Source organism: Colossoma macropomum, unplaced genomic scaffold, assembly GCF_904425465.1.
Source record: "Colossoma macropomum unplaced genomic scaffold, Colossoma_macropomum, whole genome shotgun sequence".
Taxonomy (NCBI): Eukaryota; Metazoa; Chordata; class Actinopteri; order Characiformes; family Serrasalmidae; genus Colossoma; species Colossoma macropomum.
Window position 1 is genome coordinate 27,230,577 of NW_023494799.1, and position 72,089 is coordinate 27,302,665.

Here is a 72,089-nt window from a genome sequence, read left to right on the forward strand (position 1 = left end):
TTATTTCTGTCTGGCTGTATTCAATGTTTTATTCTCCCCCCACTAGTGCAGTCTTACAGTTCTTATTGTGGTTTATATTGTGTGTTGAGATACTGTATTTCCCAGTGGTGGAGAGAATCAGAATTACAGGTTAAACTGTAAAATGCAGATCATTAATGCTATATGACTGTAAGTGCAGACATTATGAGTGCAAAATACAAGTAAGCAAACCTGAATGATTTTTGCCTGCAGTGTAACTTTTGGACAGTTAATATGAGTATAAAGTTATCACAAATTTCTGAGACATCTTTTGAAATTCCTAGATAGAACGCCCAGTTCGTCAAACATGCTCACATTCACAAATGCTGCAGTTACACTGATCAAATGCAGGCTCATACATCTGTTCCTGTGAGATGTAGCTTGTGTTATAAACAGTGGTAGCCATAATGGAAAAAAACACTGCTTGTTTAATCTAACACATAGCATTACTTAGAAGCTGAGATGATTTCTTGAGATAATAATCTCAGAACATACAATCACTAAATGAAAGTCACGCAATAATAATATTTTGATATAGTGTTATGGCAGGAATTTGAATATTTTTTATGCTAGAAACAAGACTCATGTTTTTCATTTACTTTGACAAAGCATGCGGAAAGTGTCGAAAAGTTTGTCTGGCTTCTGACTATAAACTCAAGAAACTGTTGTTGTGAGTTCTCATATGAATAGGCCTTGCTCTGCTACTTCCTCAAACAGGCGGCAAACCAGAAAGAGAGGAGAAAAAAAGAACGGGCAAGGAAGTGGTAACTTGCAGCACACCCTACGTTCAAAGGCCTAGAAAAGTGAGATGTGTTCAAGAGACTTTTGTAAAGTACTTAAAAATGTTTCAAGCTTTCTATCTAGTATGCCTAGAATGCAAACTTGGTTTCACATACTTCATGAATTGTTTGCATGGGAGAAATGCTCCTGCAATTTTAGCAAATTTCCAATTCAGAATTTTTTTGTGGGTGTTAAGTTCAGTTGTTCAGCAGAACGTTACTCTGTACATTCTCAGAACTAGGCTTGATATTAATGAAGTTCAGTGATTAGAACATCAAGCCTGTGAACTGAATCGACTGTGACTCAGATACTCTGAGAGATAAAAATGAGTACATGACTTGTAATGTTCAACAGTGTTTAGATATTAGTCAGAGAAGTAGATTAAGGGCATCATGTAATGCCCTGCTAAACTCTTGATTACTCAGTTTGTGCAGTTATTGTTAAAAAGTGACTATGTTCAAACCATCTCACTTAAAAAAAATCATAATTATTCAAAGGAAATTGAATAGCTGACATTTGCATTTAACTTATTTATACATAAAGTACTTTCAGATTGTGACGTGTGCATACAATGATGTAAAATGTACACTCAAGTCACTGCAACTAAAAGCAATTAGTTTTAGCCCGTCTACAGAGGCAAAAAGATAAATACAAGGAGAGGGGCAGTCGGTGTAGCTGAGGCCATTTCTTATAGAAAAGATCTTGAACTCCATGCTGCATTGTTTCTCAGTTTGAAAGGATGGTACAGAAGTGCAAGGCGAGAGATTGTGGCGTAGCTGAAAATATAACTTCCTGTTAAGAGGCCCTTGGCGCATTGCTGAAGGTGTGAGCGTTCTTGTCATTTCTCCGTCTTTCGAACCTAAAGCGAGCTTGAGGACACTGGGGAGTAAAACAGACAGGAAACCGAGCCGACCGATTAGACAGACGTGAAAACGTAAGTTGGACAAAGTAAAATTAATACACAGAATTGACAGAAAAAATAGAAAATCTAAAAAACTGTAATAATCTTAACACTGTTCAACTCTATGTTTCTAACAGGACTTATGGTGTCTTAGAAGAGGCACTTGTACCCCTGGTTATGGCGACGCTTCTTGGACTAAGATTCTTAATCTTAGTCCTGACTGGATTGGCAGTATGTAAGTACAAAATTTCTTTACCGGCATCTTTGAATGGAGGGATGTGTTGGACCTGTGCTCAGGATAAACTGTGACAAGATGCTCTTTACTTTTATTTTATGAAAATTCTTTTTTGTTGGACTGCTTTAAATTATACCACTGCTTTAAATTATACCACTGACATGACCATATTGAATCAAACCAAAAGTAAAATGTTCTTCATTTAAACAAGAAAATGTTCCTTATAGTGTAACTCTGGTCGAAAGGGAAGGGGTTGATGTAAGTGGCAAAAGTAGGATGGTTTATTGGATTAGTATGATTTTTTTTTCTAAAATGTGATTATTTTACAGAATTTAATTGTTAATTTGGGGGAAGCTTATTGAGAATGTACTTTTTTCAGGAGCATATTGAGAGCTTTAAAATGTAAAGGGGTAAATGCTGAACAATTTGGAAGGAACCTGTAGCTCATTTATAGTTTACAGCTTGCTTTCATGACAATATATTTTCTAAAATGTTTGGATTATATCCTTTGGATTCGAGATGATAGAATTAAAAAGATGGTGGTGCCCTCGAAAATCTTGCCTGTCATGGAAGCTTTGCCATGTGAAGTGTTTGTAGTGCAGTAAAGACCATCAGAACGATCTAAAATAGACATTTTAATTTGGGTTAACCTACATTTCCAGGGGTCTTGTGTGAGTTGCGATTGCTTGTTAGTGGTACCTGTGGACAGTGCTGTCATGGATAAGACGGTGTCTGGGTGTGTCCCCTGTGGCTCTGCTCTAGTTCAGGAGAGTTTGACTGATGCTTAGTAGCAGCTTGAAGGGTTTAGCTATTGGTCACTCAGAGTTGCTTTAAGCATTTTAACGTTGGGACGTTAAAGCTTTGATGAATAACTGTAAAGAGCGCGTTTTGTAACTTAAAACTTCTGAATCATGTGGGCCCAAAGATGATCAATGTTTGATGTCAAGTTTATGCTAATAATACCCATTGTGTGCCTGAATGAAGTGACGCTGAAGCAGCAGGGCTATTTTTTGTGTAGTTTTATGGCTTCTTTACAGCTTTCTTGTGTCTTTTTCGCAATGCAGCTGAGTTCTGAAATGTGGCCTCTCCACACAGGCCATTGACCACTTCCTTGTTCCAATTTGAGCTGGTGTCTCTTCCTCACAAGTGTGAGCTCACTGGTTAATGTAGTGCTAAACTGCTTTAAAAGTGTATGGTGAAATGAAGAAGTGCATGTCACACTGTTTAATCCTTAAGCCTTGTATCTGTACACAGTGTAGGTAATAGAAGGCACAGCAATTCATATAACTGTGCTAGAAAGGCAGAACAGAAAGACAGTGATGGGCCTACATTAGGAAGTGTGAGTTTAACAATCATGTGCTCACATTCCAGGGCTGATTAACCAGGTTTATACACATTATACTAAAATAGTGTAGCGTCTGTCCACTTCAGAAGTAATTATTGTTTCTCCACAGCACTGTTGCCTTTACACTTTTTTTCCATGTATGATGAGAGTGGTTGATCTCTGACTTGTCCTTTCTGTGGTCAGCTACATCTGATTCCGTAATGGGTATTTTATTGTTGCATTACAAAAATAGTATGCGGTAACATCAGTGAGATCATTTTTCTAAATCAAATTAGCCAACCTGTCAATAACATTATAAGCTCAGTTACATGTAACTATCTACCTCTTTCTAGTCATTCAGGAAAAACATTAGTTTACTATTTGTAAATTAATTTTCAGGTCTTTTTCATTTTTTAGATTGTTATTTATTATCAGTTGGTTGTATTCACAATATAACAAATGCATAATAATAATGATAATGTAATTGCCATGATTAGCAATCAGCTTTTGTTGCCTTTCTGTTAAAAAGCTAACTTGGAACAACCCATTTAAACTACCCTTTTTCAGATCTTTATTATAGAGCTGGGTAATGTGACTGTATATTATTGCTATTGAGATAAATGACATCAGGGTAAAAATTACATAAATTGCATCAGATGCTTTTCAGAGCATATCACTGATGTTGTCTTTACATAAAGAGCACTAACCAACTGCATGTTTTACTACAAAGAGAGCATAATTATTGCTTGTTTTTTGGATTTAGTGCAGCGTAGTATGTTAAACATTGAATAAAAATAATTGATACTGATAGCATTTTTAAAATGTCACACTACTACAGCATTTTATCTCTGCTAACTTATCAAACCTCACAATAACTATCTAAGTATCTACTAAGTATCATGATACATATTGTGAAAATGTCTTTAAGTGTCATGATAGTATATTTTTACCATATCACACACTCCTACTTAGATTTTTTTATTTAAGATAACTTATACACTCAAATAAGCAGCTGTAAGCTTTTAAATTCTGAAAAATAGAGCAGAAAAAGTAAATAGAGTAAATAAGTCATATTTAGCCTAATTATAAGTGGTTCAGCCAAGTTTATTGGAAAGGGATATCTACAGTGTTACGACTGAATGAAAGATTCAAATAAAAGATATTTTAGTCAGAAGCCTTTTTCATAACGTCTCAAATAGATTATTATTTAGGTAGGTTACATTTAAATACTGTTTCAACTGACTGCCAACCAAATCGTTCCTGATCACTGCATCCCTAACCACAGATGTCTGCATGTACGAGGTTGTAGAGTGCGTAACTTTGATGTCCATGCATGCTTATTAAAACATGTTAAATTGATCAAATCTAAAACTTTAGGTTTGAGTACAGGAAGGTCTGTGATAAGCAGGGATGCCCTCACCTTTTTGTGGCTGGATTTTAACCTCATTTTTAGCTCTATTCTGTATTCAGTGCCAGTAAAGAAGGAATTCAGGCAATCTGGGTGTTAGATAGATTTAAGCATTGTGCATATGTTTAGGTTTGACTGATATTTTAATCTGATTTTGATCTGATTTTTATCTGTGATGATGTATTTTTCGTACTCTGGAAAAGCAGAATGTTTAGGTGATGCTGGGCTAGTGCACTAAAATGTCTGTGTTTTATTCATTTATAGCATTTCTAATGTTATAGAAATAAATGTTATATTTCTCTTTAATATTAATCCATGTAAATGCAGTCCTAATGACGCCATTATATAAATGTCTTTGGTTCGGTATTGGCAGATGTAAACATGTAAAATAATAGATATCGACATCTGCCCATCATCAGTGAATCCCTAGTGTTTAATCTTTGGCCTTCACTTTAATCTGATAATGATTATATCACTGTTGTGTATTTTGCTAAATTCTCTACATAATCACAGTCTTAATCACAGCTAAGCCTATATAATGCATTTTCATTATATGGATGTAATGATTGTGCTCTATAAAGTAGTCAATCTCTTTGAAAGCTGTTGGCCTTTGCAGTACACATTTTAAACGTGGCTGAAACTCCTCCCAACCCAGATCTAATCAACTGTATGACAGACAATGTGGTTGGAGTTTTTTTTTTATTGTTCTTTCATTTGTAAGCTGTTTTGACTAAATTTTACATGCATGTACAAAACATTTTGGAATTCTTGTCTTTGTGAAAATTTGCTGAATGTATTATAGATAGACAACTTCAATATTTATTAATCATTTATATGAATCATATTGTAGTATGCTTTTGTATCATACGAATAGGTTCATTCCATGGCTAAAATATGTCTAATTCTTTTAATAAGCTGATTATGAGTGATTACTCACAAGTTGTCAAGTTCCATTAGGTGGGTGGACCTTCTAAAAGTGTGTTGGCAGAATGTGTGCAGTTCAAGCTGAGAACTGAGTTGAGCAAAACCACATCCGTAAAAGAGAGACAGAAAGAGTTCTTACACTGAAAGTCTAGTTTTCCCTTCTAAGTCTTGTAGGGCAGAGTGATACACTGAAACAACTCTCTCTCTATACATAGATGTTCTTAATGCATTTCTAAAAAACTTCTATTGTGGACTTCATTCCTAACTTGTACCCGTGGTTGACTTGCCATTTTTTTTACTGGTGATTTAAATGTGTGTTTGTTTGTATAAGTTGTTGTGTTCTTTGGCTGTTTCTGAATGTTTGTCAAGAAAGAAAAATCTCACCCCCAGTACAGGAATGTAAAATCTGTGAATGTACTGAGAATCCACTGTATGCATGTTAGTTTGCATTCACAAGTTTCTGGGAACACATAAATGAACTTTGCATTAAGCAGAACAAAAGAAAAGAAACCAAAGTGCATTTGACTGGGGATGGGGGTAGGTTTTAGTCAGCACGCAGGAAGTTGTGGTTAAAAAACTGAAATAGTTTTCGTGTGCTCTGTGTTGCTATGACACTCAGACTCTACCACACAAGACGCTGTTAATAACGCCCTTCCATTTTCTGCTAAATGACTAGTGAATTCAGAATTCGACATTTGTATACGGTCATGTCAGAGGTTTTCAAGGACATTTGTTTTTTTTCATAAGCCATTACAGCACATATATAATGTGGTTCACAAATAATCATTGTGAAACACTTTGATTGAAAGTCAGATATTCAAACCCCTTCTCTTTCCATAGGTATAGGATCATCAGCAGGTGAGTTATTGCTCGTATGTTCCTTTGACACCTGCTTTATTGTCTGTTTTGCCATTGCTTTGTGGGTTGGATGGCACTGAATTCTGATATGTTTGCTGTGCTAAAAGCTTAAGATTTTGACACATCAATTCTTCCACACATGTAGGCTCCCCTGCATCCACCACTGCACCTGTCAGTGTCAGTGAAGGTAATTCTGGCTCTACTCACCATACCACACCTTCTGTATCCATTCTGCATTCATCATCTCTCTAATCTCACACCTTCAGCCAAAATCCCACCACATTGATAAAACATTCTGTTAAATCATTCTGTGTGCAGTTAGCAACTGTATATTACTCAGGAATCTGTCATTCTAATGTGGGCATCACAAAATATAGTCACATTCAAAATGTGTATATCATAATACTGTATTTTCCAACAAGTAGAACATTGGCAAATTGGCCTTGGTTCTTATTATAGCATCTCTAAGCAAGAATAATATCACTCTGCTTGTTTCTGTAACCATTAATAAGGTTATTGAAAACCTTAGAACAGATTGTTTGTCTAGGACTTTTTGGGATCTTTTTTTAAGTTTGGACCTATTGTATAGTTTGTTCTCTTCAGCAATTATTTTGCATGAGCTATTTTAGTGCTGATTTTGAGGAACATTTGTGGAAAAAGTACAGACAATGTAATTGTAATTTATCATGCTGCCTCTAATCACAGAGCAAACACCACTCCCTAGTTTCCACTCACAAACTTTGCCTCAGTCATTAATTAAAGAGAAACTCATTCTCTCTCCGTAGGTGGAAATTCATCAGTTGGTAAGTTACTGCTCATGTTTCTTTGACAAGCAATTTTATTGTCTGCTTTGCCATTGCTTTCTGGGGTAATAGTAGCAAAAAAGTGAAGCTCTCTGGATCATATAGGTGACGTTTAATTCTGTCATAAATGTTTGCCATGCTAAACGATTATGATATTTTTCACATAGGCCAAAACTCAACCATTCCTCCCACGCAGCAAACCACCATTGCAAATACCCTTGCAAATTCCAGTAAAGGTAACTCACTCATCATAGCACACAGTCTTGCACTCACAATCTCCCCAAACTTCCACCTCCAGCCAAAATCCCACCACAGTGCTAAACCATTCAGAAATTGAATTTAGCAATGGTATATTTTTCAGGAACCTGTAATTCTGATATGGGCTATTACCAAATCAAGAGTTCATTTGCAAAAAATGATAATCGGCATCCTACACAACACTGCCATTAACTGTTTTAGAAAGAATATGCAGTACACAAAATTTCATAACTCACATAGTGCTCTATATCGGGAGCCGTGAGCCGTTTGAGATTCAGCCTTAGGATTTTCCCAAGTATGATCTTATAGATGTTTAATATTGCCCATTAATGGGCTGTTTGTGTTGCAATTTCAGCACTTGTTTTATGTTAAAGAATGATAAATATTGCATTTAAAAGAAACTTGTATCCATTATTGCTTTGTTTAATTCTGAAACATGCAATGACTATTGGAGTTATCTGCAAACTAAATTTAAATAAAAAAAAATCAATTTTGATTTTGTAAATTACTTGTATTTTATTAAGTAATCAAAACAGCCCAACTGCAGTTTGATTGATATTACCTGGAATGCACAAAAAATATGATTTATGAAACATGATTTATGAATTTTTTTATTAAAAAGATGTCTGTTTTTGCAAATGAACTCTTCAAATATAGTCATATCCGAAAGTTTTGGTAGTAAAATAATAACACTGCCTGTTCTGTAATGTTTAAACAAAAAATGTTTTGTAGCCCCTTTATCACCCATGTGAAAATGTAATTGCACCTTTAAATTTAATAACTGGTTGAGCCAGGGGTAGTGCCATACCTCCAAAAGTTCTCAGGCAAAATGTATTGCTCCCTCTTCCCCCCAAATCATACCTGATATCTCCTTTTTTATGATTTGTTTGTCAATTTGAATGTAAGCAGCCAGGTCGCTGATGTGTGGCCAAAAATACGTTGCATGATCCATGTGCCAAAATCAAACCCCTATCTTTGCTATTGTTGGTCTTATATTATTAACGGTAGCTCAAGCTGCAGGAAAGTATATGGCACAGATTTACCTATTACATACAGCATAAGAGTTTGTTCTTGTTGCAGTAGATAGTTATTGATTTATGAGGGCAATCTGACCAAAAAATTTCCTAGTGATGTTCACTTAATTACAAAAAAAGAGTGATCAGACCTCTTGAACTGAATCCAAGTACCCCAGATTCTTATGAGATACTTTACAAGCCTGACAAGTTTTATTTCCAACTGGAATTGCATATTTTATTTATTATGCTAAATAGAGAAGTAGATAGATAAGAACTATATTACTACTGAAGAAAGTTGAAGAGCTAAGTTCTTCTCACAGAAATACTCCAATCAAGACTCATCTAAGTAGCTCCTCTCAACACTCAAATAAACAACCGACTGAAATAAATGTTACAATTGGTAAAGTTTTCCACATATGAAATATGTTTATTGCAACTCTTTCAGTATGAGAAATAAGTACATTGTGCATAGCAATAAACATCTGAATGCATGTGTTGATGAAAGAAAGGGAGAAAGACATTAAGGAAAAAAACACCTTTTTTAGGGTTGGTTACAAAATTAAAATGACCTCTTAAACTGAAACTGAGTAGACCTACCCTAAGACCCAAATCAGCTACTTGCAGAGAAAAAGATCTTTTGTACAGTTTCCTGTGTACATTAGCTAACATCAGCACTAACCCAAAAAATGATACATTTTTATTGCACTTCATCCTCACGCACTGCACCCAAGCCCAGCACAACAGGGAACAACATTAGGAAATATGACAGAATTACCTATTGATTTATGAGGACAATCTGAGCAAAAACACCTTTTTCTAGGGATGATCACTGAATCGAATGGAATTGTGTCTCAACCCACTCTAAGTGCATACATATCTCCATTTGTTTCGCGTAAATAAATCAATGAGGTTTAGAACACGTTATGATTTACTTTAGTCTAGAAAAACAAAAATTAGTTTCTCCATATAATAGATGAATGGTGGGGCAGCTATTGTGAGTAAATGGAACCACTGAAGCCGACCAAATGCGGGGCTGTGTGAATCCTTAAAATAGAAATTATATTAATCCCAAAGGAAGCTGAAGCTGAAAATAGTGCAAACATGACTCTTCTAAGCAATTCCTCTTATCTACACTCAAAAACACAAGCCACCAACACAAATGTTACAATTTTTCCACATGTAAAATATGTTTATTTTAACACTTTTACATTTTTAAAAACGTTCTGTAATGTTTAACCCTTTAAAATCCCAAGCTTATTACATACTAAGACTCATTATTCAGTAACTTCAGGGCCTTCAGTGCAAACTGGCTGAGCTATTATTAGGATATAGAAATTTGTAATACAACTGTGGGCCTACATTTAGGGGTTAATACAGTTGCACATCATAAGGCATGATTCGTCTGGAGCCTCTGTTCTATATATAACCATTGGCTTTACAAAAGAACCCCTGAAGAACCAGTTTTAAGGGTATATCAGTTGTTCTCTATTCACTTAAGATTACAGTTGAATACAGGTTTCTGGAAGAGCTTTGGAGAAACATTAATTTTGCATTCAGTGAGCTATTTCAGTGTTGAGATATGATTGTGGTAACTGAATGGCTTTTGTAGTCATATATTCATTTATTATGCTTCTTCTAGTCACAGACAATAGCACAAACACCATTCTTCCACTCACCTCCCCGCTTCAACACTCAAGTTCAGCCCTGCCTACTGCAAAAACTACACCCTCTTTTACACTCAATTCCTTGCATCAAAAGCAACCGACAACTAAAATAACTGTTAAAACAGGTAATGATCCTCATTCATTCATTCATATGTTTATTTTTACACTCTTGGGGTGTTTTCAGACTTGGCAGGTTTGGTTATATTGCTTTGTTAGTGCAGTCTGTGTAAATTTTTGCACATGTAAAATATGTTTATTTTAACACTTTTATAGTACATTATGCATAGCTATACACTTCTGAGAGCATGTTTTGACTAAAAAAGAAACACAGAAGACCTCAAGAAAAAATGGCTTTATTTAGTCCAGCACAACAGGTAACAACATTAGCAAATATGACACAGAGTTGCTTAATACATACAGCGTAAGAGTTTTGCTCTTGTTGCAATAGATAGTTATTGACTTATGAGAGCAATCTGACCAAAAAAACATCTTTTTTCTAGGTATGATCACTAAATTACAACAGAGTGATCAGACCTCTTGAACTGAAAATGAATACCCCAGATTCTAAGAGATAGACAGAACTGCATTAATCCCTAAGGAAGATGAAGAATTAAGTTCTTACAGAAAAGAGTGAAAACATGACTCTTCTACACAACTCCCAGCTTAAACACTGAAATATGCGACCAACCAAAATAAAACAATTACAATTGGCAAAGTTTTCCACATGTAAAATATGTTTATGTTAAGCATTTTAGTATGACTTTTCTAAGGATGGTGTTAGAGTTATGTGCAATTTCCTGCATACATTAACTAATATCAGTTAACTTAAAAAACTATACATGTCTATAGAAAATGTCATAGCTGGTAAATCTGCATTGCACTTCATGTCCTTTTGGAATTTTTGACAGACCCAAACACCTCTGACCCTGCAAGCACTGAGTCCATCAAGACAGCAGCCTCACCCTCACGCACTGCACCTGAGTCTGACACAACAGGTAACAATACCAGCAAATATGACACAGAGCTCTTTTAATAGATTATTGATTTATGAGGGCAATCTGACCAAAAACACCTTTTCCTAGGGATGATCACTGAATTACAAAGGAGTGATCAGACCTCCTGAACTGAATCCAAGTACCCCAGATTCTAATGAGATACTGGACAAGGCGGAAGAGTTTTATGTCAAGTTATAATAATATATTCATTTATTATGCAAGATAGAGAAATAGATAGGTAAAAACTTTATTAATCCCAAAAAACTTAGAGAATTAAGTTATTCTCACAGAAAACAGTGCAAACATCTAAGTTCTTCTAAGCAACTCTGCACATCAACTCTCAAATACACAACCAACCAAAATAAAGAACATTTGGTAAAGTTTCCACATGTAAAATATCATTGCTGGCCAAAAAACAAGGATCTCCATTTTTCTGCATCATTTGAGCACTACAGCTGTCTTGTACATTGTGTGAAAGTTTTATGATGATTGGACCAATAGAAATGCTCCCGAGTTGCTTGCACTAACATCTCTTTACCTTATCTTACACTGAAAGTAAATAGCGCTTTTGCCTTCTCTTATGAAGTTGCCATTTTGGAGGTATTAGTTTTCTTTAGACAGTGACAAAGTGTTTTTATCTGAGCCCTTTAAGTATGAGAAATAAGTGCATTGTGCTTAGCTATAAACATCTGAGGGTATGTCCTGACAAAAAAACTGAAACTGAGTAGACCTACCCTGGGGCCTAAATCAGATACTTGTAAAGAAAAAAAAAAAATACAATTTCCTGCGTACATTAACTAACATCAGCACTAACCCAAAACATTATTTATGTATATAGAAAAAGTCACAGCTGGTAAATTTGGTAAACTGCATTTACTATTGAAATTGCTGACAGTCACAAACACCTCTGGCTCTGCAAGCACTGTGTCCATCGAGGCAACAGCCTCACCCTCACGCACTGCACCAAAGTCCAGCACAACAGGTAACAACATTAGCACATATGACACAGAGTTGCTTAATACATACAGCATAAGAGTTTTGTTGCAATAGATAGTAATTGATTTATGAGGGCAGTCTAACCAAAAAACACCTTTTTCTAGGGATGATCACTGAATTTCAAAAGAGTGGTCAGACCTCTTTAACTGAATATGAGTACCCCAGATTCTAATCAGATACTGGACAAGCCTGAAGAGGTTTTTATGTCCAATTGTACTTGTATATTCATTTATTATGCCAGACAGAGAAATACATATATAGAAATTATATTAATCCCAAAGGAAGCTGAAGTTCTTCTCACAGAAAATAGTGCAAACATGACTCTTTTAAGCAATTCCTCTTATCTACATTCAAAAACACAAGCCACCAACACAAATGTTACAATTTTTCCACATGTAAAATATGTTTAACACTTTAAAATTTTTTTAAAATGTTCTGTAATGTTCAACCCTTTAAAATCCCAAGCTTATTACATACCAAGACTCATTATTCAGTAACTTCAGGGCCTTCAGTGCAAACTGGTTGATCTATTCTTAGGCTATAGAAGTGTGTAATACAACTGTGGGCCTACTGGTTGGCCCTGGCCATTTAGGGGTTAATACAGTTGTGCATCATAAGGCATGATTCGTCTGGAGCCTCTGTTCTATATATAACCAATGGCTTTACAAAAGAACCCCTGAAGAACCAGTTTTAAGGGTATATCAGTTGTTCTCTATTCACTTAAGATTACAGTTGAATACAGGTTTCTGGAAGAGCTTTGGAGAAACATTAATTTTGCATTCAGTGAGCTATTTCAGTGTTGAGATATGATTGTGGTAACTGAATGGCCTTTGTAGTCATATATTCATTTATTATGCTTCTTCTAGTCACAGACAATAGCACAAACACCATTCTTCCACTCACCTCCCCGCTTCAACACTCAAGTTCAGCCCTGCCTACTGCAAAAACTACACCCTCTTTTACACTCAATTCCTTGCATCAAAAGCAACCGACAACTAAAATAACTGTTAAAACAGGTAATGATCCTCATTCATTCATTCATATGTTTATTTTTACACTCTTGGGGTGTTTTCAGACTTGGCAGGTTTGGTTATATTGCTTTGTTAGTGCAGTCTGTGTAAATTTTTGCACATGTAAAATATGTTTATTTTAACACTTTTATAGTACATTATGCATAGCTATACACTTCTGAGAGCATGTTTTGACTAAAAAAAGAAACACAGAAGACCTCAAGAAAAAATGGCTTTATTTAGTCCAGCACAACAGGTAACAACATTAGCAAATATGACACAGAGGTGCTTAATGAGTTTTGCTCTTGTTGCAATAGATAGTTATTGATTTATGAGGGCAATCTGACCAAAACACCTTTTTCTAGGGATGATCACTGAATTTCAAAAGAGTGGTCAGACCTCTTTAACTGAATATGAGTACCCCAGATTCTAATCAGATACTGGACAAGCCTGAAGAGGTTTTTATGTCCAAATGTACTTGTATATTCATTTATTATGCCAGACAGAGAAATACATATATAGAAATTATATTAATCCCAAAGGAAGCTGAAGTTCTTCTCACAGAAAATACTGCAAACATGACTCTTCTAAGCAATTCCTCTTATCTACATTCAAAAACACAAGCCACCAACACAAATGTTACAATTGGTCAATTTTTCCACATGTAAAATATGTTTATTTTAACACTTTAAAATTTTTTAAAAATGTTCTGTAATGTTTAACCCTTTAAAATCCCAAGCTTATTACATACCAAGACTCATTATTCAGTAACTTCAGGGCCTTCAATGCAAACTGGTTGATCTATTCTTAGGCTATAGAAGTGTGTAATACAACTGTGGGCCTACAGGGGGCCCTGGCCATTTAGGGGTTAATACGGTTGCGCATCATAAGGCATGATTCGTCTGGAGCCTCTGTTCTATATATAACCATTGGCTTTACAAAAGAACCCCTGAAGAACCAGTTTTAAGGGTATATCAGTTGTTCTCTATTCACTTAAGATTACAGTTGAATACAGGTTTCTGGAAGAGCTTTGGAGAAACATTAATTTTGCATTCAGTGAGCTATTTCAGTGTTGAGATATGATTGTGGTAACTGAATGGCCTTTGTAGTCATATATTCATTTATTATGCTTCTTCTAGTCACAGACAATAGCACAAACACCATTCTTCCACTCACCTCCCCGCTTCAACACTCAAGTTCAGCCCTGCCTACTGCAAAAACTACACCCTCTTTTACACTCAATTCCTTGCATCAAAAGCAACCGACAACTAAAATAACTGTTAAAACAGGTAATGATCCTCATTCATTCATTCATATGTTTATTTTTACACTCTTGGGGTGTTTTCAGACTTGGCAGGTTTGGTTATATTGCTTTGTTAGTGCAGTCTGTGTAAATTTTTGCACATGTAAAATATGTTTATTTTAACACTTTTATAGTACATTATGCATAGCTATACACTTCTGAGAGCATGTTTTGACTAAAAAAAGAAACACAGAAGACCTCAAGAAAAAATGGCTTTATTTAGTCCAGCACAACAGGTAACAACATTAGCAAATATGACACAGAGGTGCTTAATGAGTTTTGCTCTTGTTGCAATAGATAGTTATTGACTTATGAGAGCAATCTGACCAAAAAAACATCTTTTTTCTAGGTATGATCACTAAATTACAACAGAGTGATCAGACCTCTTGAACTGAAAATGAATACCCCAGATTCTAAGAGATAGACAGAACTGCATTAATCCCTAAGGAAGATGAAGAATTAAGTTCTTACAGAAAAGAGTGAAAACATGACTCTTCTACACAACTCCCAGCTTAAACACTGAAATATGCGACCAACCAAAATAAAACAATTACAATTGGCAAAGTTTTCCACATGTAAAATATGTTTATGTTAAGCATTTTAGTATGACTTTTCTAAGGATGGTGTTAGAGTTATGTGCAATTTCCTGCATACATTAACTAATATCAGTTAACTTAAAAAACTATACATGTCTATAGAAAATGTCATAGCTGGTAAATCTGCATTGCACTTCATGTCCTTTTGGAATTTTTGACAGACCCAAACACCTCTGACCCTGCAAGCACTGAGTCCATCAAGACAGCAGCCTCACCCTCACGCACTGCACCTGAGTCTGACACAACAGGTAACAATACCAGCAAATATGACACAGAGCTCTTTTAATAGATTATCGATTTATGAGGGCAATCTGACCAAAAACACCTTTTCCTAGGGATGATCACTGAATTACAAAGGAGGGATCAGACCTCCTGAACTGAATCCAAGTACCCCAGATTCTAATGAGATACTGGACAAGGCGGAAGAGTTTTATGTCCAGTTATAATAATATATTCATTTATTATGCAAGATAGAGAAATAGATAGGTAAAAACTTTATTAATCCCAAAAAAACTTAGAGAATTAAGTTATTCTCACAGAAAACAGTGCAAACATCTAAGTTCTTCTAAGCAACTTTGCACATCAACTCTCAAATACACAACCAACCAAAATAAAGAACATTTGGTAAAGTTTCCACATGTAAAATATCATTGCTGGCCAAAAAACAAGGATCTCCATTTTTCTGCATCATTTGAGCACTACAGCTGTCTTGTACATTGTGTGAAAGTTTTATGATGATTGGACCAATAGAAATGCTCCAGAGTTGCTTGCACTAACATCTCTTTACCTTATCTTACACTGAAAGTAAATAGCGCTTTTGCCTTCTCTTATGAAGTTGCCATTTTGGAGGTATTAGTTTTCTTTAGACAGTGACAAAGTGTTTTTATCTGAGCCCTTTAAGTATGAGAAATAAATGCATTGTGCTTAGCTATAAACATCTGAGGGTATGTCCTGACAAAAAAAGACAAAAACTTCAAGAAAAAAACTTTTCTAGGGATGCTAACAGAATTAAAATGACCTCTTGAACTGAAACTGAGTAGACCTACCCTGGGGCCTAAATCAGATACTAATCAGATACTGGACAAGCCTGAAGAGGTTTTTATGTCCAATTGTACTTGTATATTCATTTATTATGCCAGACAGAGAAATAGATATATAGAAATTATATTAATCCCAAAGGAAGCTGTAGTTCTTCTCACAGAAAATAGTGCAAACATGACTCTTTTAAGCAATTCCTCTTATCTACATTCAAAAACACAAGCCACCAACACAAATGTTACAATTTTTCCACATGTAAAATATGTTTAACACTTTAAAATTTTTTTAAAATGTTCTGTAATGTTCAACCCTTTAAAATCCCAAGCTTATTACATACCAAGACTCATTATTCAGTAACTTCAGGGCCTTCAGTGCAAACTGGTTGATCTATTCTTAGGCTATAGAAGTGTGTAATACAACTGTGGGCCTACTGGTTGGCCCTGGCCATTTAGGGGTTAATACAGTTGTGCATCATAAGGCATGATTCGTCTGGAGCCTCTGTTCTATATATAACCAATGGCTTTACAAAAGAACCCCTGAAGAACCAGTTTTAAGGGTATATCAGTTGTTCTCTATTCACTTAAGATTACAGTTGAATACAGGTTTCTGGAAGAGCTTTGGAGAAACATTAATTTTGCATTCAGTGAGCTATTTCAGTGTTGAGATATGATTGTGGTAACTGAATGGCCTTTGTAGTCATATATTCATTTATTATGCTTCTTCTAGTCACAGACAATAGCACAAACACCATTCTTCCACTCACCTCCCCGCTTCAACACTCAAGTTCAGCCCTGCCTACTGCAAAAACTACACCCTCTTTTACACTCAATTCCTTGCATCAAAAGCAACCGACAACTAAAATAACTGTTAAAACAGGTAATGATCCTCATTCATTCATTCATATGTTTATTTTTACACTCTTGGGGTGTTTTCAGACTTGGCAGGTTTGGTTATATTGCTTTGTTAGTGCAGTCTGTGTAAATTTTTGCACATGTAAAATATGTTTATTTTAACACTTTTATAGTACATTATGCATAGCTATACACTTCTGAGAGCATGTTTTGACTAAAAAAAGAAACACAGAAGACCTCAAGAAAAAATGGCTTTATTTAGTCCAGCACAACAGGTAACAACATTAGCAAATATGACACAGAGGTGCTTAATGAGTTTTGCTCTTGTTGCAATAGATAGTTATTGATTTATGAGGGCAATCTGACCAAAACACCTTTTTCTAGGGATGATCACTGAATTTCAAAAGAGTGGTCAGACCTCTTTAACTGAATATGAGTACCCCAGATTCTAATCAGATACTGGACAAGCCTGAAGAGGTTTTTATGTCCAAATGTACTTGTATATTCATTTATTATGCCAGACAGAGAAATAGATATATAGAAATTATATTAATCCCAAAGGAAGCTGAAGTTCTTCTCACGGAAAATACTGCAAACATGACTCTTCTAAGCAATTCCTCTTATCTACATTCAAAAACACAAGCCACCAACACAAATGTTACAATTGGTCAATTTTTCCACATGTAAAATATGTTTATTTTAACACTTTAAAATTTTTTAAAAATGTTCTGTAATGTTTAACCCTTTAAAATCCCAAGCTTATTACATACCAAGACTCATTATTCAGTAACTTCAGGGCCTTCAATGCAAACTGGTTGATCTATTCTTAGGCTATAGAAGTGTGTAATACAACTGTGGGCCTACAGGGGGCCCTGGCCATTTAGGGGTTAATACGGTTGCGCATCATAAGGCATGATTCGTCTGGAGCCTCTGTTCTATATATAACCATTGGCTTTACAAAAGAACCCCTGAAGAACCAGTTTTAAGGGTATATCAGTTGTTCTCTGTTCACTTAAGATTACAGTTGAATACAGGTTTCTGGAAGAGCTTTGGAGAAACATTAATTTTGCATTCAGTGAGCTATTTCAGTGTTGAGATATGATTGTGGTAACTGAATGGCCTTTGTAGTCATATATTCATTTATTATGCTTCTTCTAGTCACAGACAATAGCACAAACACCATTCTCCCACTCACCTCCCCGCTTCAACACTCAAGTTCAGCCCTGCCTACTGCAAAAACTACACCCTCTTTTACACTCAATTCCTTGCATCAAAAGCAACCGACAACTAAAATAACTGTTAAAACAGGTAATGATCCTCATTCATTCATTCATATGTTTATTTTTACACTCTTGGGGTGTTTTCAGACTTGGCAGGTTTGGTTATATTGCTTTGTTAGTGCAGTCTGTGTAAATTTTTGCACATGTAAAATATGTTTATTTTAACACTTTTATAGTACATTATGCATAGCTATACACTTCTGAGAGCATGTTTTGACTAAAAAAAGAAACACAGAAGACCTCAAGAAAAAATGGCTTTATTTAGTCCAGCACAACAGGTAACAACATTAGCAAATATGACACAGAGGTGCTTAATGAGTTTTGCTCTTGTTGCAATAGATAGTTATTGACTTATGAGAGCAATCTGACCAAAAAAACATCTTTTTTCTAGGTATGATCACTAAATTACAACAGAGTGGTCAGACCTCTTGAACTGAAAATGAATACCCCAGATTCTAAGAGATAGACAGAACTGCATTAATCCCTAAGGAAGATGAAGAATTAAGTTCTTACAGAAAAGAGTGAAAACATGACTCTTCTACACAACTCCCAGCTTAAACACTGAAATATGCGACCAACCAAAATAAAACAATTACAATTGGCAAAGTTTTCCACATGTAAAATATGTTTATGTTAAGCATTTTAGTATGACTTTTCTAAGGATGGTGTTAGAGTTATGTGCAATTTCCTGCATACATTAACTAATATCAGTTAACTTAAAAAACTATACATGTCTATAGAAAATGTCATAGCTGGTAAATCTGCATTGCACTTCATGTCCTTTTGGAATTTTTGACAGACCCAAACACCTCTGACCCTGCAAGCACTGAGTCCATCAAGACAGCAGCCTCACCCTCACGCACTGCACCTGAGTCTGACACAACAGGTAACAATACCAGCAAATATGACACAGAGCTCTTTTAATAGATTATCGATTTATGAGGGCAATCTGACCAAAAACACCTTTTCCTAGGGATGATCACTGAATTACAAAGGAGTGATCAGACCTCCTGAACTGAATCCAAGTACCCCAGATTCTAATGAGATACTGGACAAGGCGGAAGAGTTTTATGTCCAGTTATAATAATATATTCATTTATTATGCAAGATAGAGAAATAGATAGGTAAAAACTTTATTAATCCCAAAAAAACTTAGAGAATTAAGTTATTCTCACAGAAAACAGTGCAAACATCTAAGTTCTTCTAAGCAACTCTGCACATCAACTCTCAAATACACAACCAACCAAAATAAAGAACATTTGGTAAAGTTTCCACATGTAAAATATCATTGCTGGCCAAAAAACAAGGATCTCCATTTTTCTGCATCATTTGAGCACTACAGCTGTCTTGTACATTGTGTGAAAGTTTTATGATGATTGGACCAATAGAAATGCTCCCGAGTTGCTTGCACTAACATCTCTTTACCTTATCTTACACTGAAAGTAAATAGCGCTTTTGCCTTCTCTTATGAAGTTGCCATTTTGGAGGTATTAGTTTTCTTTAGACAGTGACAAAGTGTTTTTATCTGAGCCCTTTAAGTATGAGAAATAAGTGCATTGTGCTTAGCTATAAACATCTGAGGGTATGTCCTGACAAAAAAAGACAAAAACTTCAAGAAAAAAACTTTTCTAGGGATGCTAACAGAATTAAAATGACCTCTTGAACTGAAACTGAGTAGACCTACCCTGGGGCCTAAATCAGATACTTGTAAAGAAAAAAAAAAAATACAATTTCCTGCGTACATTAACTAACATCAGCACTAACCCAAAACATTATTTATGTATATAGAAAAAGTCACAGCTGGTAAATTTGGTAAACTGCATTTACTATTGAAATTGCTGACAGTCACAAACACCTCTGGCTCTGCAAGCACTGTGTCCATCGAGGCAACAGCCTCACCCTCACGCACTGCACCAAAGTCCAGCACAACAGGTAACAACACCAGCAAATATGACACAGAGTTGCTTAATACATACAGCATAAGAGTTTTGTTGCAATAGATAGTTATTGATTTATGAGGGCAATCTGACCAAAACACCTTTTTCTAGGGATGATCACTGAATTTCAAAAGAGTGGTCAGACCTCTTTAACTGAATATGAGTACCCCAGATTCTAATCAGATACTGGACAAGCCTGAAGAGGTTTTTATGTCCAATTGTACTTGTATATTCATTTATTATGCCAGACAGAGAAATAGATATATAGAAATTATATTAATCCCAAAGGAAGCTGAAGTTCTTCTCACAGAAAATACTGCAAACATGACTCTTCTAAGCAATTCCTCTTATCTACATTCAAAAACACAAGCCACCAACACAAATGTTACAATTGGTCAATTTTTCCACATGTAAAATATGTTTATTTTAACACTTTAAAATTTTTTAAAAATGTTCTGTAATGTTTAACCCTTTAAAATCCCAAGCTTATTACATACCAAGACTCATTATTCAGTAACTTCAGGGCCTTCAATGCAAACTGGTTGATCTATTCTTAGGCTATAGAAGTGTGTAATACAACTGTGGGCCTCCCGGGGGGCCCTGGCCATTTAGGGGTTAATACAGTTGTGCATCCTAAGGCATGATTCGTCTGGAGCCTCTGTTCTATATATAACCATTGGCTTTACAAAAGAACCCCTGAAGAACCAGTTTTAAGGGTATATCAGTTGTTCTCTATTCACTTAAGATTACAGTTGAATACAGGTTTCTGGAAGAGCTTTGGAGAAACATTAATTTTGCATTCAGTGAGCTATTTCAGTGTTGAGATATGATTGTGGTAACTGAATGGCCTTTGTAGTCATATATTCATTTATTATGCTTCTTCTAGTCACAGACAATAGCACAAACACCATTCTTCCACTCACCTCCACGCTTCAACACTCAAGTTCAGCCCTGCCTACTGCAAAAACTACACCCTCTTTTACACTCAATTCCTTGCATCAAAAGCAACCGACAACTAAAATAACTGTTAAAACAGGTAATGATCCTCATTCATTCATTCATATGTTTATTTTTACACTCTTGGGGTGTTTTCAGACTTGGCAGGTTTGGTTATATTGCTTAGTTAGTGCAGTCTGTTAAAACAAGTGAGAACACTGCAGTACCATGACAACCATGCAAACCCTGGTGCACACCAGATAAGCAGATCAAGATCTCATGAGGAGATTGGGCTCAGACAGCTTCTAAACAAACTGTGGTGTGGTTCGCTTGAAATATGAAAGCAAAACGAATCAGAGATGTCTAAATGTACCACACACAATGAACTGTTGTGTCTTTTGTACATACTTTCTTTGGTACATGCATCAAGTGTTTCTGAAGATGTTTTGACACATGGATGTGTTTTATGATCTCTTCATGAGCTCTGAATTCATATTATATAAACTGAAAACTTTCCTTAGGATAAGAAAAGTGACCAGACCTCTTGATCTGAATCCGAATATAGCAGATCCAAGTCAGCCACCAGCAATGGCTGAAGTTTAAAAGAGCTTAAAATTCAAAACATTTTTGTTCCAGCAAATTTATTGACTATGATCCAGATATTATTGTTAATAAAGGAACAGTTTGGCGAAAAATTGAATGGAATTGTGTCTCAACCCACTCTAAGTGCATACATATCTCCATTTGTTTCGCGTAAATAAATCAATGAGGTTTAGAACACGTTATGATTTACTTTACTCTAGAAAAACAAAAATCAGTTTCTCCATATAATAGATGAATGGTGGGGCAGCTGTTGTGAGTAAATGGAACCACTGAAGCCGACCAAACGCGGGGCTGTGTGAATCCTTAAAATAGAAATTATATTAATCCCAAAGGAAGCTGAAGCTGAAAATAGTGCAAACATGACTCTTCTAAGCAATTCCTCTTATCTACACTCAAAAACACAAGTCACCAACACAAATGTTACAATTGGTCAATTTTTCCACATGTAAAATATGTTTATTTTAACACTTTTACATTTTTAAAAAATGTTCTGTAATGTTTAACCCTTTAAAATCCCAAGCTTATTACATACCAAGACTCATTATTCAGTAACTTCAGGGCCTTCAATGCAAACTGGTTGATCTATTCTTAGGCTATAGAAGTGTGTAATACAACTGTGGGCCTACCGGGGGGCCCTGGCCATTTAGGGGTTAATACGGTTGCGCATCATAAGGCATGATTCGTCTGGAGCCTCTGTTCTATATATAACCATTGGCTTTACAAAAGAACCCCTGAAGAACCAGTTTTAAGGGTATATCAGTTGTTCTCTATTCACTTAAGATTACAGTTGAATACAGGTTTCTGGAAGAGCTTTGGAGAAACATTAATTTTGCATTCAGTGAGCTATTTCAGTGTTGAGATATGATTGTGGTAACTGAATAGCCTTTGTAGTCATATATTCATTTATTATGCTTCTTCTAGTCACAGACAATAGCACAAACACCATTCTTCCACTCACCTCCCCGCTTCAACACTCAAGTTCAGCCCTGCCTACTGCAAAAACTACACCCTCTTTTACACTCAATTCCTTGCATCAAAAGCAACCGACAACTAAAATAACTGTTAAAACAGGTAATGATCCTCATTCATTCATTCATATGTTTATTTTTACACTCTTGGGGTGTTTTCAGACTTGGCAGGTTTGGTTATATTGCTTTGTTAGTGCAGTCTGTGTAAATTTTTGCACATGTAAAATATGTTTATTTTAACACTTTTATAGTACATTATGCATAGCTATACACTTCTGAGAGCATGTTTTGACTAAAAAAAGAAACACAGAAGACCTCAAGAAAAAATGGCTTTATTTAGTCCAGCACAACAGGTAACAACATTAGCAAATATGACACAGAGGTGCTTAATGAGTTTTGCTCTTGTTGCAATAGATAGTTATTGACTTATGAGAGCAATCTGACCAAAACACCTTTTTCTAGGGATGATCACTGAATTTCAAAAGAGTGGTCAGACCTCTTTAACTGAATATGAGTACCCCAGATTCTAATCAGATACTGGACAAGCCTGAAGAGGTTTTTATGTCCAAATGTACTTGTATATTCATTTATTATGCCAGACAGAGAAATAGATATATAGAAATTATATTAATCCCAAAGGAAGCTGAAGTTCTTCTCACGGAAAATACTGCAAACATGACTCTTCTAAGCAATTCCTCTTATCTACATTCAAAAACACAAGCCACCAACACAAATGTTACAATTGGTCAATTTTTCCACATGTAAAATATGTTTATTTTAACACTTTTACATTTTTTAAAAATGTTCTGTAATGTTTAACGCTTTAAAATCCCAAGCTTATTACATACCAAGACTCATTATTCAGTAACTTCAGGGCCTTCAATGCAAACTGGTTGATCTATTCTTAGGCTATAGAAGTGTGTAATACAACTGTGGGCCTCCCGGGGGGCCCTGGCCATTTAGGGGTTAATACGGTTGCGCATCATAAAGCATGATTCGTCTGGAGCCTCTGTTCTATATATAACCAATGGCTTTACAAAAGAACCCCTGAAGAACCAGTTTTAAGGGTATATCAGTTGTTCTCTATTCACTTAAGATTACAGTTGAATACAGGTTTCTGGCAGAGCTTTGGAGAAACATTAATTTTGCATTCAGTGAGCTATTTCAGTGTTGAGATATGATTGTGGTAACTGAATGGCCTTTGTAGTCATATATTCATTTATTATGCTTCTTCTAGTCACAGACAATAGCACAAACACCATTCTTCCACTCACCTCCCCGCTTCAACACTCAAGTTCAGCCCTGCCTACTGCAAAAACTACACCCTCTTTTACACTCAATTCCTTGCATCAAAAGCAACCGACAACTAAAATAACTGTTAAAACAGGTAATGATCCTCATTCATTCATTCATATGTTTATTTTTACACTCTTGGGGTGTTTTCAGACTTGGCAGGTTTGGTTATATTGCTTTGTTAGTGCAGTCTGTGTAAATTTTTGCACATGTAAAATATGTTTATTTTAACACTTTTATAGTACATTATGCATAGCTATACACTTCTGAGAGCATGTTTTGACTAAAAAAAGAAACACAGAAGACCTCAAGAAAAAATGGCTTTATTTAGTCCAGCACAACAGGTAACAACATTAGCAAATATGACACAGAGGTGCTTAATGAGTTTTGCTCTTGTTGCAATAGATAGTTATTGACTTATGAGAGCAATCTGACCAAAAAAACATCTTTTTTCTAGGTATGATCACTAAATTACAACAGAGTGATCAGACCTCTTGAACTGAAAATGAATACCCCAGATTCTAAGAGATAGACAGAACTGCATTAATCCCTAAGGAAGATGAAGAATTAAGTTCTTACAGAAAAGAGTGAAAACATGACTCTTCTACACAACTCCCAGCTTAAACACTGAAATATGCGACCAACCAAAATAAAACAATTACAATTGGCAAAGTTTTCCACATGTAAAATATGTTTATGTTAAGCATTTTAGTATGACTTTTCTAAGGATGGTGTTAGAGTTATGTGCAATTTCCTGCATACATTAACTAATATCAGTTAACTTAAAAAACTATACATGTCTATAGAAAATGTCATAGCTGGTAAATCTGCATTGCACTTCATGTCCTTTTGGAATTTTTGACAGACCCAAACACCTCTGACCCTGCAAGCACTGAGTCCATCAAGACAGCAGCCTCACCCTCACGCACTGCACCTGAGTCTGACACAACAGGTAACAATACCAGCAAATATGACACAGAGCTCTTTTAATAGATTATCGATTTATGAGGGCAATCTGACCAAAAACACCTTTTCCTAGGGATGATCACTGAATTACAAAGGAGTGATCAGACCTCCTGAACTGAATCCAAGTACCCCAGATTCTAATGAGATACTGGACAAGGCGGAAGAGTTTTATGTCAAGTTATAATAATATATTCATTTATTATGCAAGATAGAGAAATAGATAGGTAAAAACTTTATTAATCCCAAAAAACTTAGAGAATTAAGTTATTCTCACAGAAAACAGTGCAAACATCTAAGTTCTTCTAAGCAACTCTGCACATCAACTCTCAAATACACAACCAACCAAAATAAAGAACATTTGGTAAAGTTTCCACATGTAAAATATCATTGCTGGCCAAAAAACAAGGATCTCCATTTTTCTGCATCATTTGAGCACTACAGCTGTCTTGTACATTGTGTGAAAGTTTTATGATGATTGGACCAATAGAAATGCTCCCGAGTTGCTTGCACTAACATCTCTTTACCTTATCTTACACTGAAAGTAAATAGCGCTTTTGCCTTCTCTTATGAAGTTGCCATTTTGGAGGTATTAGTTTTCTTTAGACAGTGACAAAGTGTTTTTATCTGAGCCCTTTAAGTATGAGAAATAAGTGCATTGTGCTTAGCTATAAACATCTGAGGGTATGTCCTGACAAAAAAAGACAAAAACTTCAAGAAAAAAACTTTTCTAGGGATGCTAACAGAATTAAAATGACCTCTTGAACTGAAACTGAGTAGACCTACCCTGGGGCCTAAATCAGATACTTGTAAAGAAAAAAATATATATACAATTTCCTGCGTACATTAACTAACATCAGCACTAACCCAAAACATTATTTATGTATATAGAAAAAGTCACAGCTGGTAAATTTGGTAAACTGCATTTACTATTGAAATTGTTGACACTCACAAACACCTCTGGCTCTGCAAACACTGTGTCCATCGAGGCAACAGCCTCACCCTCACGCACTGCACCAAAGTCCAGCACAACAGGTAACAGCACCAGCAAATATGACACAGAGTTGCTTAATACATACAGCATAAGAGTTTTGTTGCAATAGATAGTTATTGACTTATGAGGGCAATCTAACCAAAAAACACCTTTTTCTAGGAATGATCACTGAATTACAAAAGAGTGATCAGACCTCTTGAACTGAACCAAAGTACCCCAGATTCTAATAAGATACTGAATAAGGCTGAAAAGTTTTTTTTATGTCCAGTTGTATACATATATTAATTTATTATGCTAGATAGAAAAATAGATGCATAGTAACTTTATGAGTCCTGAAGAAAGTTGAAGAATGAATTTCTTTACAGAATACAGTGCAAACACGACTGTTCTAAGCATCACTGTGCATCAAAACTCAAATATGCTTCCAACCAAAATAAATGTTACAATTGGTGAAGTTTTCCATGTGTAAAATATCTTCGCTGTCCAAAAAACAAGGATCTCCATTTTTTCTTTTATTTTTTTGCATCATTTGAGCACTGCAGCTGTCTTGTACATTGTGTGAAAGTTTTATGATGATTGGACCAATAGAAATGCTCCAAATTTGCTTTGACTAACATATCTTTACATTATCTTACATTAAAAGTAAATAGTGTTTTTTCCTTCTTCTATAAAGTTGCCATTTTGAAAATATTAGTTTTTCTTTAGACAGTGACAAAATGTTTGTATCACAACCCTTTAAGTATGAGAAATAAGTACATTGTGTACAGATAGCTATAAACTTCTGCTCATAGAATTAAAATGACCTCTTGAACTGAAACTGAGTAGACCTACCCTGGGGCCTAAATCAGATACTTGTAAAGAACAAAAAATTTTATATACAATTTCTTGCATGCATTAACTAACATCAGCACTAACCCAAAACATTATTTATGTATATAGAAAAAGTCACAGCTGGTACATTTGTATTGCACTTCATTTACTGTTGAAATTGTTGACAGTCTCTGGCTCTGCAAGCACTGTGTCCATCGAGACAACAACCTCACCCTCACGCACTGCACCAAATTCGAGCACAACAGGTAACAACATCAGCAAATATGGCACAGAGTTGCTTAATACATACAGCATAAGAATTTTACTCTTGTCGCAATAGATTGATGTTGATTTATGAGGGCAATCTGACCAAAAACACCTTTTTTTTCTAGGAATGATCACTGAATTACAAAAGAGTGATCAGACCTCTTTAACTGAACAGACCTCTTGAAGTGAATATGAGTACCCCAGATTCTAAATAAATACTGAATAAGGCTGAAAAGTTTTTATTTTTTATGTCCAGTTATAGTTGTATATTCATTTGTTTTTCTAGATAGAGAAATAGATCGATAAAAACTTTTAAATCCTGAAGAAAGTTGAAGAATGAATTACTTCACAGAATACAATGCAAACATGACTGTTCTAAGCGTCTCTATGCATCAGCACTCAAATACACATCCAGACATTGTGCATAACAATTGACTTCTGAGGGCATGTCCTGACAAAGGCAAGAAAAACATAAGGAAAAAACATGTTTTCTAGGGACACTCTCAGAATTAAAATGACCTCTTGAACTGAAACTAAGTAGACCTACCATAAGATCTAAATCAGATACTTACAGAAAAAAGATTTTATGTAGTTTCCTGTGCATATTATCTACGATCAGTACCAACCCAAAAATCTTGTATGTGTGCAGAAAATGTCACAGCAGGTAAATTTGTGTTGCATTTCATGTTCTGTTGAAACTGTTGACAGACCCAAGCACCTCTGACTCCACACGCACGTCCAAAGTGACAACAACAACCTTACCCTCACCCACTGCTCCAATGTCCAATACAACAGGTAACAACACCAGCAAATATGACAGAGTTACTTACTACATACAGCAACAGAGTTTTGCCATTGTTGTAATATATTTTTGTTATTGACTTATAAGGGTTTAGAGTATTAAAGTATCCCAGATTCTAATCAGATACTGGGCAAGGCTGAAAAGTTTTTAATTCCAATTATCTTCACATACTAATCACATTAACTCTCATCAGTATCATTAAGGATATCATGGAATAATACTAAAATGTACATTTGAAAGCTAAGCAATGAATAATGCATCACTAAAGCAGTATTTGAATCTATTTATCTATATCTATATATATATATATATATATATATATATATATATATATATATATGAATGAATGACAGTATTTGTATGATGGCGTAAGATGTTTTAAGAATAAATTACTTAAACTATAGTGATGAACCTCTGTTCCATTTAAAGCATTGAACCCCACACATTTTATTGAAGATTTTTCCCTTTAAATTATCATTTTCACACATATTTTCCAATCCCTTTTAGTTATTATTGATGTTACTATGTTGATGATCAAGTTCTGTTAATGAGGCATGTGTTCCTGCAGACACAAAAAAGTAGTTAGTTAGTTAGTTGTTCATATCTGCAGCCACACAGGTCTCCTTAAAGGGCCCATCCTACATTTTTCTTGCATTTATTTTTGCCCTGAGGTCCATGTCTGACATTTAAGTGGTTTATGTACTAAAAGGGCTGTTTTTGTCACTGTGCCTTTAAGACTGATATATGTAAGTGACCTCTGTTCTGACCAATGCGTATTGTGTTTCATTCAAAAAGCAGACTTCTAACTTTAGCATTAATGAGTGGAGCTAAACAGCTGGTTTTCATAACATCACAAGCCTTCTAAGTTCCATTACATTGGATAAAACAGGAACAATCCCTCATAACAGTGTTATAAGCAGAACAAATGTCACTTTAAGGCCCATCATGTCAATGTAATATCATTTATGTTATGAATTAGCTTATGTCATCTTGCAATTACTGACTGTTAAAAAGCAGCACTTTTGTCCAGCACTTATGCATGTGTTATGAAACCCCAATGTGGGTCGCCTTCACATTAAATGTTACTGAATGTTGTGTTGGTTTGTTATAACCATAAAATATATACCATTATATACCATTAAAAACCAGGTCTGATTTTTGTACCTCTGAAGCATGTAGAGGATATATTTACAAATTGAGCTTCTCGCTACAGTCAATAAAATAGCATTTCCTCCAAACACCTACTTGCTTCAACACCAACACTCACATACTGATAGAGCAGTCAAAAATCTTTCTATGTATGTATATATATCCTGCATATGCTAATTCACATGATCACCAATCAAAAGAAAATTATCCAAACTACATGCCTCTTTGAGTAAAGATTATACTAATTTGGGCTCCCGAGTGGCGCAACCGTCTAAGCGTTGGCCCTGTCATCAGGAGATCGCGAGTTTGATCCCTGGTGATGCTACAGCCATCCGTAGCCAGGAGTCCAAGAGAGCACAATTGGCCTTGCTCTCTCTGGGTGGGTAGGATGGCCCCTCCTTCTCTCCCCATCACTTAACGCGATACTAGTCAGCGCAGGCGTCTGTTAGCTGACGTAACAGATCTGGCGGTTGGCGCTTTCCTCCGAGCGCGTTCGGCTGTCCAGTGACATTGCGTGAGCGGCAGTTCGAAAAGAAGCGGTGGCTGGCTTCACAGGTCTCGGAGGAAGCCTGTGTTAGCCTTCACCCTCCTAGCGTTGATAGCATCGTGTGCTTGGGGGAGTCCTAACTAGCGGGTGTAATTGGCGACGACTAAATTGGGTTAAACCCCCCCATCCCCCAAAAAATTGATAATATTATCAATGTTAGAAACAGTAATGTTTAATTTAGAAAATGTTTATTTTTAGCACTAATAATTTTGCTATACTGTGACTGATTTCTCCTTTTTTCATAGTGTGAAAAATAAGGAGATTATAAAATAGACTGTTGTGTTCTCAAATGCAGCCATTTGAGAACATGACAGATGCACATGGGGAAAAAATCTGATCAGAGATCACTGAATTACAAAAGATTGGTTATTATGATATTTTTAAATATGATATTGTCAGTGCTGTTCTTCCTTTGGTGTTTTGTTCTTTACATTTTATAATATCCTTTTCAAATGATTCTGTTCACAGAAAATCAGAAAAAAGGACCAGGTGAGACTTTTAACACTTCATACAGATCACTGAGAAACTGCGAAGTTTTGTTAACATTCTTTAAACAATGTACTCTTTGGTCAGATATTGTAGATTGCAGTTTTTATGTATTGCATGTGATAGTTCTTTTAAGAAGAGCTGTTAATACAGCGTGATTCAAAAAGAGTCATCTGATTTCAAAATGATTTATTTAACTTGTAAATCATTACAGAAGAATGCAGTAAGTTGTAAATGGTTTAAATGAGCATAAAGTTTATTATGTAACTTTATAAGTGCTCAATATGAACCTCCCCCAGCTGTACGGACAACATCAATGCGATAGTCAAATTCATCCCATACTGGATTAAAAATGTCGAGTGTTACTGTACTCACGGCTCTTTCAATGCGATTTCGGAGATCATCCAGTGTTGTGGAACCAACAACGAACGATCTGAGCTGTTGGAGGTTCACTGCCAACGAAAATCACGTTACACAGTTATGACAGATTCACTCTTCTTGAAGTGGAGAAGGCAGAATACTTTCTGCTTAGGGGTCGCATCTCCTCTCAGACTGAAGGGAGCCATCTTCCAGTGACAGTCAGAAACTCTATGACCCCCTCTTTCAATTGGTATGTGATTGGTTCCTAGGCACCTCTCGGTTGTAAAAATATGGCGCTTTGAAATTGGATGAGTCTTTTTGAATCACCCTGTACTTTAGGTCGTGTTAAGAGTTGTGTAGTACTGGTGATTCCATCTTGCACTTTATGCCCTGTTGATAATGCTGACAGTCACAAACACCTCTGACTCTGCAAGCACTGTGTCCACAATCAACACAACATCACCCCCACCCACCATACCCCTCACAACAGGTAACAATGCCAGCAAATTTGACAGAGTTGCTTTGTTAATACAGCAAACAGTTACTATTGTTGCAAAGATTGTTATTGACTGCTTTATTTTTTTCTCTGCAGAAAAATCCTCTTGTAAGTATACATCATGTTCAAATATATTAAATCCCACGTGATCATGATATGTTTCTCTCAGATTCATGTACAATATGGTTTTACAGGTGTATACACCATCACACGTGGAACGGACGCCTTTGAAGTGGAGTTGGAAAATATTGACACGAATGAAAAGAATTACTCTTTTCAGTACACAGACACCTCTGATAATTCCAGTGTGAAACTAATGTTTGAGAATAATACAACTCTCCAGATACAGTTTAAAGACTTGAAGCCTTGCCACATTTACAGAGCCCATGTTAACCCTTTCTGTAACCACAGTAAAGCTGACACTTTTGAGACAAAACTGAGTAAGTTATTAAAACAGACACTGCATATTCTGATGAGAAAATATGAATTATTGTCCATTAATTTTGTTTTACTTACTGAGATAGAAGACCAATTCTAGTAAGCATTATCTTAAGAGAAAATGGTGTGTTTAGTTAAAATAGTACAATCACAAATTAAATTTTAATTTAATTTATTAACGTAGTAAGTCAACTGTTGAAAAACAAATGCCATTATGATGTCTTGATAATTTATGTCGAAAAGTAATTCATATCCATGTAATCTTATTTTCCCAAAGTTGAGACAGATATAACAAACATGACTCTTGAAAAGGACAAGGTGTGCTTTAAGACTAAATGGAAATTAACAACTGAGTTGTGTTTTGAGAGAAACAATGAATCCTGTACTGAGAAGCTCTTGACTATTGAAGGACACAACTGCAAAAGCAAGGATATACGGATCACTCTTCCTCCAGCAGGTATATTTATATAAATGTGCATATATTAAATATTATATGTATAAAATTATACAGACCCCAGGCCTTTTTGTGACATGAGATATTTTTGTGTTTAGCGCAGTTCCAGTGGCTTTCTAAAATAGGCTGCTACACTGTTAAACTATTATAATCCAGCTGTGTATGTAGATGTGTTATCAACAAAACTAAATGAAAGCATTGTTGGAATTTAATCATAAGGTTGAATAAATTGTATAATAATGTGTAACCTTTCTTTGTGATATGCTCACACTCATTTCTGTTCAAAGGCTTCAGTATAGTTGTGCACACACAGTACAGGTAATATGATATTTGAAAAAAAATACTAAAACTCAGACTGATTTTCTGAAATGTCTTTGTTGCAGAAGATCCTGAAATCACATTTACAAATTGGATCCCCTCTAGACTAAATTGGACAAATAAGCCTGAGAAATGTAACTGCAATTTAAATATCAGTTGCATCCCCACAGGTAAGCAGTGGAATTGTGAATGCATAGAATCCTAAGAGCAGCTTTTTTCGTTTGTTCCCTCACAAATTACTTGTAATGATTACAAATAATGATTTAACATAATTCCGTATAATAATTCAGAAATCGTGAGACTAAATGTTTTTTCTCTTCAGGCTCACAGCAGAGTTTCATTGTAGAATCTGGAAAGGAAGTAAAAAACTTTCAACCTTTCCAAGAGTATAACTGCACTGGGATATTCCACTATAGGGCCTCTGCCTTTTGTCACAAAAACATCACAAGCAAACCTATCTTATTTACCATCAAATGTGGTAAGTTGATATCAATTTCAGACTTTACAAATTCCTACACTCTTAACAAAGGCAAGGGTTCTTTAGTAAAGAAAATGGTTCTGTATAGAACCATGAATGCTCAAAGAACCCTTTGCATGATTAAAGGTTCTTCAAGTTGATGGAGAACATGTTGTGTATGGTTCTATATAGAACCTTTTTAAAAAAGGTTCTATATAGCACTGAAAAGTTTCTTCTATTGTAACAGACTTGTTATCATAACAATAGAAGAATCCTTTTTGGTGCTATATAGAACCTTTTTTAAAAAAGGTTATGTATAGAACCATACACAACACATTCTCCATAAATCTGAAGAAGCATTTCACGATGCAAAGGGTGTTCATGGTTCTACGTAGAACCTATTTTTTTTTTTACTAAAAAGCCATTTTTTTGGAGTGTAGGTAACAATGTGTACAGTATGTGTGACCAAAAGACATCAGTATTCAGGCCTCTGGACTTTGTTTTTTGTGATTAAGACACTAGCATAAAATTATGACACATCGTAATTTTTGTAAGCTGGCACAGAGTGGCACAAAAGGGGAGGGTTCAAATGACGACATTGTCAGTAGACATGGTTAGACATTCTGCAGTGATATCCAGTCAAAACAACTCCTCTCAGTCGCTCTGACCCTTAAAGGCAGATGTTTAAATATGTATCTCTACCAGTTAATCTACTTTTCTTTATTAATAACATTTTCACAATGCTGTTGTTGCATTTATTTAATATGCAAAAAATGGAATCTAGCAGTTTCGTAGATTTTAATTTACTTTGTCTCATTCTGAATGAGCTCACGCTCGAGATGCTTGTGAGTTGTTCTGTTAATGGATGTTCATGCCCAAGTTTGGTATTTTACATCAATAATTCACTCAAGGCTGTGAGTTATGATGATTAGTCTTTGGTTAAGGAGTGTTAGGAAAGGTGCAAAGCAGAGTATAATCATTAGATCATATTGATTAAATCATAATCATATGAATTAACTAATATCATAGTAACTGGGAACAGGTTATGAAAAAACATATTAAATACTCAAGGTACAAATCATCAAGAAACATGGTAAATATTAGAAACCATAATTCCAAACAAATGGGACAGTGTGTGAAATGCAGATAGAATCAGAAAGCAGTGATTTTTGAATCCATGTCAATCTGTATTTAAATGAAAACAGTAAATGTTAAACTTTATTGTTTTTGTAGATATACACACTCTCACTCAAATTGATGTTCCAGAAAAGTTGAGATGGAGGTCATTTAAGGAACTATAGCTGTCAGAAAAAATCTGACATTAAAACATTCATCTAATCCAATGAAAAAATGTACATTCAGATGCAGAAAATTAATTCATTTGAATGTTTAAAGTTCCCTTGTCTCCAACCTAATATGTTTTTGGCTAGTTAGTTACTAACATTATCACAAACAAGTACCAAATGGAGGGAAGAACATGCCATTGCTGACCATAAACAAACAGTTTAAATTGCTCTTATTTAAAATTGTATGGAGTTTTATTTGCAAACCTCTGACAGGTTTTTAGCAGCTCAGTCATTCTAAGTGAATGAGGTAACTGAATGACCTGCTTTAGATGGCTGATAAGCCAACACTCCGAATGTGGTCATGTCTAAAAGGTAATTAAGCTGCGTGGTTTAGCTGCTACACAAGTTACTGCAGCCACCTACGTGAGTTACTGACCTTTACTCGCACTTTCAGGGCAGACAATTTCAATGGGGTATTTTATGGATTCCTATTAAATCATCATTCTTAAAGATACATCATAGTAGGCCTGTGTAACTTGTTTGGCAACCACATGCTCCTGTCCCAACTTAATTAAATTTGGAATGAAAATATATTTAAAAAAACAACTAAAGTTCATAAGGTAAAACATCAAATATTGTGTCTTTGTACTGTTCACTCAAATTAATACAGGTCAAACAGAATTTTATAATCATCTTTTTTTAAATTTCATTTTAGAATTGAGGTTTGTAGAAACAAAATATGTTATGCAGTTTTCATGAGTAATTAATGAACATGCATCCAGTATAGTTACTGTTGAAGTTTAAGGAAAAAAAAAATGTTATACTCAAGTGCTGTATTTTTCTACCTCAGTAAATGCTGTGCTCATGTATGTCATAATCTGACTGCATATACCCACATACCATAGCATGTTAAATATCTCTGCACCTTATCCTCACTACCTCATGCTCAGAAATGAGTGCTGTGTCTGTGCTGCACTGTCCTGTCTGTTTACTGTGCCTAATGTCTGTTTTATTTACTGTATTTATTGTACTGTTTCTAGTTTAATGTTTTGCACACTTATGTCTGCACATTTGCACTTTGTCTGTACTGTCTGTTTTGTTCCATGTTGCACCATGGTCCTGGAGGAACGTAATTTTGCTCCACTGTGTACTTGTACACAGATGGAATGACAATAAAAGCCTCTTGACTTGACTAATATAGTAACAACCACGAATAGTGATGCTAATGTTTCATGAATGGCATAATATGCCAAAACGTACTTATGTGATTAAGGTTGGAATCAGTACAGAATACTAGATTAATTAGTAATTAATTGATGGAAGACCTCATTATTTCCTCATGCTTTATGCATTAAACCTACATGAGTAGACATACAGTAAGTAGGTCTGTAGGAATTAGCCTACATCATTATAAAAATAAAGCTACAAGTTTGTGAATCAGTATGCTACCTTGATTATTTCATGAATGAATGAAAAGCTTATGAATGGTGGGCTGTGGTGTTTGGCTTGTTTGTTGCTGCCTTTAATAGTAATACTTCATCATTAGTTACAAGTATTTGTGTCCCTTTTAATAACGAATTCACATGTATTGCACAAAGGATCATTTGGAAAGAAATGAGTCCTTCATGAGTCCTTGACAAAGATAATATGTAACTAGGCTTGGGAGGTATACCAGTATGACAATGTCCCATGCAATTAATTTTGCCGTACCGTAGATACCATGATATGCCCAGAAATAGCGAACTAGAACCGCCCCCTGGACAAACCAAACATGAGTCTGAACAGCTTCCAAAACTTTTAGAAGTTTAACAAAACGCACATTTTAGAAGAGGTAATCCACACTGCTGAATGCTGCTTGCAGTATGCTTCAATATTAATCAGTGTGGCCTTATATATCAGCTTCAATAGTATTTTTTATTGTTATTGTTGTTATCAATACATTAATACTGTTGTCATTGTTGTTGTTGATATTGTGGTCATATTATCATCCAGATAGTAGAAAATACCATGATATAAATTTAAGTTCACCCCTAATTAATACTATGACTTCTGCTATGACTAAAACTATGACAAGGTTTATCCCAGAAAGAAGAATCTCTAACAGTGGCTCTAACCAAAGCTATTAGCTTACAGCCACAAGTGGAATACAACTAAAGTGTAGGACAGAACAGCTGTAGTTTGCAACAACAGCTAGATATCAAAAGCAAATTACAATAAAGCACTGCATACAAAACGATCTAATGGAACTTTGCTAGATCTGGTATTTAATTAAATATATTAGAAATTATGTTAGGTCTGTTTGTTTTATCATACATAGAAATGTGTCAACTGTGTCATATTAAAGTGACAAAAAAGGTACATCTACAAAACCAGGCTGTAAGTAATGAAACTGGACTTTTGCACCTTTGCCACTTTGGCCTTATATCTGTGCTAAGAATGGGTGTAGGGAGGATGTAACTTAAGCACAGTTTTGGATAGTAGGTTTGAAAAATTTGGATGCTGCATTCCCTGTTGCACCAGTTTTTGCCTAGATACATATATGGAATTTGAATTTTAACAATTTAAATAGAAAAGCAGTCATGTAGTCCTTGGGATGGGGTGGGAGAAGGTCAAGCTGACAGGAAGAGGACTTCTGAGACAAGAAAGGGTCAGTGAAAGTAAGAGAACATGTCAGACACTTGAGTCAGGGTTTTGGGAAGAAGATAAATGGGGAGAGGGAAATGTTAGTGAATACTTCTGACCTGGTCCTTGAAATGCATGGGATGGCCTGACTCATTGCAAGATATGCATCCAGAAATCAATCAGTCTTTAGGCCGAATCGCCAACAGTAATAAAAAATGCTTTTATTCTGGACTGCTTGACTCTGCAAGCCTTATAACTTGGTTCTGTCTGTTCTGTTTGGTCTTATCATTCTTTGAAAAAATATGCACATAGATTAGACAACATCAAACACTTAATTCCCCTTAAATCCATGACATGCACTTGCAACTTCATAATGTACAAAAGGTGACAAGAATTTCTTTGAGCAAACTCAGTTAGGGTAGTTCCACCTTGGTAGGGTGTCAAAAAAGATTCATTAAGCAGTACTGTGTCAAATCACCGTATCCAGAAATAAGCTCAGTCTTGAATACATATTATGCTGAGGTAACCACTCAAAAAGCCACAAAAATACCATAATCCTTGACATAAAATGAACGTTTTTATCCTGCCATTATCTTATGTATCGATGAAGTGAAAATAATAAGTAATGTTCATGTGCTAAACTACTTCTTTCTCTCTCATAGATGTGAGGAAAGCCATTGAATTTACACCAGGTAATAACAGCATACAAGCAAAATGGAATGAAAATGGAAATAATTGCTCCATGCCAGTTACTAGTTCTGATGTCATATGTTCAGAATCCAATGATTTTAAAAAAGGTAAGAAATCAAACTCTCCTGTAATATTCTTCTTTTATTCTTTTATTTTATCTTTGTCACTTCATTTAATTATATTTTCTACTTGGCCAGTTAGTCAAGTGTTTCACTGTGTATACAATACAATCATATGCTTTGTGTATTCTGATACTGTTTATAAATGGTCAGAGGAATCATATTGTGTGCTTTACAGTTTCAGGCCATTGTAGTCTGAAATCTCAGAAGAGCTGTACTGTGGATAATTTAAAAACCTTTACCACGTATCATTGCACCTTTAACGCAATACATGAAGGCCTCTTGCGTAATGTAACTGAAGAAAAAAAAACTCTTCCTGGACGTGAGTATTAACTGTTTTTGTGTGATTGTTGTCATGATATGAAAAATGCATTTATATTATTTCAGGAATTTTCTTACTAACTCTTATTATATATTATATTTATATTAATATAATATATAATTAATTACATTAATTACTCATGAAACTGCATAACATATTTTGTTTCTACAAACCTCAATTCTAAAATGAAATTTTAATAAAGGTGATTAAAAAATTCTGTTTGACCTGTATTAACTGTATTTACTTTTATTCTAATCCTCCATCTTAACTTTATATTCCATGAAACACCATCCCACATATGAACCAATACTGTTACACTAAATAAAGTTGTTCTACATTATCATCTATATATTTATAAGTTGGAATAAGTTCGAGCTGTATTTGCAACCATATCAAAGTCCTTGAGTTTGGAACTGTTGAATAACTGTGTTACTTAGATTACAGCTAGAAAAGTATTCTTTATCATTTTGTAAGAAGAGCTGTAAGATTACTATAAGAGTTTCTGCTGCTTTCAAGGTGTAACATTGGTATTACTAAAAACAGTCACCCTTATCTTGGACTGTGCCTACTTGATCAAAGAAGAAAAACAAACCTGTCTCTGGAGTCTGTGTCATGTGCTTTCCATTTGTAAGAAGCCAAATAGGATGCAATTAAATGCATTCTTTGTACTATGGAAATGTTTGTCTTTCTGTTAAGAAAACTACTGACAAAAATTTGAAGCTAGATGTAGAAACTGTAAAGGCAGCTTTTAGAAGCCAGTCATCAAGTGTGTATAAAAAAGCCTGGCATTTCAGGAATAAATAAAAATATACAAGAGGTTTGAGCACCGATAACACAAAGTTGCCATTTTTGCTCACACCTTATGATCAAATGGCCTGTCCCAGAGCATTTGGAACAAATTAATTTGTACATGTCTTTGTGTCTTTTTGCTTATTGGCTGCCAAAGCAAATTCTTGGTCTATCATCCATACTTTGTGAAATTCTCAAAATAAGTCTGAAAATAAAATAATTGAATAAAAATCTTGTATATTTTTTGAGATCTACAAAATATTATGTCTAAATGTTTGCTGTTTGTCTCTTCTTTTAATAGGTCCCACGTTGTACACACCAAAAGCATCTTTTGTCTCCAATAATGCTTTTCTTGTGAGATGTAATATTAATCAATGGAATGGGGCACAGGGAATATACTATGCAAGCATCTCGCCAGCCAGTGATAAACACCATTATCAAAATGAATCATGTTTCTTTATTTTTGACAACCTCTACTACTTAACTAAGTATACAGTGAAGGTATTTATAATTAACTTGAGTTTATTTCAGTGTGCAGTTCATAAAGTAATTGCTCAGTACTAACTTTGAGTACCACTGCATTGTTTTGATAGTTCATTTAAAACTGTATGTATGTTCAATTCAGGTCTATGGTGTAAATGGAAATAAAATAAAGGGTGAAGCCATACATGTTGACTACAAAACTAACTGTAAGACCTATTTTATTTTATTTGCATTATTCTGTAAATAATTAATGAATCTACTATACAGTGTATTTTGTCTATCTTCTATTTCGCTAATCATCTATTTTAATGTAGTTATGCCGTTAACTAGCCTAAAACATTTGGTGTGTTTCAGACAATGACAGAGCTGTTCTTGGATTCCTGGGGTTCCTCATTTTTCTTACATCTATTGCGCTGCTGTTTGTGCTGTACAAAATCTACCTTCTGAAGAGGAAACAGCTAAGGTCTGCATTATGGCTCACTGATGCTGATTTTACTTAGGATATGTTACTTTTGCATGACTTTTTGTATTAATTTTATAAGACAATTTCATACACACCTTGCTTTATGTCTTACTGCAGTGATGAACGTGAACTGGATGATCTTCTGCCTACAAGTATGTTTTTTTCTTATCCTCTCTACAATGCCAATTTTTGTTTTTCTGCTGGCCCTGATGTATTTTTCTTACTTTAATAGATACCCTCCTCCCAGTGGAGCCCATTGCTGCTGACATGCTAGTTGAAACCTATAAAAAGAAGATAGCTGATGAGGGACGCCTGTTTATGGAAGAATTTCAGGTGACTATTCTACTATTATGTACCATCTAGGCCACCTCAGTAATAGTAGATAGCAATATCTGAGCAGCTAGAGAAATATGCTGAGATATGTGACAATGAGCATAGGTCCAATTTGTGAAGTCCACTTAAATATGCTTGTTTGTTTTTGTTTCTCACAGAGCATCCCACGAATTTTCTCCAATTATACTGTCAAAGAGGCAAAAAAAGCAGAAAACCAGTCAAAGAACCGCTACATTGACATTCTGCCCTGTAAGTTAAGCATTGAGCAAATGCAGTGTGGATTTCTAATGTTTTACATTCCATTTTTCTTCTGTTTTTATGGTTTACGTATGCACTGATGAATATGCTTTCAGATGACTATAATCGTGTTCCACTATCTAATGGAGGAAGACATGACTATATTAATGCCAGTTTTATTGAGGTACGTTTTCTGTAGTTGATCTGAAATCTGAAAACATACCATAAAGTTTATATTGTCTTTGTATAAAAAAGCTACATAATTTTTACATTGTCTTCATGCAGGGTTACAAAGAGTCCAACAAATACATTGCAGCCCAAGGTAATTACATCACTCATTATTGTGACTTATAAGTCAAGTCAATAGTAATCTTTTCTGTGGTTACTAACATTGCCTGTAATTCTCATTTTGCTCAGGACCCAAGGAAGAGACCATTGGAGATTTCTGGAGGATGACCTGGGAGCAGAACAGCTCCATCATCGTCATGGTTACCCGTTGTGAGGAGGGAAACAAGGTACGTAAACAGGTTTGTTTGCATACAGATGTTGCTGTTCATGGTCTTGAATACATTGGCCATATTTGATTGATTTCCTTATCAGATGTTCTTTGGTACAGAACAGTCTTTTTGCCATTTCTGTTATTAAAGACCAACTACAACAGCAATTTTACATATAGCCTACACACTGAGTAGGAATAAGGGCTACCTTGTCAACTTGACTTCAAAAAATGACCAAGACACATCTACTGTTAATACATTTATTAATACATTTGTTAAAACTCAGTCTGCTGAAAATTAAAGTATCCAGGACAAGAAAGAATGCACAGAATAAGCTTTATTTTGGTAACCATCCTCTGAAAAATATTTTACTTCTTGTGGAAAAATGTGGAATATGTGGAAAGCACTGTACGTTTTTCAGAGGACAGATGTTATGTTGATTCAACAGACATTTGATTGTTGCTATTTTGCTTCTCAGAACAAATGTGCACAGTACTGGCCATCGGTGGAGAGGGAAACTGAGATTTTTGATGATTTTGTTGTGAAGATCAAGGGAGAGGAGAACTGCCCAGATTACATTATTCGTCGACTGAGCGTGATGAATGTAAGTTGAGCTGTCCTGTTGCAGTTCATTATGTACATCTAAATTAAAGTCAATGCAGAAATTTCCTATATTCTGTGGAACAGTCCACATAAATATCCCTTGGTTCTTCAGAAAATAACACTTTGTTTAAAAGAAAGACACTTGACTAGACCCATAAAACTGTGCATCATAAAAAAAAGAGCTGTTCATAAAGTCATTGTAGTGGTGATTAACGTGTCTTTGTAATGGTACTGTATTTTCATTGTGTCCTTGGCAAGAGCCAAATAAAATTGATATGTAAATGACATCATACATATTTAAAACCCACGCCCAAATGGCTGCTAAAATGGACACAATGAAAGAAATGAAAACAAAACAAACAAAAAAAATATATATATCAAAAGCAGAGCTACAAATTTTAAGGGAAGAAATTCTGACAAATAATAGTAAGTTGTTTAGTAAAGATGCAGCAATGAGTAAACAACAGAAAAAGATATGAGAGACATTTGCAGACGTGGTAAACGTGGTAGCAAAAGTAACACAAACTGTTGTCGAAAGTGATGGCAGGAGGAAAAATGAAATGCGAAAGAAAAAGCATCCAGATATTAGTAGGGGTGCCCACACACAGGTATGGCAGTCCATTTAACTTTTAATCAAGAAACAAAGTTCATTTATTAGAAACAGTTGTTGATACCAGACAAAAATGACATCTATAAAACATTGTAATTATAACATCTTAAAATTAAACTTTTAATTGTAGGATTTAAATTTTATTTTAGCATGTAAAATCTCATTTCTCATTGGTAAGAAATAATGCCTTTTTTACAGTGCATTAAAATTGCAGTAAGAATTTTAACTAATATTAAAATATTGGGGCAGTTACGGAATGGAGGTTAGGGAACCAGCCCTGTGACCGGAAGGTCACCAGTTCGATCCCCTGAGCCGACAGTACGTGACTGAAGCACCCTTGAGTAAGGCACCTAACCCCCATTTGCTCCCTGTGTGCTGTGGATAGGGCTGCTCACCACCCTAGGCAAGTGTGCTCATTGCCCCCTAGTGTGTGTGTTCACTAGTGTGTATGTAGTGTTTCACTGAACGGATGGGTTAAATGCAGAGGTGAAATTTCCCTTTTGTGGGACTAATAAGGGTCACTTAATTAATCTTAATATCAATATATAATATAAAGTTTAACATGTAGCAGTTTTTTCCACACAATTAAAAATGAAATTGTCATGCTGAAATAATTAGCATTTATTTCCTATTTTCTCAGGAATTCAGATTATTCATGTGAAAACAAAACATCAAAACATAGAATTTGATGCAGAAAGGTGAGGCTGTTTTAAGTACAGCACTAGTTGAAAGTGTGAGAGGGATCTGTTAATAATGTGTTCTTCTGTAACTTTAAATTTAGCATTTTTTATAACAAAAGTTCATGCCAGTCTGAAATCCTCCAGCAGCATTTGTGTTTGCCATTATGCTCAGTCGAGACATATCAAAACAGTCTTTTAAATACATTGATTAATCAGCTGAGCGGGTGAGCATGCATAACTTGTTGATTACTTGCATGTGCAACCAAACTTGTTTATAAACATTGTCAAAAATATAATTTAATCCACTTCTGCTTCTTAATAAGCAAAATGACTGGCGGAGTGGTTCAGGCATTTTTTGTGGGACTGTGTCATATTATGAATCGCTAACAGCATATTTAAATGAAGGAAACGCACAGTAATGCAGTACATCATGCAAGTGGTAAAACACTTCTCAAGTCATCCTCAAGCAAGCGCGTTACCTCCACACTATTTACTCTGAACATCATGGTAAATCTGGCAGTGCGTGTTATTTAGGAATCTGCAAATCCAGCTTATGTTTCAGAGATTCAGGCTTTCGTTTCTAAGATGATTGTCTGTTTGTTGACTCATTGACTGGCTTTGGTGCTGTGTTATAAACTTTTTTTTTCAGCGTAAAGAGAAGACATCGGAGCGAGAGGTCACTCACATCCAGTTTACGAGCTGGCCTGACCATGGTGTACCTGGGGATCCTGGCCTCCTCCTCAAACTGCGCCGTAGAGTCAACTCCTTTAAGAATGTCTTTAGTGGACCCATTGTCATCCACTGCAGGTAGGAGGAGCCAATGCACAACTGCAGTAACACGTTTTTCTCTAGAGAAAAGATTATGTTATTGTATATTATTAACAAAACCTACGCTGACTACTTTCTTGACACTGAATAGTGTTATTTTTTCAGTTTTTGTAGGAAAATTTTGTAATTTCCAAAATTTATCCAACAAAATACCATTTTTTGTGCATATATTATTTAATATTATTATAATGCACATTAATAAAGAAATGCAATAAATAATAATATAATTTTATGATTATAATTATAATCATTTCTAAGATGATTAAATTCCATAACCATTCCCAACATTTAAAATGGATAAAGTTCAGTGACCAACTTTGCATCAATCCATCACGATCCATCAATGCATTTTTACACCGCTTTATTTTATAATTTTGGCTCAGCAGTTTAATCTGAATATACTTTACATGTCTGTAGTGCTGGAGTTGGACGCACAGGCACTTACATCTGCATTGACGCCATGATAGAGAGTCTGGAGGCAGAGGGCCGTGTAGACATCTATGGATATGTAGCCAAGCTTCGTCGCCAAAGATGCCTTATGGTTCAAGTGGAGGTAAGACGACAGTTAGCGTTGCTTTGTTTTTCCACGTTCAGTTTATTGAGAAAATGCAGACAGTAAACATCTTCCTTCAATAAGTGTGTTTACGTTTGTGTATTTTTGCGTGTTCAATCTTCCAGGCCCAGTATGTTCTGATCCACACTGCACTGATCGAGTATAACCAGTTTGGTGAGACAGAGATTTCACTGACTGACTTCCACTCAGCGGTCAACACTCTCAGACAGAAGGAAGGCAGTGAGCCCAGTTTGCTGGAGATGGAATTTCAGGTGGGTGCTTGCTGTTCATCTTCACAAGCTTTTCAGCCTAAATCTCGTCTTAATGTCTATATAGTTAGGTCTGTATGAATACACCACTTTAATAATGATTTATACATGCCAAATTTTCAGAAGTGTTTGTGTAATATATAAATTGGTAATCTTAAATTTTTACGTGCACGTTACCACTAATTACATTCATTTGGGCTACGTATGGTAATGTTTGTTAATTGTTATTATGATATTGGCCTTTGCAGTACGTTCCTTACATTCTTAACATTTAAAGTGGATGAAGTTCAATGATTGCAAAAGGCTGCAATATGCAAATGTGACTTAGTCGTTATGTTTTTACTGTGTACTGTGATTATTTTGGCCAATCACAGTTTCAGATTTCTGTAGGTGTTTTATTGAGTCAAGGTATTTATTTAATTCTACAAAAGTAAGTTATTTTGGCAAATAGTGCAGACAAATCTTTGACCATGTCTCATTATAATTTTATAACTGAATTTTTAATATATTACAAAGCGCATCGTAATCATAATATGTAACAATATACGCATAAAACTAGTATTTTGTCATTGTCATGCAGCCCTTAAGCATACTGTGAATTTAAAGTTCCTGGAATGCACATTCCCAGCATAAAACATTTTGTTTTTTTTTTGCAGAAACTTCCAAAGTTTAAAAACTGGAGGACATCTAACACAGCGTCCACTGAGGAGAATAAGAAGAAAAATCGTAACTCCTCTGTTGTTCCATGTGAGTATCTTTGAGATGTTTGGAAGTTGTCACTCTCCAGAGGTTTAGGTTTCAGTTTTTGCCATTTGTTAGTCAGCCATGTATACATGGTACATTGTATTTAAGATTGTTTTGAAGTAATTTTGAAGCATTTATTAGTTTTTTGGAAGATCAGTTGTTTACATTCCACTTTTTCAGTGGTCACAACATCATGGTGTTTGATGAGCTTTTTGGTAGACAGGCAAATTAGCCTACAGCTACAGGATCACATCCTAGATTGATAGATATACAGACAGATTGGTCTTTAGATAGATGGATCTTCATTTCCATTGTTTAAAACCAATGAAAAACCATTTAGCAGCTCTAAAATTGACAGCAAGGACATAAATAAAAAAGAATAAAATAAAGATAAATAAGGCCAAAGACGTAAATATAAACACAATAAAATAGTATATACAAACAGACTTAGTCTCAGTCTTAGTCTTAGTCTTAGGGAGGAGAGGGGGGAAGGAGAGACTTATGCATCTGACTGCCAACTGCACGGCCACTGTTTGACCTTTTTCTTTTTTCTGCATCATCAGGAGGGCTTACAAAACATTGTACGTTTAAAAGACTTTCAGGAATCATTAATAAATATCATATTTGTCCATGAACGTTACATTTTGTTTACAACAGCAAAGCTCTGGCAGAAAGCCTAGACTTCCTAGGCTTTAGACTATAAATCTAACAAATGCCATTAGAGACACAGTACTAAGAGAACTGAATGACCAGTCATTTTCTTTCATCCCAGATGACTTCAACAGAGTCTTGATTAAACTGGAGGAAGACGTCAGTAATGGAAGTGATGCAGAGGATGATGAGGATTATTCTTCTGATGAAGAGGATGAAATACCCACCAAATATATCAATGCCTCATATATGGATGTAAATGCTTTCAGATATATGTACAGTGCTGTGCAAAAGTCTTAGGCACCTTAGCAAATTGTTTACAGGTCATTTATCTGGACAATAAACACTATAATACATACGTACAGTAGAATAAAGACAAATAAACATAAATAAACTAAAGGTAACAACAGTTTATTGTTTTTAAAAAGGTAGTTGATATCTGATAAGCTGGTTAGAAGAACACAAATTAGGTTCTGCAGTTCGATGCCCCCAGGCATCACAGGGATTGGATCAAAACTACCACCAGCACACCTGATTTGGGTTAATAAAGTGTTACCTTGCCAAAACAAGAATGGATGATACCTACATATAATGCTGAGCTGCCATGAGGAGAGATTTGAAAATGTTTAAACAAATCATTGACATTTATAAAATTAATACTTACTGTATTGATGTTATTTGTCTTTATTCTAATATTTGTGTTTTTCTGAGCAAAAAATGTTGGTAAATACCTGACAGGAAGTTTAAAACATTTCCAGATTTCTGAGTTAATTAATGCAGTTTAAATATATCATGCATGCCTCCCTCTTTAGGGATATTGGTGTCCAAAAGGCCTGATTGCTGCGCAGGGACCTCTGTCAGACACAGTTGCAGATTTCCTGCAAATGCTTTACCAGCATCGGGTTAAAACTGTGGTCATGCTCTCAGACTGCACAGAGAACGGGCAGGTGAGTCTTCTCTAGATCTAATATGCTGCAGTGTTCCTAACATAAATATCCTCAGTGGAAGAAGATATTTGGGGTGTTATCTGTACTTTTGTGCTCATAATGTTGTTTTACTTGCTGAACTTTTAGGAGTTCAGCTCTCAGTACTGGAATGATGAGAAGAAGGAGTTTGGTGAGATGGTGGTAGAGGTCAAAGAGACTGAAACCTTCCCTACATACATCAGACGAAGGCTAGAAATACAGCACACAAAGGTAACCATTTCACAGTGTTTTTTTTTCATGTATTTATGTGACGAAGGAAGTTGTATTTCCATTTCAGAGGTTTAGAATCACTTGTTATATTAATTGTTATTTTATATACAGTCTGTCTATCTGCATCTATTTACAATAGATTTATATTTATTGTCAAGTTGTCTACCTCAAGATTTAATCACTTTTTATTTGCAATATGGGGCATTCTTAATATCCATTCTTAATATTATATAACTTCTTTTAGAATCATCTTCAGCTTTGTTCATCATTCAGGACTAAGCATGTGCTACAAATTATATAAATAAATTAAATATTGTGTTACATAGCTAACCTTTTATCATGGTTAACAATATTATCACAACATTGTTCTAAGAAAAATACTACATGTACTGTTGTCTACAGTAAGTTTCTGTTGATTTTTCAAGCAAAAATAGGTTAACACATTCCTTACAGAGAACACACTTCTACTCATTTTAATGCAGAGTTACTGCTTATTTGCTGAATTTAACATGTTGGGAAATAATAAACAGTGCAAAGGTTATGGCACATTTTATATTTCATGTTTAATTTCATGTTTTTTCCAATATGTTAAACTCAGCAAATAAATAGAAACTGTGCACTATATCTGTATTTAATTGTGTTTTCTGTAGAGAACGTGTTAAACTATTTTCACTTAGAAAATCAACAAAACGTGTAATTTGATCATGGGTATTCAAACGACTATGTAAGATAATACATGTACCCACATGTAGTGTTCTGGATATCTATTTTTAAATAGCAATAATGTGTTGTTGGTTACACATTTAGGGATTTTCTGTTTTTCTCTGATGGCACTTTTTATGATGGCACAGCAGTCGTCATGCATTTCTAGAATCTTGTATTTTTTATAGATTTAATGTGCATTGTATCTTTAGATTTTTTTTGTTGGGGGGGGATGGTAGAGCCTTGAATATGTTTTACATATAACTGAATATGAATGGATGGCTCTGCAGCCTTTACCAGGAACTGCGAAGGTGCTTAAAACACATAAAAACAGTATGAGATCATAATCTAAAAGTGTAGTGGGACCTAGGGACCTACTCTGCATATCTTAAAAATCTCAACAACTTTTTTGACTAAAATACAGTGACACTATTTCAGAGTGTCCACGATGACAGTATCTTGTGTGCTAAACATTGCATTGAATATCAGCACGTCTGTTCAGGACACTGTTTTTATTTCTTACTTAGCTTCTTACTAATTATTTGAGACCCATGAAGTTTCAAATGATTAGCATGAAAGAATCTTCATCATTATTGTCATTTATTGATTATTGAAAACATTGATGTCAAACTTTTGAATGGCAGAATATATACAAATACATTGACTATTAAGTTACTGCTGGTTACTGAACTGGTCTAAAGGTTATGGAGTTGTTTATCTGCATAATAAATACTTATGCACTTCTAACTCATTATGACTCCTGCAGAGGAAAGAGAGCCACATGACGGAGCAGTACCAGTTCCTGAAATGGGCGGGAAATGAGCTTCCGCCAAACCCTTGTGACTTGGTTGACATGATGAAGAGCATCAGGCAGAACGGTGGCTATAAAAACAGCCGAGAAAACAGGGGTGCACCCGTCGTAGCGCACTGCAAGTGAGTGTAGCTGCTGCTAAAGCTGTAGAATGAATGCACTGTTAGCTGTGGTTGTGAGTGGAATCTTTCTAAGTGTGATCTTTTGTGTTGCCTTCATACTGCAGGTGCAGTCTGCATGTCATCATTTAATAAAACACAGGAAAAAGTGTATTTCATTTTAATTAGGGGTGTAGAAATGTGTGATTCATCAATGTACAGGTTCTGATTTAACTGCATTGATTTTTGAACATTCATTTATAATGGATCATAGTAATATTCAATATTTCGGTAGTACGTGATATTTTTTGATTTGCTGGCCTAATATTAATATATTCATTTGTGTTCGATTGTCTTCGTCAGTGACGGGTGCTCGCGTTCTGGAATCTTTTGTGCTCTGTGGAACATTCTGGATAGTGCAGACACGGAAAAGCTGGTGGACGTCTTCCAGGTGTCCAAACACCTACGAAAGGAGAGGCAAGGGATGATCACTAGCCTTGTAAGTCTTCATGAATGACCTAGACACACACAGCACAATCCTGATCCTCCAATTATTAAAAATAATAATAAAAATAAAGATTGATACAAAAAAGACTCCAAATTTCATTAATTATTTTTTTATGTACAAGACAGCATGTCCAAAAAAATCAAGCAATGGCAGTTAGAGATATACAAATATAGGCTGCCATTACATGTGTAATACCCTGACCTCCATTTGAACAGGAGCAGTACCAGTTCCTCTACGCAGCTCTGGAGGTGGCTTTTCCTGTGCAGAACGGTGAGGTGAAGAAGAGCACAGCCACTCCTGACACCGTGCAGGTGATCAACGAACAGACGGCACTGATGAGCGCTACCAGTGAAGACCAAGAGGGGGCAGAAAGCAGCCAGCAAGTAGAGCAGAAGGCAGATGCTGAGCCCACTGAGGCCGCCAAGGCCGCTGAGCCCACAGAGCCCACCGAGACCGCCGTGACCAGCGAGTCCAGCGAGCAGACAGAGAAAGCCCCCAGTGAAAGCACCACCAACGGTCCTACTGTTTCTGTAGAGGTTTAAACCGCATATAGCGCAGCCTTCTAACTTTAGTTTTTTCATTGTCTGTTTCTTTACAACATTTGAGAACGCCAGCAGCCGTGTACATTGTGTGAACATATATGAAGATCTGGCACAGTAGAAATTTTCAAAAGCAAACCTGTGTAATATGGTTTGCATTGCATTTACTTCTACTTATATTTTGTTTATATTTCCATTGTACATTTTTAGTTTTGAGCAGTTCCTTTTTGAAGCCTCTTGAACTCAAAGAAACTTTCTTACCTCCTCAGGAAGCCAGAACACAGGGGGTTTGCATTCAGATGTTTACATACAATCACAAGATAAACAAGAAAATGCAGGAGCAAAACATGTTTCTTTGAGTACTAACTGCTTAGTTTTAAACCTGGAGCTCAGTCTGTGAATTTAACGAGGTGACAGTGACTGCTCTCTCTCTTTCAGTTTTTTTTTTTTTAATGTAAGAAATTGGTTGACAGTTTTGTTGTGCTATAGTAGCTTTAAAGGTGCCATAGAATGCATTTTATTTTAACCTGTTCTCTGAGGTGTACATAAAGGTTATGTGGCAAAAAAATGCCCAGATGTAGTTTTACACACCCATTTACAACCCAGTGATTTAGCTCTAGAATGAAACAAGCTGTTTTTCCTTTTTTGGTGAGCTTATGAATAATCTGATGAGCTCTGCTCTGATTTGCTGGTTTACAGCGAGGCACCGCGATGGCTCACGCAAAAGCAACATGTCAAAATAGACACAGACAGGAAAATAAAATGAGCCTCTTTGTAAATATTTAAGGCCGTCACGCTATTTACTTAGCTATGCTAATCAATTGGAGCTTGCTAGTAGCTAATGTTACCTTTACTAGCTACTTGTGTTCAATCTCAACACCACCACAAAGTAAAGTTGTTAACTCACAATGAACCTTTTAATGTACGATAATTTGGCTTCAGCTGTCAAAAAGTGGAGAAAATCACACAGCATGTCTACGTACAGGTTGCTGTTGGGGTTGTGATGCTAATAAAGGTGGAACTGCCCCTCCGTCTCTTCAGAGTTAAACACTGAGCGAAGCTGTTTGATATTGCCCACAATTTGAAAAACTGTCTGGAGTAAAACATGCAGAGCAAACTAACAACTTTGAATTAAAGTTGTCTGGGATCCTGTTAAAGATGTGGGAGCTGAAGTTTTTATTCCCCAACTTGTTTTGAGAATTTTCCATTCCATCTTAAGTGTCCATTTTGGCGCCTGTATAAGCTGTAGCATTTAAGGTGGAACAGATTATTTGATTAAGAAGCTGGTGAATAGTACACAAACTTCAGCCTCGTTTAAAGATGCCTGTTAACAGTTTGGTTCCTTGGGGAGGCTATGAAAGTGCTAACATCCCCTTCACAGCCTGAGGCAGTACATTTCTGCACATAGTCCACCATTTTCATTGCAGTTGCTGCCGTTGTCATTGTTTCATTCTTCACAGTACCTGCTAGCCTAGAACGTGGGCTGGTGTATGTCAATTTTGAAGGTGTAAATATTGTGTCAAGACTGTTTTATAACAGTTTAGCATTTTAGAATTGTCCCATTTTACTGCCCCCTTTTGTAAATGCAAGATTTCAGTTTGAAGGAGGACGAAACTGTGTTTGAAGTTCACAGTATGTCAGTTTCATGTACCAAACTTTACTTATTCAACTATCAGTGTAAACAGTTTTTCATTCTATGGCACTTTTAAAGTAATACATCTTAGCATAACATGCTGAGAATTCCGATGGACCATTTATGTGCATATAGTTCCACCAGGCTTCATATTCCAAGTGCAAATTTGGCGTCACCTGTTCGTGTATATAAAAGTTTGGTCCAGAATTTGGTTTTGATTTTGCCAAATGTGAATGTATTGTAAATTCAAAGTTTGCTTGTGTTCATTGTATTATTTCTACTGATGTTTAGAGCATTTTTTTTAACCTCTAAGTTATGAAATGCAAAATGATAGAGAATGTATTTCAGAGCAAAGTTGGATTTTATAAGGCAAAGATAACTTTGCACTACACTGTTGTCTTCAAACTATTTTCTGTGGGTGCGCTTCTCATTACTGGATATATATCAGTATAATTATGGCTGTTCAGTGTAAGCTACAGTTAACTCATAAATGAATAAAGCTTTCAGATGTATTGCTTTGTAATGGACTTCTTTAGCTGTGTGGAAGTGAGTTTGTTAAAATAAAAAGCTGGATTTCAAACCAGATCAGTGTGGTTATGTAAGTGTAGTCAGGTGCATTCCTTCCTTACACTTAAGGAGGTTTGTAGGTCATCAACAGGTTCTTCACAGCAGATGTGCCAAAGTGGGCCATTTCTCCTCACCTACTGTGGGAGATTCCAGGTGCAGAAGTATGCCCCAGAAATATAAAGTAATTAAATTAAATATATATGCATATACACACATCCTTTTAGACTGCATTATAATAACTTATTATACACATTCAACATTGACATAATCAAACGTTCAAAATACTGCTCAACATATCTCATTGTATCTTAACATGAGCTCTGTCAATATTGAACCCCTTAAAATCTCAGGCTTATTACATACTAAGCCTTATTATTCAGTAACTACAGGAACTTCAATGCAAACTGGCTAAGCTATTCTTAGGTTATAGAAATGTGTAATAAGACTTTGGGTCTGCAAGCCAGCACAGGCATTTCAAGGGGTCAATCATTTCCAAAATGTGAAATTTCATTAGTACAATCAACTGCTTCATAGCTTTTATATTCTGCACCATAAACTTTTAAGTCTAGACAGCTTCCAGTGCAAAATGACATTAGGCCTTTACAGCAGGCCTTAAGCACTATGAAAGAAAAAAATTCCCTGGTGTGACTGATTTTCATATGTTAATCTAAGGAATTTGCAAACATGATGATCCCCCTCAGGTTTCCCTTCTGGAAGCCTTTGGTTTTAAACAGTATGATGTAGTTAATCCCAACAGTGGTGATGCAAAAGGCCACTGATTGACTGCAATCAGTTAAGTGGTTAAGTGTTGTGTATTACAAGCTCATTGAATTCATATAATAACAGATTTATCAATTTGAATTACCAACTACATTAAGTGAAGATTTAAAGATCTACACTCTTAAAAACAATGGTTCTTCAAGGGTTCTTTAGGAAAAGGTTCTATACTGAACCATGAACACTGAAAGAATCTTTTGCCTAATTAAAGGGTTCTTTGCATCATTAAATGGCTCTTCAGACTGATGGAAATGTGCATGAATGTGCTACAGATGGGTCTATACAGAACCTTTTTGGAAAGAGTTCTATATAGCACCCAAAAGGTTGTTTTACTCTTACAAGCTTGATATCATAATGGCAGAACCCTTTTTGAAAAGGTTCTGTATAGAACCATCTGCAGCACATTCTCCATCAGTCTGAAGAACCATTTCATGATGCAAAGAACCTTTTAATCAGACAAAGGTTTCTTTGAGTGTTTATGATTCTATATAGAACCATTTTCTTTACTAAAGAACCTTAGAAGAACCATTTTTTTAAGATTGCAGGTGACCACTTTCCTTACTTCATATGAGGAGCCCAAGAAAATGAATGAGTCTTTTGCAGTGAGAGGGTGTTTAGAAATACAGTAAGATTCAGTGGCCTTTCTGGCTGCCATCAGATCCTGAGCCCTCTTTGTGTAAAATGTGAGCGGTGTGCTGGGTTGGTAAAGCAGATTTTGCTCTGTTTCTACACCATCAGGCCTGTATTTGGTGGTGGTGGTGGTGGAGGGTCGTGTTCCCCAGCCCTTCTCCTAAACTGAGCAGTGAAAGCTGTTCAGAAGCGCGATTTAGAAACACTGAGGGAGCGACGTCACAGTCATCGTCCCTTACCGCCTACATTACATACGGGTCCTCACTCAGTGAATGGTTGGCGTTCTTTTCTTTAATGTTGTGCTAGAAGTTGGAGTGCTCCTGTTGGTCGACAGGGGGCGCTGTTTGACCTCTCACTGTCTACTGATGCTTCTAAACCTTTTACTGTAATCTGTTTGTATGTAACTCACCTGCAGCCCTCAGGAACTGAAGTATTAATTAGTTTAAACTGAAATTATTTTTAACTCATTTAAACTGGGTACACTTTTAAATTCTTTTAAACTCTTTTAAACTCTTTTAAACGTGTAATTCTAAAATGCATTTCTATGCTATAAACATAATAAGGAAGCCTTTGTATTCTCATTGCTTCAAACACCTGATCCAGCTTGTAAAAGATTTGATAATTACCCAATGAGCTGAATAAGGTGTTATGGGGTGGGGAATAGTTGACACTGTGTGGTCGGGGGGGCTATATTAGTGCAATACTAAAGACCAGAGTTAGACCTGTTGATTATAATGGAAAAATAAGGTTGCTTGTGTACCCTACTGGACAAGACAACATAGACTAGCAAATCTGGTCACCAGCAAAACCAACATATGTTACATTTTGTATATATATAAAATACGATCATGCTGGGTGATCAGCTAAGCCAGCACCAGACCAGCACTAGGCCAGTATATACAGCATAGACCAGCTTAGAGCAGCATGGAATTCATTCTGGATGCTGTTGTTATAGCAGGTACACCTTTTTGGTAATTTTAACACAGTGTTACGAACGAAGGACAAAATATCAGCTTAAATATATGAAAACACAGAGCAGTGAAGTCAATAGGAGGCAGAGGTGATGTTTGCATGCTGTGAAACTCAGAATAGATTTCTTTCTGCTACAAATGATGCTGTGCTACAGTTTAGAGTGTGAGCTGTTGGTAGTTGGTAACTGTTGTGTAGTGATGTTTTAGTCAATAGTAAACCTAAGCTGAGTGCTTTAAACAACCTCTGGGTCTCTGAGGGCTAAAGGGAAACAAACAGCACCCTTTATTATATAATGTATTTATTATTTACCCTTTATAATAATACATTTTAAAAGTTATTTAATTTTTTAGACTTTTTTGCGTTTTTTGGTTGTTGTTTTTTTTTGGTTGCTTTTTGTGCTGGTCCCTGAAAAAACAGGGAAAGAAGAAGAAAGAAAAATCACCCGTGGGTGCAATATTCTCAACATACAGTAGATGGCATCAGAGGCCAATAAAGTAAACACTGTTCACAAATCAAATGCCTGTCAGTCTACACATTTCAGAACTTTGCATTTTCTTGATAGGTTTGCTGATTATATAAGATTAAACTCATAAAGTATCACAGCTTGAGTGGTAAATAAATGATGTCCAGCTAGATGTAATTTGGAGAAAAAAAATGTGGTTTTCCTTCCCCCTCAGAGACCCTCTCCTTCACTAGATTTTGTTCCTCAGTCCCATCAGCATGTCGTCTTATTTTGTCAGGCCTCAAAAGCTGCAGAGAGGAATTTTTGCTTGGCTTTTTAAGTCCTTGTGTCTTTATTTTGTTGAATGTTGTCTGACCCTTAAAGAAAAATGGCTTATTTAGGCTTTTCTGAAATGCAGACTAAGCCTCAGCCTTATATTTTATAAAATGTCAAAGCTAATAATGTGTAATGCGGCCCCAGCACAGGTCATCCTGAACAGGCCTCATTTTAAAAACACTAATTTTGACATTTGACCTGAACTCATGCAGAATCCATTTACACACAACTTTTAGCTTTGTGTGAATTTAGCTGCTCTTGTGTTGAAAGCAGTGACTACAGCGTGGACTCAGATTACACTCAGTCTCAAAATTAAAACATATTTTTACATTCATATCGACACCCACGCCTTACAGCCTTTCTCTATTGTGTCTGTGTATATTATGTGCAGCTCTGTACACAAAATGCTAAGAATGAGGGAGATTCCCCTTTAATAAATCATCACTGTGGACGTGTGGAACTGCATTTGCATTCAGCTGCCACATGTAACTCCACCCCAGCATACAATTATCATATCATCTTTCTCTGCAACCTTTTGTGTCAAATAAAGGCAGAGGCAGTCAGATCCTCCGGTGAAGCTGCTGAGGGTGTGGCATACATTTTCACTTTTATAGCTCCACATATGCATTAATATGCAGCCACATACTACAAAGCTCTATATAGGCCTTAGTCTATATATTATATAATACATGCGGCGTGTCTTATCCACAGTGCCTCTATGTAATTAGGGTTAGTGCTTTGGGAGGGGTTTACTGACTCATTACTGAGCACCTCCAGCTCAGTGCTAACTTTAGCAACTGAGGATCTGGCCTTGTATAATTTTTGCGCAAGTCAGCTTTCAGATTTTTCTCTTTTTGTAGGATGGAGTTCATGTCTGCATGAAGTTATGAACATTGTGTGTGAGAAAGATGCTAAAAAGGAAGCTTATGAGTCAATTCTGTACTAACATCTGGCTAAATGGCTAATATGCTAACAGATGCATTGTCCACACTGAAGGCATGTGCTCAGACCCAGACAGTCAGTGTTGTCTGTTAGCAGCTGGGCTTTCATGATTACTCATAATTACTCAATTACTCATTATGAGTTGGCAATGATTAGTTAGCAATTTGTATTATGACGATGCATATTTTAAACTCCACTGGTTTCATCTAACACACCCACTTATATATCGGATATTACTTGGAATAAAATTGCACTGTAAAAATGGTCGGTTTAACCTAAGTATTATGGCAACAAATAAATAAACTAGTGTTATTTGAGGTAAATAAGTGCTTTGAATGAACAATTCTTTCATTCAAAGTCATTTTTTGTAAGTTGAATAAAACTAGTTCACTTGCTTGTTAGTATATCATTTTTTTAGTTAAACTGACCCATGGAATTAAATTTCTTTACATCGACTTATAAGAAATGATGAGAAACTTTTTGCCCTCTCCTGTAAAAATACATTTTGAATTTGAATTTTATTTTACAATTTATAAGTTGACACATCCTCTAGTGGGAACAAACTCAAATATGGCATTTTTCTGCAAATTTTAATGCACAATTTCTGTTTATTTTAGTTTAGTTTAGTTTAACATGCCTGAAAAAAAAATAGAACATAAAATATAATATGTGTGCAACTTTTGCACAAGTCACATTGTATGTTTTGCCTAAATATGTTGCATCCAATAAATACACAGTAGTTATGCACTGAAATGAGCAGATGTGTGTTGTATGTAGATGACGTTATTTTCATCTATCTATCTATCTATCTATCTATCTATATATATATATATATATATATATATATATATATGAAAAAATATTGATGTATAAAAGGAATAATAAATAAATAATAAATAATCAATAAAAAGAGAGGTTTTGTTCTAGTAATTTTCTCCTTACCCTAAATGTTAGGTGTCTAAAATTAGGCTAATATAACAGAAGGCTAATATGCTATAAAATCATTGTGGGTGACACACACGTCTGTTATGGTTAGCTACATTAGCACAAAACTAAAGAAGCAAACTTCAGACACCAAATATGTCTTGATTGATCAACTTCATTTGGGGTTAGATTAAAATGTTGTAAATTTGATTTGTTCACCATTCCTTTCCATTTAATTATATCTTATATCTTTTTTAAAAAACCCTGATTACTCCATTACTCATCAAAATAACTTTTAGATTACTTGATTACTAATATAATCTACAGTGATGGCCCTGATCAGCAAGCAAACATGGAGCACACAGCAAACATTAAAACAGCATTTAAAGGACTGACAGAAGTGACAAGCGATGAGCAACACGGTGAGAAACGTGCATGCAGAATGCATTTCACCGCACTTTATGTGTGATGATCTCTGGTAGATTCCTTGAGAGCTCTGGGGTTTTCCAGGAACTGCTGCTGTATCTTTCAAAATTACACTTCATATCACTTTATAATACAGGCTGTTTTTTCTGCTTCATGTTTCCACGCTTAGACAGTTCCATCTTGAAGGTAAATGGGAAACAGTTGTGAACACATAGTGGACAGTCCTTTAAAGGCAGCTAATTATGAAAAAGCATCTTACAAACTCTATATGGACCTGAAGTTCAATTCCTTACTACTTAACTTTTCTAATTCCTAATTACTTAACTTTGAAAAAATTAGTACATTGAATTTTGCCGCTGTCATATAAACTTGAAGCTCAATATTTTCAGTTTTGTTCTTCTTACACTTTTTTTTCCTTCTGCTACAAGTTATAAGTTATAGACAGCAGCAATATGATGTATATATATATATATATATATATATATATATATATATATATATATATACACACACACACATCATATTGCTGCTGTCGGAAAAAAACTTAGCATCTCCAAAATGATAACTTTACAGGAGTAAAGTAAATGTAAGTCAATGGAACCTGACATTTTTCAAGTCATTTTGGGCCGTTTCTGTCTGTCCATTTATCATGAAATTTACACACAATGTAAAGAGCAATAGGCATTTTAAAATTATATCAAAAACTGAAAAACACAAAAAATTGAGATATTGGAGGTTTTGTCTTGACAGCAGCGATATATGTATACATGATATCATATAAATACATCATATGTATCAACACAATTATTGCCTAAAGTAAGTAAGAAGGATTGTGTTGATGTAATATATTTTCTAATGTGCAAATTATGTACTTGTTTGAATTGACTAAATTCAGTGCATTATTCTTTTAGGCAAATTAGCAAATAATTCATTGTAGTTACTGAATAATCTGAAAAATCTTGAGATTAAGAGGTCAAATCAGGTGTAGATTGAAAGCACTAAACTGTATAGAGTTCCAGGAAAAGTGCTGAATCACTAGTGCTGGGTGATATATGTCTGTACTGGTGTATATCTATAGCAGTATTGACAGATAACACAAACTGTGATGATTTGCTGAATGCTTTAGATCACTTTAGCACTTCAAAATAAAAACTAAAGTTCTCTTTCTGGAAATGTGGTTTGTGCATTGTCATTTTAAGAGAAGCTATATGTATTAGCTCTCTAAGGCACAGCACAAAGAACAGAGTAGCAGTACTCATGAAGCGTGGGCTCATTTATTTTAATAATGCCAACTTATATTATGATACAGACACTCAGCCCACCCTTCATTTATTTCATTTCCACTCAAGTACAATTTGTTCATTCTTCAGAATGAGGAAAAATGAAGAAAATATATTTGACAGAAACACAGAAGCCTCAATAACTAAATGTTATATATTTGTTTCAGTATTTCGTGTCCACTCTTTGCCTTTTTGGCAGCGCATATTATTTTCAGGAGACTCGCTTTCGGTTTTATCTGCAGGGATATTTTTCCACACCTCCAAAGTTCAGTCTTGGAGGTTGGTTACATTTTCTGCTTCTCATGATTCAGGTAACCATGTTCAGTGATGTTGAGGTCTGGACTCTGGGGTGGTCAGGCCAGTGTTCTGAGAAGACCAGCAGCTTCTTTGTTTGATTTGCAGATTCTTCTTTTGTGTCTATGTCCTTTTCTCAGTGAGGCTTCTTGACAGCTACACATCCTTTCAGACCCATAGCGCTGAGTTGTCTTCTCACGTCAAGGTCTCGTCAAAAGGATCTTTTGAAAATTTGTTGAATTCCAGTTTTGGGGACTCTTGACTTTCTCATGCAAGTGGATCATCTTATCTGTAATAAATGAATAACCTGAACTTAATGGCTTGAAATTAGTCAAATGATGTTTGTACTGTGCTGTATATTTGGAGAGAATTATGACATTGGATTTTATGACTAGGAATCACCGTCCCTGGCATATAACAGATGCTTCAGATGGAATGCTTATTTGCAAACATCACACCACACAGTGCCAAAAGCCCCTGCCTCAATAGAGACGTCCTCATTCGGTGTGTGGCCGGTGACAAGAGAGAACGGGAGAGTCTCAGGTGAAGTATGATAGAGATTTATACACTACAGTTGGCAACGAATGGCATCTGATTGCAGGGACTACAGGCTGGCTTGGATTTACGCACACCCATATATCAAAGCTACACATTCCTGTGGGCCGTGCAGTGAAGGCCTGGGGATTGCAGGCATAATATAGCCAGTTGTCTCATTTCAAAGCGCAAGCTTTAAATGGCCTTATAGAATTCCCCCAAAAGGCCACTGACACCCCGTTTTCACTCACAGAGAAAGTACGAGCAGGGCTGCTGTCATTTTGCATCTTTCGCAAAATGAGTAACGTCTCACGTGACTCACTGTGGCGGCCCAGACGGAGCATTATCATGCTAAGAGAGTTTTTTTTCTCCCCCCCAACACACAAAGAGATTACATATCTTATACAAAAGATGTCTTCAGCTGGGACAAAACCCACACAGTGTAGGGCTCAGGCTCCATGCCCTCATACAGTCATGTTTTGTCTGTTTTGCTTCACACAGCTGGCCAATCTGCATCTCTCTGGCTCTCTCTCACTGTCTCTTTCCCTTCCTCTCTCTCAGTTTGTCTTTTACAAACACATACACATACATCCAGCATTCTGCTCTCTTATAAAGCGCTGCTTTATTTTGAATCTGGCTTGGTGATGTATGTATGCATGGCCTGAAGCCTATAGCTTTCAAGAGAATTAGCTGCTGTATTGATTTTACGTACATTAACTGGTTGTGTTGAAACTCCTATGACCTTATTCATTTACTCTGGATAAAGAGAACCACTGCCGCTCAGTTGTACGCTACACATTCTGCACTACTGCTAAAAGTCAGAGATGTAACCATATATTATTATTTCCATTAAATAATGACTCCAGTAAAAGTAACAAATTGTGTAGAAGTAAAAAAAAAACTATTCAAAAACTACTCAAGTAATGTGTAACTGCACTGGACTCTTCTGCAACTCTATGTTCTTAAATAAAATGATAAAAGTCATCAGTGTGACCCATCACAAATTAATGTAAAGCTGAAACGTCTTATTATATCCAGCATCTATCAGCATAGAAACTGAGGTTAGACACTGTTCTTCATTGAGACTCTTTAAGACTCTTTTGTTCTTAAATAAAAGACTAGATGTCAGAGGTGTGACCCATCGCAAAGCAATGTAGAACTGAAATTTCCTAGTACATCCAGTATCACAGGACCTGAAGTCAGATGCTATTCTTCTCTTTTCAGACTTATTTGTTCTTAAATAAAACGGTAAAAGTCAGATGTGTGACCCATCACAAAACAGTGTAAAGCTGAAATGTCTAGTACATCCAGCATCCATCAGCACAAAAAACTGAAGTTAGACACTGTTGTTCTCTTTTGAGATTCTTTTTTTCTTAAATCAAATGCTAAAAGTCAGAGGTGTGACCTATTGAAAAGCAATGTAAAGCTGAAACATCTTATTACATCCAGCATCTTTCAGCATAGAAACCGAAGTTAGGCACTATTCTTCTTATTTGAGACCCTTTAGTTCTTAAATAAAAGTCAGAGGTGTGACCCATTGTAAAGCAGTACGATGACCCCAATGTAATGTAATAAAATTAAACAGAAAAAAGGAATTAGCAAGTAGACACTTACAACAAAAATGTAAATCCAGGAAAAAGTAGATTCCTTTCCTCACAAATATAAAGTACAAGTAAAAGAATCAACATTTGAAAATATTGAGAAACATAATCCATCAAAAAAAATTGAAAAGAGTAAACGTAACTGCGCAAATGGAACTAGTTACTAATAGTAGACAATTAAGCATGTTGCCGAACTCAGTTTCCATCACAGATTTTCAGAATGACCTACTGACACCACTGTACACCCACACTGTAAGTAGTGAAGCATTACGTGTGTTCTTCCTGAAAATTAGGCCAAAGTGAGTCAAAGTGCTACGAACGATTATTTAACTCTGGCAGCGCAGATGATGAAATGCCACAAAAAAGAAAAAAAAAGTATTTTCTTAATCAAAAGCTCCATAGTTCTTGCACACAATGGCTTTCTGATTCAGCTGCAGTGAATGGTACATGGTACTAGACTAATTCATGATTGTATGTATGGTGAATGGGTGTGCCTGGCAGGCTGACTGTCCTAAATAACTGTGACGCTCTATTGCACGCCTCATTGTTGCACAATAACACAGCACCAGGACAACCGCCGCCTCCACCCCCTAAAACACCAATCAGATTCCACCTAGCCAGAATATAATTCCCCATGTAGGGTCCATTTATGAGGCATTATGGGAGCACTTTAAAATCTCATTAGACGGTACAGCTGCACTTCGATACTGCATGCTGATTTTAGCATTTTTATTAATTCTGCCGGGTGCAGAGCAGACCCCCCCCACCCCTCTGCCATGAGACGAGTCTCTTTTTGGTCGTTTTAATGGAGCTAATTCTAAACTGAGTCCAACAAAAAACCATAGACACTTGCAGATTGCATAATATGCTGTACAAAAGAACACAGATACAGAGGGTGTTCTGAAATATAAGATGTTTCATCCGAACAAGCACATTAAAATAAACTGTTCTGTGAATGTAAAACAAAGCTGTATATAATGTAATATTCCTTGCAGTGTATAAAATGGCCAAAAAATTGCTAAATAATCTAAAATCAAGCTTATGGTTCCATATCAAGTTGCGGTGGGCGTGCACTGGAGGGTAAATGCAACAGCATTGTTGACAGCTCTATGATCATTTTCACTGTGCTATTGTTCATGCTAATATTAAATGTTATCCGGTGCACATGGATTATACAGTGGCCTCAAAAAGTATTTGGACGTTTGTGCTGTGCTTAAAAAAGTTCTTTGTGTTAGAAAGCAAAATGGCATTTATTTTAACTGCACTGGACTCTTCTGCAACTCTATGTACTTAAATAAAATGATAAAAGTCATCAGTGTGACCCATCACAAATTAATGTAAAAGCTGAAACGTCTTATTATATCCAGCATCTATCAGCATAGAAACTGAGGTTAGACACTGTTCTTCATTGAGACTCTTTAAGACTCTTTTGTTCTTAAATAAAAGACTAGATGTCAGAGGTGTGACCCATCGCAAAGCAATGTAGAACTGAAATTTCCTAGTACATCCAGTAACACAGGACCTGAAGTCAGATGCTATTCTTCTCTTTTCGGACTTATTTGTTCTTAAATAAAATGGTAAAAGTCAGATGTGTGACCCATCACAAAACAGTGTAAAGCTGAAATGTCTTAGTACATCCAGCATCCATCAGCACAAAAAACTGAAGTTAGACACTGTTGTTCTCTTTTGAGACTCTTTTTTTCTTAAATCAAATGCTAAAAGTCAGAGGTGTGACCTAAGTTAGGCACTATTACTTCTTTGGACGTTTGTGCTGTGCTTAAAAAAGTTGTTTGTGTTAGAAAGCAAAATGGCAAACCATTTATTTTAAACAGACCATTCTAAGACTGCAGTTTTTTGGCAGAGTTTTTGGCAAAGTACTCATTGAAAAGCTGCTGATTTTTTAGATTGTTGTCATTTGAGCAGTTTCTTTGCAGACTTCTGGTCCAAAATAAGTTTGGACTGAAGGTGGGGAAGGGGGGTGTGGACAGGTCTCTCACACTTTTTGAAATTACAAATTATAAATTTGTACATTTGGATACATTTCGGAGTGCCTGTTATTGATATTATTAACATTATTGGCTAACTTTGAGAGTGTTTTGTCTGCAAAATCTCCCCAAACATACTGCATTGTCACTGTAAGCTAAAACAGAATGGCTGTATGAATAACACACCGCACACGTCAAGCTGTAGAAAAAAGTCTCTGTTCAGCTAGCCTAATAGCTACACCCACTACCTTTAACTTCTGTCAACACTGCGTGGTTATTGTCTATATACACTAGAGGTCTGCACAGAACAGAGAATTTGCGTGTTGTTCACAAGCTCGGTTGGTTCACAACTCTTTAAAATGACTTCATTCATTTTAACTGTTTTACTGTTATCCTTTTATATTATTTGCATATATAATTTAGTGATGGTTCTACTTTATTTAAGCCATTCATTCATCTGCAGGATTTCTCTTCATGCGTGATTCGGGCCCACTCTTGCCTGCAGTGGGCTGGTTTTCCCACCCGCTCCCACGCACAACACTGAAAATCAGTCCCGCACCGCAGGATATTGTGGTGGGTCCCTCTAATATACATGACAAAATGTCCACATTTAGAGTGTTAGTTTGCCAGAAAATGTCTACTATTTGAAGGAGATCATTCCTGTGAGAAGTAGGGGTGCAGAGGGGGCCACAGCCATCCCAGATTTCAGCATTGCTAAAAACAACCAAAAAATAGCAATGCAGTGCAGTGTTTAAGCGCAAGTTGCAGACTATTTCTGAGTCTAATATTGTTTTAAAGCTTAAAGTTGTCAGTCAAGTAATTATCTCCCGCTCTCATCCTTTTTTTCAACCATTGTAATAATCTCCCCCATAATGTGCACTTGTAGCTTGACATGTACATCACCTATATCAAGCAAAAAATTTCAGCACTAAAACACCTTCCCACGTACCTGGTTACCACATATCAGAATGCGTTTGTGCCTGTTCTTACCTTTATTCAGCTTATAAAGTCACTTCGTTCAGAATGAAGCCTTGAATGAAGCTTAACACAGTTATAGTTAATATCAACATGTCAAGTTCTTCCATGCATTTGGAAGCTGTCATAATGTAATAATTTGAGGGGTCACAAACCCCAAACTACATTTTTGGAGGGTTGTGAGAACTGTGTAGCACTATTGTTTACTGTTTAGATATTTGCTTGTTTACTATAAGGATCCAATCGTGTCTTGCGTATCATGAACAACATGAGTCTGATTGGGTACTGATGCTCCTGTGTTGTGACCCACAGTTGTGAATTGTTCAAATTTGCACTAAATGTTTTTATGTGCATCAAATGCAATATAATCCAGAAACTAAACATTGACCTGCCCTGTCCTGATGAATTAAATTGTTTGCAACACTTATTATTTATAACATAATCAATATTTTACTTACTTTATAACTCTTTTCCTCTTGTCACATTTATTCTTATTAAAGCAGTTTTGTCTGAAATGTTACAAGCAACATTCAGATCAGGCAAGGAATTTAATGCATTTAATTGTATTTCAAAACAGGGAAAACAAGCAGCTGATGTACTGAATGTGTATCAGAAAATTTTGTTTGTTTTTTGTTAATATTGATTAATAAGCCATTAGAAATAATAACAATGTTGTAATAACTGCACTTGTACTTTTTCACCTAGTTTTACATTTGAATTAGCCTTTAGCCTCCTACATGTAGACTTTACCACCCCCCTCACCCCCACCACACAAACACACACACACACACACACACACACACACACACACTTGTCAGAATTTGCACTGTTCTGTAGGTTCCAAAATGCTGTTGGACTCTTCTGAGTTCATCTCTCATCAATGAGACCACTGTAGGAAAACAGGACCAGATTTTGACGTTTCCAGCACTGTCCTCAGCGCAGTCTGGTTGGAATTCCTCTCCAGGCTTTCTCTAAATTGAGAGTCTACCATCAATTTGATGCTGTGCTAAAAGTATTTTCTCTGAAACTAGTCTAAATTTGTTAAAGCTTTTATTAAATAACCTGAAGAATGACAAGTTCACCAATGGTTAAAGTGTCCAAATAGACTCAAAATCTATAAGCGAACAAGGCAAATAATAAAGTGTGCAGAAAACCAACAGGTCCAATTATTATCCGGAGTGAAGACATCTCAGTTTACGTGGATTCCCTCGTCTTATTCACGCTGTAGCTAAAGCGTGGGTGGTAGTCGTACAGTATATTCTTTATCTACAGTGCATAGTGCAAACCCATCGAGTGTAATTACGACTAATGTGTCAGGAAAGAAGTCTGCTGGTGAGCCGTCTGTTGGAGGGGGAGGTAAGCACATAAGGACACTTTGTTCACACCTGATATTTTTGGAACTCTCTTGTTCCAGCTCGCGAAGGGAAAAAGAGAAGAAGAAGACGAAGAAGAAGAAAAAAACTGTCAATGTTTATGTGGAAACCTCGTTGTGGAAATTCGCCCACCGTCCGAAGCCAGCGTGAGTGAAGAATGTGGCGGCGGGTATTTTTAAACCCCAGAGAAACCTCAAGGCCTGTACTTAGAGGGGGTCATGCGAGGCAAGATGGAGGCGCGCCATCTGAAAACTCCCTCCCACACAGATGGGCCTTCTGGAGTCCCACTTAGAGGTCTAACACAACGCCACTATCAGTGTGTGAATCAGTGCTTAAAATATTTGTGTCTGTATATCTGTATCGGGATTGGAACCGTAGGTGGGCAAACTATTTGGGGTTTTTTGTTTGTTGAGTTGAGATCCTACTAACGTCCTGCCTAAAGGACATTAGCATGTGCACTAGATGCTTTAATCCTGCTTTGGTCATGCTTTCTTGTGCAAGAGCTGCTTTAGTGCGTGCAAACTAATGCAAAAATTTATTGTGGATATCATAAAGTTTCAGGATTTCAGTTTTGGGGTCAGTAAGACTCTTGGTCTGCGTGGTCTGCGTTGGCTATATTTGGCAGCAGCCCTGCAGGGAAGTGACAGTGCTGCCTATTCGTATCTGTATTCATATCTGCTTAGAACGTGTTAACTTTTAATTCTGAATAATGTATTTGTGTTCGGTTGCATCTCTAGTCCTCCCCCCACACTTGACCTCTTTGCTTCATACTCTAGTTTCTGTGGCCTACAACACGAGCATAGTTGATCTAGGCTAGTGGTCTGTGCACGTGGGCATTTTAGTCCCACTGACATACGCATATCATGCTGTGAATCTGTTCAAACATGAATTTATAGTTTTTTGGATTTGCCTTGACAAGGTAACACACTCCTTTATGTGGAGGCCTCCAGGCTGAAGTATTAGCATAGCTAGAAAACAGTTGTTGAATTAGCCTAGTTAGTCTTGGTAGCATTAAACAAGAGTTGATAGCGCTAGGTGCTAACATTAACAATATAGGTTCACAATAAAATAATGTTTAATGATTATGTCTGGAAATGCTTGACTAATACTACCTGAAGACCACTACAAACATTTCAAATGCACTGTTGGCCAGAAGTAAATGTAGATTAAAGATTATAAAACGGACAGCTCTGAACAAACGGTCTAAAAATCTGATTAGCTAAGCCAATGTTTGAAATTGTTCTAAAATACCCAATGTGCACCAATGATAACTTCACAACAATTAAATTCTATATTAATGCCTTATGCCACTAAAAATAATTGAGCTATGAAAGGACTGGACCTCTGAGTGTACTGATCTGGTTTAACCTGGGGGGCTGACAACAACTAGGCTAAAACACAGCAGGCTAAACACGCTAAAAGACAGCTAACAGGCTAAACTGCTCCTCTGTTAATATTAAGTGTTAGTCTTTGAATTGAAGCATTTACTGAATGATTCACTGTAAATCTCTGAAATATAAAGTAAAAAATATATTACTTCAATATCTTACAAGCTATAAATCCCCATGTTTTCAGTAGTTTGCTACATGTGTGGAACCATTAGCTTAAATGAAATCTCATTGAGATAATTAGCATTTTCATAGCAATGGTGATTTGGTGAGCAAAAAGGTGAAGAATTCTGCATTGACAGTGCTATATTATGAGATTTTTGTTATTATATAATCAAAATATATTCAATTATTCATTAAATGACTGCAATATACAATAATGACAGCAGTACAGAGTTACTTGTCAACAATAGCATAGTCTAAACGAGAAATGTCTTTGTGGAGAATTATTTATTGCGATTATTATTGATTCTAACTATTTTATCAATAATGTGTAAATTTTATCATATTTTTATGATAAAATAAAATAATTAATTTAAATAAATAAATAATTTAATAAAAGCAATAAGCCACTTGAGACCTTGCATTACAGTAATTTTTCCATGACTCGCATGCCTAACAACATCACTTACCATGGTCTCGCATGGCTTGTTTGTTTATTAAAGGCTATTACAGACAACAGGCCTATCTATTAGTGATTTACTCTTCAACTGTGAAGCCGAGGTTGTGCACTTTGTGAAAATATTGTGTGGAGCATTGATCTAGGCAGTAAAGCAGCTGGGTCTCTGTTGTTTCCTCAACATTTGGAAATTGTTATGATGGGGACATGTGATAACACAGTTTTTTTTCTGAAGACTTGCCACAGTGGTTGGATTTTAATGGCCTCAGAGGCTGACACGTGCACAATGGTGGCGAGTATCTCCGCGTGAAGAGATGTTCCGTGATAGGTGCTGTGGTGAGAGACGCGTGCAGGATATTGGAGCAGACATTTCCCTGTTCTCACTGCGCCGCATAAAATCACTCGCACTCATTCGCAGGCATGAAGGAGGCTGATGAAGAGATATGCTGGTAGGGAGTGACAGTGTCGATGGAAAAGATGCTCTACACCACAGCTTTTGCACCAGGCCTCCTGTAATCTTTATAAAACACTTTAGTGGACCCTACCGTGCAAAAAAAAGAATTCAAAAATGCCTAAATCTTTGCAGACATAAGAAAAACAATAAATCAACCAACACTCTGTTAGATGCCTTGAACAGCATTGCATGTTATCGCATTGCAAAATATGATATGAATGTGATGCTAATGTATTTCAAGTGATGTAGGTCGGAAAAACTTCCAAATAAAAGCTGTCAGTATATCACAGGTCATTCCCATGCAGTTCTTTAGTATCCATAGGAAGTGACCTAATTTACATGCCAAAATGCATCCATATGTGTGCTCCATGCCAGTGCGTTTCAACTGGCACGCTATTTACATACGTTAATGGGCAGTGACCTGTAAAGGCAGCATGTGAACCACACCAGGGCATGATGTTCTTCAACATATGTCACTTCTGATGAGGCAAAATGCCCAAGTCTGTATCACCATGCACAGATCCCAGAACTTCACGTAGATGATTAAAATCCATTATGCTTCTGACGACCCATATGCTAGATGAGATTAAAATTGGACGTGCCGCAGATGTATGCATGTTTTATAAATATTTTCTCTTGGAAAGTGTGAGCGAGAAGCGACTAATGGTCTAGATTTACGCACTCCATTGATGGAATCCGGCGAGGGTTTAGCTCCATTTACCTGCTTGTGTTTGGAGTATTTTGAATAAAAAAAGGCCGTAATGTGTGTGTTGGGACATATCCAAGACATTACGTGAAATAACTCAAGTGCTCTGTGCCTGCAATTCAGCCAAATGAAGTGCCTTTTTGAACATAATGAAAAAGGCAGTTACATTAACTCCGTCAAACATTTTATAGGCCAGGAAAAGGCAGTGTATTCAGAGTATATGGGCTTCAGGTGAGGATTTCTTACGGTGAAAAGAAGTGTCCATTCAGAGTGTGTAGTGGTTTTGTGTACGAAGATTGTGGACACAAACTTCAAGCTGAAAAAGCAGACTGGTACACTATTCTTATGAAGCGTATATATCAGTGTAATATTTTTAGGTTAAATTTTTGACTCTAAAGCCAAGATTTGATGCAATTTTTGGTATTTTATTTGTTAAAGCTTTATTTATTTGGTGCACAGTTTGGGTTGCCACCCCTTCAATGGACCTTTTGTAATGCCTGCTGCACAAGGCCTCAAAAATCACAACCCCCATTTTTATATGCGATTTTAATAAAAATCACACGTTTGTAGACATAGGCCTTCCCCCTCCCCTCACACTGCACTCTAATTGGATGCACCAAAATGCCTGGTTTTGATCACTGATTGTGATTTCTGTGAAAGGTGGCAAATGAGAGACCGTTGGAAGAGTTTAAGGGGCATATTGGTGGTACATCTTTACATTACCATACTGTTTTCTACATTATTACAACTTTTCAATACTGTATTTAAAATTGTTACACATTTAATAAACAGACAACACTAAATGATACCAGCAGCTGCAGTTACTGCCTAAACCATACTTGACTGTAAAGTTCCTTGTCATAATTTCTATCAATTCTTGGAAAAGCTCCCAGAGCCATTCACAGTAATAAAGTCAGCCAAGCATCCGTACAGCCATCAGCATTGCTGCTAAAAATGGCTAAACTCGAGTGACTTATGGTCAGAAGAAAAAACACTGTTAAGATTTGGATTAATGGACTCGTTTGACAGAATTATAGCTTTTTTTTACACAGCGAGGGCAGTAGGTGCAGAATTAGCGTTTGGTTGATAACATCAGCTGGTCTCCGCTGTGCTACCCAATACTCCCAGCAGTGGCCAGAGTAAACACAGCTGTTTAACGTGCCCTGCAACTGCACCGACAATAAATCTTTGCTTTGTGTGAGGCCACGGGTCTACCTTTTCCTCAGGAGTGCTAGGATTTGGTCTCGGCCACAATCTGCCCCAGTGTTCAATGAAATCGAACCAAAGCCAGTGACCCACTTGAGAAAAAAAGGAAATAGAAAAGCAAAGTGCAGCTGTAGTTAGGCCTGTATTCTGAAATAAAGTGACGCTAGCTTTCATCAAGGGTTATAAGCTGCAGTTGCCTTATTGGCCACTACATTGTTGATCATACGTCTTCATTTATCGCCTATTTTAGTTCAGGTGAAAATACATCACACCAGTATAATTACCGCTAAAAGTAAGAAAATTGAAAGATAACATTGTGTTGAGCTATTATGTTTTATTCAGTGGTGAATAGTGAGGGGGAAAAGCCCTATGATAATGCTGATTTCTGCTTGTGCCCCAATGGGATACTAGTAGTATGTGGGCGCTAAACTAACAGCAATTCACATCCTTTTTTTGTAAAAGCTTGTAAAGGACGTTTTATGTTTTCTTTTAAGCTTATTTTAACATGTATTTTACCTTGTAGGAATTTCACAGTGATTTCTTCTGTAAAGACTCTTTCCATTTCTAACAAATGACAGAAACACACTGGTGAGATATATCTAGAACTTCCAGAGGGTCTAGATTGGTTCCACCTATTGTATATGGCAAAACATGATTCTACTCTCAGTTCCCAGTTATGCTTGTTAATCTATCATGTTAGGCCTTTAGTTCAGCTCCTGAAGGCCTAACTAACTAGAGAGGCTGTATCCTTGGCTGTATCAACACTAGCATTCTAAGTTTTGAAATCTTATGTTGTATTAATAACTGCTGTTATTTAATTCAATTATAATGCATACACTGCAAATTGAAATGCTATGAGTTCGACACTAGATGGTATTTTAAGTTGTTTATTAAATATTTTTAATTAATGTTTTTTTTGAAAAATTGAAAAATTATTAAATAATAAATGATATACTATAATAGTTTATTTATAGTATTTTATTGGTAATTATCTGCTTGAGATTTCATCACCACAGCTCTGTTGATCATTCTGATTTTTACAGTTTCAATTAGATGCGATCTGTGAAGTTGCTGAGTAGTAGCATCATAATAGAATCATTTCAAAACATTTATCTGCAATATTTTTTGATTATTTTATTGGAAACAGTGATCCCAAACCTTTGATGGACACCTGATTGGATAATTTTCCATTTGGTGTTTCAATAATGTAACTCTTTAGTTTCACAACTTGAAACAAGAAATACAAGTTTACATACAGCAAGAATGATAATTCTAATGAAAATGAACAAAATATTTTTGTCAGTTAGGCCTTCTTTGAAGGCCCTGAGCACTCCTTACTGATTTTATTGATGTGGAAGTGATGTTCACATTTGAATCAAGTAAATTTAACACCCCATTTTTTCAGAATATATTGAATAACTAATATATCATCAGACACTGGCAGCACCTCCTTCCGGCTCAATTCCATTTTTAAGTGGAAAATAAATGAGGAATTGCTTCCCATAGTGTAATGCTAAGTAATTACAGCTTATAACCATAAATGAGAGCTTGTGTAAATGACTCCGAACTCTAAACAGACATAATCAAACAGTGATGCTCGTGCTGAATTCAACAGGTTTCCCTTCTATCTGACAAACAATGACTATTTTTTGTGAGTTTAAGGAAATAAAGTGGCAAAAGCTCTTTATCCATAAACACATTAACAGATGTAGCTAGTTGAGGCTATAAGCATTAATATGCTCATTCAGCTGCAGTCTTTCATTACTGTAACAGAAGGTAGATGATGATGAATGATGAAAAACTATTTACAAACAGAAAGAAATAGCCCTAATCTTTTTAAAGCGAAGGCTGCAGGCCTCATTTAGTCAAACAAACAGATGTAAATCTACCTGAGCTTTACTGAGCTGAACAAATAAGCATATTTTTAAGCATAACTCATACAGCGTCACAGACCTCCGTATTGGGAATGAGTGCAAGCCCACTGGCTGCAGCTCGTGGGACAAGTATTAACAAGTACACACAGCTCTATAAAGGGATGCTGTTTAGGAAATATATTTTTGCTTCTCTCGGGAGCAAACACAAGACACAGCAAGCCCTGTTACCAAAAATGAATAGCCAACAAATCCAAATTAAAAAAAGCCAAAATGTCACATGAGTTAAGCTTCACCCCATTTCTCGCACCTCACACGCTTAAAGTGGGTTGATTCAATGCAAAGCAATGCAGTTAATGTATTCTTTAAATTTTATGTTAATACATTTGGCGACATATCAAGCCCACACAGGCAGGGAATATACCACCACTGCAATATGGATTTAGTGTAGTTTTGACAGCTAACAAATTAACTCTGCATGTAACATTTACACTAAATTCCCACTGAATTAGATTTTTTACATTTTTCCTAATATGAGGAAACAAATTTCTTTTTTTCATGCAGCATGCAAGGATAATCCTACAAATATCCTGCACATGTTTGCACTCTCATTCAAATGCTGTCAGGGTTTTGTTCACTGGGTGTTTCCCTTTGTAGCCTGAAATCCCTGAACCATGTTCTGTAATTGTGGAGGATGTTTCCTCTGCTAAGAGTTCATTCCTCTATAGTTGGAAGCAAGCAAAATTCCTTCATTTCTCACGGCAGCATAAAGCGGTTCCTTTCTCCACCTTTGGCAATTTAGATAACACGTTTTAGACATGAGGAGGCAGAGTCCAGCAGCTTGCACTGCTCTTGGCTCTTCTGATAACTGCTGACCAGAAGGATCCCCAGAGGAACAAGCTGATTACGTCGGATCTCTGTGGACCAGCTTGCCATGACCCTGTTTCTCTTCACTGTTCCATGTCAAGAATGGACTTGTAAGCTT

General features: G+C 36.0%; 1 protein-coding gene and 1 long non-coding RNA gene across 8 annotated transcripts; both read left to right on the forward strand.

Moving 5' to 3' along the window:
• Window positions 1–1,512: 1,512 nt before the first annotated feature.
• On the forward strand, window positions 1,513–51,385 carry ptprc (protein tyrosine phosphatase receptor type C). Of its 7 annotated transcripts, XM_036586706.1 has the most exons (36): window positions 1,513–1,732; window positions 1,837–1,934; window positions 6,431–6,448; window positions 6,594–6,635; window positions 7,234–7,251; window positions 7,419–7,487; window positions 27,738–27,824; window positions 29,996–30,016; window positions 30,783–30,863; window positions 30,966–30,977; window positions 31,064–31,309; window positions 31,585–31,764; window positions 32,145–32,249; window positions 32,402–32,557; window positions 37,107–37,241; window positions 37,432–37,575; window positions 38,666–38,865; window positions 38,990–39,053; window positions 39,202–39,310; window positions 39,428–39,462; window positions 39,543–39,643; window positions 39,802–39,892; window positions 39,997–40,064; window positions 40,166–40,202; window positions 40,298–40,395; window positions 40,856–40,981; window positions 42,920–43,077; window positions 43,516–43,651; window positions 43,777–43,923; window positions 44,577–44,667; window positions 45,437–45,570; window positions 46,128–46,262; window positions 46,389–46,511; window positions 47,980–48,146; window positions 48,486–48,621; window positions 48,846–51,385. In XM_036586706.1, the coding sequence occupies exons 2-36, from the start codon at window positions 1,877–1,879 to the stop codon at window positions 49,170–49,172; spliced, it is 3,855 nt and encodes a 1,284-aa protein (XP_036442599.1). In that variant the 5' UTR covers window positions 1,513–1,732; window positions 1,837–1,876; the 3' UTR covers window positions 49,173–51,385. The 7 variants fall into 7 exon arrangements, with proteins under 7 accessions (XP_036442599.1, XP_036442601.1, XP_036442602.1 ...); XM_036586708.1 differs by lacking the exon at window positions 30,783–30,863 and having other exon boundaries at window positions 1,514–1,732; window positions 48,846–49,172; XM_036586709.1 differs by lacking the exon at window positions 27,738–27,824 and having other exon boundaries at window positions 1,514–1,732; window positions 48,846–49,172.
• LOC118819080 lies at window positions 23,981–27,200 on the forward strand. Its single transcript, XR_005008130.1, has 3 exons — window positions 23,981–24,089; window positions 24,861–24,947; window positions 26,951–27,200. It is a non-coding gene; the product is annotated as an uncharacterized LOC118819080 (long non-coding RNA).
• Window positions 51,386–72,089: the final 20,704 nt, after the last annotated feature.

Excerpts from the sequence above, each read along its gene's own strand:
- ptprc (XM_036586706.1), top strand. The coding sequence starts at position 1,877 with ATGGCGACGCTTCTTGGACTAAGATTCTTAATCTTAGTCCTGACTGGA. Across the intron at positions 43,924-44,576 it reads TGCTGGAGATGGAATTTCAG|AAACTTCCAAAGTTTAAAAA; the intron begins GTGGGTGCTTGC and ends TTTTTTTTGCAG. Across the intron at positions 48,622-48,845 it reads AAGGGATGATCACTAGCCTT|GAGCAGTACCAGTTCCTCTA; the intron begins GTAAGTCTTCAT and ends CCATTTGAACAG.